Source organism: Zingiber officinale, chromosome 10A, assembly GCF_018446385.1.
Source record: "Zingiber officinale cultivar Zhangliang chromosome 10A, Zo_v1.1, whole genome shotgun sequence".
In the NCBI taxonomy this organism is placed as follows: domain Eukaryota; kingdom Viridiplantae; phylum Streptophyta; class Magnoliopsida; order Zingiberales; family Zingiberaceae; genus Zingiber; species Zingiber officinale.
Genome location: NC_056004.1, coordinates 1,900,799 through 1,953,436, shown reverse-complemented (window position 1 = coordinate 1,953,436; position 52,638 = coordinate 1,900,799). Strand labels below are relative to the sequence as shown.

General features: G+C 41.1%; 6 protein-coding genes and 1 pseudogene across 9 annotated transcripts; 5 read left to right on the top strand and 2 right to left on the bottom strand.

The window, feature by feature from the left end:
- Window positions 1-11,512: 11,512 nt before the first annotated feature.
- LOC122028000 (protein indeterminate-domain 16-like) lies at window positions 11,513-11,833 on the bottom strand. The gene has a single exon (XM_042587011.1). The coding sequence runs from the start codon at window positions 11,831-11,833 to the stop codon at window positions 11,513-11,515; it is 321 nt and encodes a 106-aa protein (XP_042442945.1).
- A 1,322-nt stretch (window positions 11,834-13,155) lies between these two features.
- Window positions 13,156-13,829, top strand: LOC122027998 (protein ALP1-like). Its single transcript, XM_042587009.1, has 2 exons — window positions 13,156-13,288; window positions 13,375-13,829. Exons 1-2 carry the CDS (start codon window positions 13,156-13,158, stop codon window positions 13,827-13,829), a joined length of 588 nt encoding a protein of 195 aa, XP_042442943.1.
- Window positions 13,830-16,683: 2,854 nt separating this feature from the next.
- LOC122027194 (probable glutathione S-transferase parA) lies at window positions 16,684-19,304 on the bottom strand. Of its 2 annotated transcripts, none has more exons than XM_042586108.1 (2): window positions 18,930-19,304; window positions 16,684-17,065 (listed from the first exon to the last, which is right to left on the bottom strand). In XM_042586108.1, the coding sequence occupies exons 1-2, from the start codon at window positions 19,248-19,250 to the stop codon at window positions 16,721-16,723; spliced, it is 666 nt and encodes a 221-aa protein (XP_042442042.1). In that variant the 5' UTR covers window positions 19,251-19,304; the 3' UTR covers window positions 16,684-16,720. The 2 variants fall into 2 exon arrangements, with proteins under 2 accessions (XP_042442042.1, XP_042442041.1); XM_042586107.1 differs by lacking the exon at window positions 16,684-17,065 and adding an exon at window positions 18,303-18,840.
- Window positions 19,305-23,258: 3,954 nt separating this feature from the next.
- On the top strand, window positions 23,259-24,047 carry LOC122027997. Its single transcript, XM_042587008.1, has one exon. The coding sequence runs from the start codon at window positions 23,259-23,261 to the stop codon at window positions 24,045-24,047; it is 789 nt and encodes a 262-aa protein (XP_042442942.1).
- Window positions 24,048-24,574: 527 nt separating this feature from the next.
- On the top strand, window positions 24,575-36,843 carry LOC122027995 (annotated as a pseudogene).
- A 3,315-nt stretch (window positions 36,844-40,158) lies between these two features.
- Window positions 40,159-43,651, top strand: LOC122027463 (BTB/POZ domain-containing protein At1g30440-like). Of its 2 annotated transcripts, none has more exons than XM_042586444.1 (5): window positions 40,159-40,393; window positions 40,498-40,828; window positions 41,483-41,552; window positions 41,659-42,858; window positions 42,962-43,651. In XM_042586444.1, exons 2-5 carry the CDS (start codon window positions 40,770-40,772, stop codon window positions 43,487-43,489), a joined length of 1,857 nt encoding a protein of 618 aa, XP_042442378.1. In that variant the 5' UTR covers window positions 40,159-40,393; window positions 40,498-40,769; the 3' UTR covers window positions 43,490-43,651. The 2 variants fall into 2 exon arrangements, with proteins under 2 accessions (XP_042442378.1, XP_042442377.1); XM_042586443.1 differs by having other exon boundaries at window positions 40,477-40,828.
- Window positions 43,652-44,895: 1,244 nt separating this feature from the next.
- On the top strand, window positions 44,896-52,273 carry LOC122026861. Of its 2 annotated transcripts, XM_042585579.1 has the most exons (10): window positions 44,896-45,762; window positions 48,018-48,147; window positions 48,233-48,720; window positions 48,820-48,906; window positions 48,978-49,076; window positions 49,570-49,677; window positions 49,774-49,839; window positions 50,927-50,998; window positions 51,602-51,652; window positions 51,729-52,273. In XM_042585579.1, exons 1-10 carry the CDS (start codon window positions 45,442-45,444, stop codon window positions 51,798-51,800), a joined length of 1,494 nt encoding a protein of 497 aa, XP_042441513.1. In that variant the 5' UTR covers window positions 44,896-45,441; the 3' UTR covers window positions 51,801-52,273. The 2 variants fall into 2 exon arrangements, with proteins under 2 accessions (XP_042441513.1, XP_042441512.1); XM_042585578.1 differs by having other exon boundaries at window positions 44,899-45,762; window positions 51,602-52,273.
- Window positions 52,274-52,638: the final 365 nt, after the last annotated feature.

Here is a 52,638-nt window from a genome sequence, read left to right as displayed (position 1 = left end):
TCTTCCATCCCTCCAAGAACTTTGCGCCGTATCAGGCGTTTAGGCGAGCTACCCTCCTCGTCTGCTGGTGGGCCGTCTCAGAGCGAGCCGAGCGGCCAGAATTTACTTAAAACTGTTCTGCGCCTTCCTTCGGAGGAGTACATGGCTGCTGCTGATCGGCCAGTGTTTCCTGAGCAGATGATCACCCTGACGGGCCCTCTCGCCCAAGCTTGGTTGGATGTTCGGCGATGAATAGCCGCGCTAACTCCCGGGCAGCTCGGCGACAGCAACCTTCAGTCAGCCACAGGGGTATGCTCTTCCCCCCTCTTTTTTTTCGTATATTTTAATTAAGTTTTTAACCTGCCCACGTTTGCTAACAGAACTGGGTGGAGCAGATCGCCATTAGCGATCGGTTGGCCGAACTGGAGGATGAACTGAAGAAACAGAAAGCAGCGGGGGAGGATCGACGGCCGCTCTGGAGAAGTCCCAAAAACTGCTGGATGCCGAGCGGAAAAGGGTGTCCGATCTGGCGAGCAAGGTCGTTCGGCTTGAAACAATGATTAAACAACGAGACAAGGAGATCAAGACAGCGACCACTCGGAAGCAACAAGCCATCAATGATATGAACCACATGAAGGTGGAGATCCGGGGGCTGGAGCAACGCATCAAAGACTTGGACGCCCTGCTGACCACCGAGAAGGAGAGCCGCTCGGCTGATCTCCAGAGATTCGATGGGGACTTGAAGGAGCTTCAAGCTGCCAGTGATGCCGCCCACTCCGCGCTCAAGGAATACCAAGAGGGGGAGTCGGCCCGCTCGGATGAAGTGAGGAAGGCGTTCCTTCGTTCGGAAAACTTCGGAGAGAAGTTTACCGAGAAGATATCCCTCACTTTCGAGGAGGCGATCAAGGCGGCGGTGGGCTATCTGAAGACCAAAGGCCACCTGTCTGCCGAGCTGACCATCCCCCCCCCAGAGGATCTAGCGAGCGTGATGGACACCATCCCCGACGCTCTTTTTTGATTTTGATGTGTGAGGAGCGTTTCTGTAAACTTTTTTGAATTCCCGCCGATCGGCCCCGCTTATTATTTTGGCAAGAAATTTTTCTCTCGTCCCAACTTTAAGTGTTTTTTTTTAAAACTCTTCCGCTCGGCACCACGCTATGCCAGATAAGCGAATTGTCTTTAATGTCTTTCATCATGCGACAAAGCAGCCGCTCGGTGCACGGACGGCGCTCGTTCACTTGCTCGCATTTTTAATTCCGATTAACCATATTTTGCTTCGCGCCTCGCCTCAAAGGGGTTTTTGCTGGATTTTCGCAAGGCCTTCCGCTCGGACGTTTATAGACGCCGGCTCGTCTCTCGATCTTTAACGTCGGAGCTCGACGGCGCGGATATTTATAGCCGGTCGGCGCGGCTCTCGATTTTTAACGACGGGGCTCGTCGGCCTTTCGCTCGGACGTTTATAGACGCCGGCTCGTCTCTCGATCTTTAACGTCGGAGCTCGACGGCGCGGATATTTATAGCCGGTCGGCGCGGCTCTCGATTTTTAACGACGGGGCTCGTCGGCCTTTCGCTCGGACGTTTATAGACGGCCGTCTCGATCTTTAACGTCGGAGCTCGACGGCGCGGATATTTATAGCCGGTCGGCGCGGCTCGATCTTAACGACGGGGCTCGTCGGCCTTCCGCTTGGACGTTTATAGACGCCGGCTCGTCTCGATCTTTAACGTCGGACTCGGCGCGGATATTTACAGCCGGTCGGCGCGGCCCTCGATCTTTAACGACGGGGCTCGTCGGCCTTCCGCTCGGGCGTTTATAGGCGCCGGCTCGTCTCGATTTTTAATGCCGGAGCTCGACGGATATTTATAGCGGTAGGCGCGGCTCGATCTTTACGACGGGCTCGTCGGCCGCTTCGGGCGTTTATAGGCGGCTAGTCTCGATCTTTGCCGAGCTCGGCGGCGGATATTATAGCCGGTCGGCGCGGCTCGATCTTTAACGGCGGGCTCGTCGGCCTTCCTTCGGACGTTTATAGACGCGGCTCGTCTCTCGATCTTTAACGTCGGAGCTCGGCGCGGATATTTATAGCGGTCGGCGCGGCTCGATCTTTAACGACGGGCTCGTCGGCCTTCCGCTCGGGCGTATAGGCCGGCTCGTCTCTCGATCTTTAACGCCGGAGCTCGGCGGCGCGGATATTTATAGCCGGTCGGCGGCTCTCGATCTTTACGGCGGCTCGTCGGCCTTCCGCTCGGGCGTTTATAGACGCCGTCTCTCGATCTTTAACGTCGGAGCTCGACGGCGTGATATTTATAGCCGGTCGGCGCGGCTCGATCTTTAATGGCGGGGCTCGTCGGCCTTCCGCCGGACGGTTTATCGGCTCATCTCTCGATCTTTAACGTCGGAGCTCGGGCGCGGATATTTATAGCCGGTCGGCGCGGCTCTCGATCTTTAACGACGGGCTCGTCGGCCTTCCGCTCGGGCGTTTATAACCGGCTCGTCTCTCGATCTTCGCGTCGGAGCTCGGCAGCGCGAATATTTATAGCGGTCGCGGCTCTCGATCTTCGCAGCGGTGCTCGTCGGCCTTCCGCTCGGACGTTTATAAACGCCGGCTCGTCTTCGATCTTTAACGGAGCTCGACGGATATTTATAGCGGTCGGCGCGGATATTTATAGCCCGGTCGCGGCTCTCGATCTTTAACGACGGGGCTCGTCGGCCTTCCTCTCGGACGTTTATAGACGCCGGCTCGTCTCTCGATCTTTAACGTCGGAGCTCGACGGCGCGGATATTTATAGCCGGTCGGCGCGGCTCTCGATCTTTAACGACGGGGCTCGTCGGCCTTCCGCTCGGACGTTTATAGACGCCGGCTCGTCTCTCGATCTTTAACGTCGGAGCTCGACGGCGCGGATATTTATAGCCGGTCGGCGCGGCTCTCGATCTTTAACGACGGGGCTCGTCGGCCTTTCAAGGCTAACTCCTTACCAGGCCGAGCGGCCTTGGCCTTCGTATCATATCCCGTGCTCGAACAATATTTATGCCCGGCCGAACAGCACGGGCTATTTGCTTACAGAGTTTAAATATATATAAACCTCCTGGCCGATCGGCTCGGGGGCCTTCACTTAGTAAGCCATTCGGCGGATAATGCTCAATGTGTTTTCATCTTTCTGCTTCCTGCATTACAAGTATATAGGCGACTAGCATACACACAAAAACGGATTACTTTCGTGCACCTTTCATCCAGATCGATAAGGCTGGAGATGATTTGCATTCCACGGTCGATCCAGCTGCCGACCTTCCTCATCCTCCAAATAATACGCGCCCGAACGGAGCTTCTCGATGATTTTGAAGGGACCTGCCCACGGAGCTTCAAGCTTGCTGACGTCGCCGACCGGCTTGACTTTCTTCCAGACCAGGTCGCCGACCTGGAATGATCTGGGAATGACGCGCCGGTTGTAGTTTTGCCTCATCCGTTGACGGTATGCCATCAGCCGACGGATGCCTTGGCTCGCTCCTCGTCAACCAAATCGAGCTCCATGTTCCTTCGCTCGGCGTTGCCTTCATCGTAACATTGGACCCGGACGGATTCGACGCCGACTTCAACCGGAATGACCGCTTCGCCGCCGTACACCAGATGAAAAGGTGTGACGCCCGTTCCTTCCTTAGGAGTCGTTCGGATGGCCCATAAAACGCCCGGCACTTCATCCGGCCAACTCCCTCCCAAGTGGTCGAGCCGAGCGCGCAGAATACGGAGAATTTCCCGATTGGCCACCTCGGCTTGACCGTTGCTTTGGGGGTAAGCCACGGACGTGAAGTGTTGCTCGATGCCGTAGCTTTTGCACCAATCTTCTAGCACCTTCCCTGTGAATTGCCGCCCATTGTCGGAAACCAATCGGCGAGGGATACCGAACCTACAGATGATGTGTTGCCAGATGAATTTTTTGACCATCTGTTCGGTGATCTTGGCTAGTGGCTCGGCCTCCACCCACTTGGAAAAATAATCGACCGCCACCAGCAAAAATTTCCTCTGCCCGGTCGCCATCGGAAATGGACCCACAATATCCATTCCCCATTGATCGAACGGACATGAGACGGTTGATGCCTTCATCTCCTCTGCCGGTCGGTGGGAGAAGTTGTGATACTTCTGGCACGAAAGGCACGTAGCTACTGTCCGAGCGGCGTCTATTTGTACGGTCGGCCAAAAATATCCAGCTAGCAGGATCTTCTTAGCTAGTGATCGTCCGCCCGGATGTCCTCCGCACGATCCTTGATGTACCTCTTGGAGGATGTAAGCCGAGTCCTCCGAGCTCATGCATTTTAACAGCGGGCGAGAGAAAGCCTTCTTGTAGAGCTGATCGCCAATGAGTGTGAACCGACCGGCCCTCCTTCTGAGCAGCTGGGCTTCATCCCGATCGGCCGGTGTGGCTCCCGAGCGGAGGAACTCTATGATGGGTGTCCGCCAGTCGCTTGGAAACGTGAGGCCTTGCATCCGGTCGACGTGCGCCACCAGCAGTACTTTTTCAATTGGTTGCTGAATGACGACAGGCGTTATTGAGCTTGCGAGTTTGGCTAACTCATCGGCTGCCTGGTTCTCCGTTCGGGGAATCTTCTGAATAAGCACCTCTCGGAAAGTAGCTTTGAGTTTTTCAAAGGCCTCAGCGTAGAGTTTAAGCCGAACGCTGTTGATTTCGAATAAAGTGTCACCCGACCGGCTCCCACATGCCGTGCTGCCTACAATCCGGCTATGAGGGCCTCATACTCTGCTTCATTGTTGGTAGCTTTGTAATCTAGCCGGACGGATAGGTGCATCTTTTCTTCTTGAGGTGAGAGCAGCAATATTCCAATCTCACTTCCGAGCCGAGTGGAAGACCCATCCACATATATTCTCCACGTAGCTTCCGGCTCTGGCCTTTGCACTTCGGTCACAAAATCAGCCAAGGATTGCGCTTTGATCGCCGAGCGGGGCTGGTATTGGATGTCAAATTCACTTAATTCTGTCGTCCACTTGATGAGCCGTCCGGACGCTTCTGGATTCAACAGTACTCTTCCTAGTGGATTGTTCGTCCGGACAATGATGGTGTGAGCCAAGAAATACGGTCGAAGGCGCCGAGCGGCTAGAACCAAAGCAAAGGCCAACTTCTCGAGCCTGGTGTAACGAGATTCAGCATCTTTTAAAATGTGGCTCAGAAAATACATCGGCTGTTCTTCGCCGCTCGCCCTCACAAGTGCTGAGCCTACAGCATGCTCAGTTGAAGACAGATAAATATAAAGTGACTCACCCCCGAGCGGCTTGGCTAGTACAGGTAGGGAATTAAGATATGTCTTCAATTCTTCGAATGCTCGGTCGCATTCCTCATCCCAGTGAAATTTAGTGGCCTTGCGCAAAATTTTGAAGAAGGGAGGCTTCGGTCGGCCGTTTTGGAGATGAATCTGGACAATGCGGTTATCCGACCGGTCAACCGCTGCACTTCCCTCGTATTTCTTGGAGGCGGCATGTCTTGTAGAGCTTTCACCTTGCTGGGATTTGCTTCGATTCCCCGCTCGGTCACTATGTACCCCAAGAAACGCCCTCCTTTTGCTCCGAACAGGCACTTCTGGGGATTTAGCTTGACTCCATATTTGCGTAGCGTTCGGAAGGTTTCTTCCATGTCCTTGAAGAGATCGGCCGCTCGGACGGATTTGATAAGAATGTCGTCCACATAGACTTCCAGATTCCGCCCGATCTGCTCCCTGAACACTTTGTTCATCAAGCGCTGATAGGTGGCCCCGGCGTTCTTCAATCTGAACGGCATCACATTATAGCAATATGTGCCGTCGGCCGTTACAAAGCTTACTTTTTCTTAATCTTCCCTGGCGAGCGGCACTTGATGATATCCTTGGTAGGCGTCGAGCATACAAATTAATTCGCAGCCGGCCATAGAGTCCACCAGCTGATCTATCCGGGGCAGGGGATAAAAATCTTTGGGGCATGCTTTGTTTAAGTCCCGAAAGTCGATGCAGACTCTCCACTTGCCGCCCGGCTTGGAGACTAATACTACGTTAGCCAGCCAGCTCGGGAACTGCACCTCGCGTATATGGCCGGCCTCCAGAAGCTTTTCTACTTCCGCCCGGATGATGGCATTCTGCTCGGCGCTGAAATCTCTTTTTCTCTGCTTTACCGGCCGAGCGTCCGGTCGGACATGTAACTCGTGCTGCGCTATACTCGGCGAAATTCCAGGCAGTTCATGTGTCGACCAGACGAAGACATCATGATTTCTCCTGAGGCATTGGATCAGCCCCTCTTTCTGTTTCTCCTCCAGATCGGACGCAATAAAGGTGGTGGCCTCCGATCGGATTGGATGGATCTGCACTTCCTCTTTTTCCTCATAAATTAAAGTGGGTGGCTTTTCGGTGATGGCGTTTACCTCGATTCGAGGCGCCTTCCGAGCGGAGTTGGATTCTGCTCGGATCATCTCGATGTAGCATCGCCGAGCCGCTAACTGATCTCCCCGTACTTCTCCCACCCTGTCTTCGACGGGGAACTTCATCTTCTGGTTGAAGGTTGAGACGACCGCTCGAAATTCGCTGAGCGCCGGTCGTCCCAAAATGACGTTGTAGGACGAGGGAGAATCAACCACCACGAAGTTTATTGTTCTTGTCCTCCTGAGCGGCTCTTCTCCTAGCGAGGTAGCCAGCCGAATTTGTCCAACCGGCTGGACTTCGTTGCCCGTAAACCCGTAAAGCGGGGTCGTCATGGGCAGCAGCTCGGCTCGATTAATTTGCAGCTGATCGAACGCCTTCTTGAATATGATGTTGACCGAGCTCCCTGTGTCAACAAATATGCGGTGAATAGTGTAATTTGCTATTACCGCTTTAATGAGTAGAGCGTCGTCGTGGGGCACTTCAACTCCTTCTAAGTCCCCAGGTCCGAAAATGACTTCCGGTCCACTTGCCCGCTCTAGGCTACAACCGACTGCGTGGATCTGGAGCTGCCAGACGCCCGCCTTTCGGGCTCGGTTGGAGTCTCCTCCGGTCGGCCCACCAGCAATAACGTTGATCTCGCCCCGGGAAGTATTGCTCCTATTTTCCTCTTCCCGAGTGGACGGTCGGGACCGTTCTCTGGACGCTCGGCGATTCTCCTGTCTTGGAGATCGGTGCCGATCGGGCGTCTGTTGATGTCGCCTCTCGGTGCGGGTCCGGTCGGTTTCATGGGTCCTTTGTCTCCGGTCGATGGAAGGAGACCGTCGTTCGGCCTTCCTGGGAACTGGATTAGCCACGAAGGGAAGACTTCGACAATCCCTCGTGTTGTGCGTATCCGTCCGGTGGAAGGAGCAGAACATAGGGGTCCATCTCTTCTTTGGCTTGATCCGAGCGGCAGCTACTTCTTGCACTTGGGACCTCACACGAGGGGAGCGGATTGCTTCGGCCCTTGGTCCTCTAGGCGGTTGATGAGCGGCATGCTGTCTCCGTTCGGCATGAATAGGCGCCCTCTCGGTTGGAGTTTCCTTTTTCCGGGCGGCTTGCGCTTCTTCCACGTTTATGTATTCGTTGGCCCGATGTAGCATGTGATCATAATCTCGGGGCGGCTTTCGGATGAGCGACCGGAAGAAGTCCCCATCCACTAGGCCTTGTGTGAAGACATTCATCATGGTCTCCGATGTGGCCGTTGGAATATCCATTGCCACCTTGTTGAACCGCTGGATGTAAGTTCGAAGCGATTCTCTCGGCTCTTGCTTGATGGCGAACAAGCTGACACTTGTCTTCTGATAACGCCGACTGCTGGCGAAGTGGTGGAGGAAGGTCGTTCGGAAGTCCTTGAAGCTTGTGATGGATCCATCCGGCAGCCTCCGAAACCACCGTTGAGCCGATCCCGAGAGAGTGGTAAGAAAAACTCGGTATTTTACTCCATCTGTGTATTGATGGAGTGTAGCCGTGTTATCAAACTTACCCAGATGATCATCCGGGTCTGTTGTTCCATTGTACTCGCCGATCGTCGGAGGCACGTAGTGCTTGGGCAGAGGGTCTCGTAGAATAGCCTCCGAGAATTGGCGATTGATCCGCTCAGGAGATGAGTCCGCTCGGGGGGGCTTTCCCCTTTCTGTCATCTCACCTAGGCATCTCGTCTGAAGAAGATCCTCTATCTCTTCGAGCTAGTACGGCTTCAGGGGTGCGAAATAAGGCTCGATGGAATGCGACGGTGGCTAGAGGTGCTTTCGCTCGGCCACCCGACGCAGATGTTGCTTGTTGCTCCGGCCGCTCGGCTACTACTTTCTGTTTTTGCTCCACAAGTTTGGCGGCCCTCATCTCAACCAGAGCGTCGAGTTCTTCTGTTGAAAGCGCCACCGTGTGTTGTCGTCCAGCCTCGTCCATCGTTCCCGTTCGGATGCAGGTGCGTTCCCACAGACGGCGCCAAATTGATCCTGTCCGAATCGCTGAACCAAAGGACGCTGGGCACGTGGCGCGCTCCTAGTCGATGGAGTGGATCTCCGGCTGGTCAAACGAAGCTCCGGCGATCCTGCACCAAAGTCGAGCCAGGAAGGGATTCCCAGCGGCGACCCTCCGACGCTCAAGTCAGGTAAGTGGTGGAAAAAGTGGCTGCCAAGCTTGTATCATGCCTACCTTTGGCGGAGTAATAGACTATTTATATAGGACGGAGAAGGAACTAATGCACGTCCACCGAGGTGCATACGTGTCAGCAACCCATACCCCGGTATGCACCTGTCAGAGAGCTTACCTGACACCATACTGCTACATTCCGAGCATGTTCTTCGATGGGACAACAGGACCCCCCGTTGTCAGACTAGGAGTATGACGTAGCCATACGACTTGACGGTTGTCAGAAGATGTTCCCGTTTTTTACCCACTGCCTGACCGGAACGTCCGACCGGCCGGGCGGGCGAAGAACGTCGTCCGGACGGCCTTAATTCCTTGCGCCGACCGGGAGGCACGTCCTTCCGCTCGGTCATTATGTACTGCTTTATTTGAGCGTCGGAACCCTGGTCCCTACCAGGGTGCCTTTTACTATCAGATTTCCCTTTCTTCCGAGTCCGGTCGGCTCGTCCCTTACCGGCGAGCCACTGGACCCTTTGACCTTCCCGTGGCGTTGACCCCTCCTTATGGGGTTCCGGATTCTTACCGCCGGATCACTGATCCTGTCCGAACCGCTGAACCAAAGGACGCTGGGCACGTGGCGCGCTCCTAGTCGATGGAGTGGATCTCCGGCTGGTCAAACGAAGCTCCGGCGATCCTGCACCAAAGTCGAGCCGGGAAGGGATTCCCGGCGGCGACCCTCCGACGCTCAAGTCAGGTAAGTGGTGGAAAAAGTGGCTGCCAAGCTTGTATCATGCCTACCTTTGGCGGAGTAATAGGCTCTTTATATAGGACGGAGAAGGAACTAATGCACGTCCACCGAGGTGCATACGTGTCAGCAACCCATACCCCGGTATGCACCTGTCAGAGAGCTTAACTGATACCATACTGCTACATTCCGAGCATGTTCTTCGATGGGACAACAGGACCCCCCGTTGTCAGACTAGGAGTATGGCGTAGCCATACGACTTGACGGCTGTCAGAAGATGTTCCCGTTTTTTACCCATTGCCTGACCGGAACGTCCGACCGGCCGGGCGAGCGAAGAACGTCGTCCGGACGGCCTTAATTCCTTGCGCCGACCGGGAGGCACGTCCTTCCGCTCGGTCATTATGTACTGCTTCATTTGAGCGTCGGAACCCTGGTCCCTACCAGGGTGCCTTTTACTATCAGATTTCCCTTTCTTCCGAGTCCGGTCGGCTCGTCCCTTTCCGGCGAGCCACTGGACCTTTTGACCTCCCCGTGGCGTTGACCCCTCCTTATGGGGTTCCGGATTCTTACCGCCGGATCAATATATATGCGGAGATAGAGAGAAATCTATCTACCACGGAGTCAACCATTAGGATGAAAGTTAAAATTAAGATGGTCAACACTCATATGTCAAGAGTCGATCGGAGGACAATGACAATGGTCAGTCGAACAGTCAGGATCCGACTGAGAGAGACATGTCCGAGCAAACCTCCAGTTTAACTCAGAATGATACATAAGACAGTCAACACTCATACAGAGTAGCAGGACGCTGAGGGAAATCGGATAACTTGTCCGAACGAGGAGGACAATTTGCTACACAGTCCTCGCACGGAAGAGCAACTGAGGTCGATAAAGCGGAAGAATCCCGACGAGTGACTATCCCACTCGGCCAAGCATCGAGACTTGACTATGGACAGAGCAGAGTCCCGGCCGAGCGACTATCCCACTCGGTCAAGCAACGGAACCACTGTAGTATCTCTCGATATTCTTTTGTGAAGTAGTGCCGCTGACGCGAGACATGGTTGACAGGCGGATTGTATGACGAAAGCTTCTATTATCTCGTCAGGGATATGCATACCCTGTTATGATATGTTGTCAGAGGTACCTTCCTAACAAGTTCTTTTATAGGGCATATCGAAGAACATGTCCATGTCTCGAAAAGCACATATGACTCACTAAGATCCTATATAAAAAAGAATCCATCATCCATGAAAATACGTAGAAATCTTGAATTTTACTATTACTAATATTGCTCCGCTTTCTTTATATTATCGATGACTAACTTAAATATCGAAACATCAACACCAAAACTCTCTTTTCTACTTAGCACCAATGTTATTTATTTTATAAAACGAAATGAGATCCACAGCCAGTCAGGAAGCCGCCACATCTTCAGCCTCCACTTTCGGACAAATAAAAATGAATCAACGCGAAGGATTTTTCTAAAACAAATACGTCTTTTTATAAATTTGAAAATAAAATATGCCCTCTGAGCCAACGTCGATTTTATTCCTCGGACCACAAACACAGCCAGCGCGATTACAACGAAGTAGCCAGACAACACGTGACACAAACCATGGCGTACATTGACCATTACGACTAAGATAACACCCTGTTTGGAAAGGCTAAGAATTGAATTCTTAGTGGAATTGGAATTCAATTCCATTGTTTGGTATAAAATTTTGATATGGAATCACTCAAGAATTGAATTCTAATTCCATGAAATAGTGCAAAAGTAAATCAGACCAAAACCCATCTGATTTGGTGAGGAATTTACCCTGAAAAACTATAATTACTTAAATGCCCTTTTTAAACCCTCTTTTTTTTATCATCTGCCGACTGCTTTTATCGGCCTAACCCTTTTTTTATTCTATCGGCTTCTTCCTCTTCTTCTTCGCCCCTGTCGCTCCCTCTTCTCCGTCCCTGTCGCTCGCAGTGTCGATTCTTCCATTTGTTCAGCCTTCGCCGCCTCAACTCTTCGGTACTCATCTCTTTTCTTTAGCTTAGTTTTCAAAATATCTCTTTTCTTCGCCGCCTCAGCATGTTACTGTGTTTGATGCCTTTTTTTAGGTTTTATTGATTAATTCGTTCTAAATGCTCATTCTCTGGTCCTAAATTCTTGAAAGATCCTTTTTTTGGTCGCATTATACCAGTTTTCTCGTTGAGAGATGCTCATTTTATGATTATGATCCATTTACTACAAGAACCTGAAGCTTACATTCTAAGTTATTCTATGCTTGGAATGGTTGATGACAATTGTGGCAAGTGATCTCCAAGCAAGTAAAGCTGACCCTTCTGGTTGCTATCTCCTTTAGCCTCTCTGCTTTCTCCACCTCTTCTCTTGCTTGCTCCCATACTAGCTTGGCTCGTGCAAACTCTTTCTTTGCTAAGTCCAGCTCCCTCCTTATTAGCTCCCTTGTTCTCTCAATATAAGCTTTCTCAACAGCTGCAAGTCGGATCTGCTCAGCAATATGCTGCCTTAATAATTGTAGTTTTTTGGCATAGCTGTTTGGTTCCTCTTTCACAGATATCCATGGTGTCCTAACACTCATCGATAGATTAAGGTCAGGCAGAGAATGGGTAGTAAGATCACATCCTACCATGGAGGTTGGCGAGTCAGAAGGAAGAGAGGCTGAGGATTGCACTAGTAGTTGCAGCTCTCTTGGACGATTATCTTCCATGAAAACCTAGAAAAGCAATTCAAGAGAGTTCTGAATTATGGCTAGTCACTAGTTGAACTCTTTATATACTAACTTCCCTACGCCCAACCTTTGTCAGCATCCACCACTCTTGTTAAGGTGTAAATTTTGAATTTGTAAAAATTGGGTGTATTCTTGTCAGTTGCTTTCCCCCCCTGTTTTTACAGCTCAGCAACTATCCTGATGGTTTGCTGTTTGTTAACTACGAAAGTGACTTTGGTGTTTTTTCTTGTTTTTTTCTTATGCTAGCAAGTAAAAGGTCATATTTTTTTGCTATTGATAAATTACTGCTTTGCTAGATTGACCTCTCCTTTTTCGAATATACTAATAAAGAAATGTCATTGGCATTTTTTGCTTCGAACTAACAGTAGGAAGATCCTCATTTCAATAATTTTAATTTTGTCACCATTGTTACTAGTCTTAGCCACAGTTTTGTGCCTTGTTTACAACTTTATTATCTTGAAAATTGAAAGACACTTACATTGTAGGTAATATGAGGCAATTTGATATAAATGCAATCTTAATTAGCCATAGTTGCTTATGCTGGTTATTTAGCTTGCATGCAATATATGACTCGACATGTGTCTCGTATTGAAAGACCAACTACCCAATCACAACGATGTAATGGAAATCAAGTGCGCCGAGAATTGATGGCTCAATTAGAAGCCCATTATAACGCACGCTCTGTAATACGCATGAGTTATGATGCTTTCACTCGATTAGTTGCAATACTTCGTGGAAGAGGACTTCTGAGGGATAATCAATACAGTTTTGTTGAGGAACAAGTTGCTAAGTTTCTACATATTTTAAGTGGTCAAGGACGTGTTCGATCAGAAAGTTTTTTCTTTCGTCGATCTACTGAGACCATTAGTCGTCATTTCCACAAAGTTCTTAGAGCTTTAATAACACTTCAAAATCAATTTTTAGTCCAACCAAATGGTTCTACTGTCTCACCACAAATACTCAATAGTGGAGGAAGATTCTATCCATACTTTAAGGTATTTTTAAATATAAATATTGTTTTAAAATTTTTTTTGTAATGTCACATGATAATGATTACTGGTTTATGTTGAAACTTTTAGAATTGTATCGGTGCAATAGATGGAACACATATCCGAGTGAAGGTTTCAAAAGAAGATGTGTCAAGGTATAGAGGAAGGAAAAACTATCCTACAATGAATGTCTTGGCAGCTTGTACTTTTGACTTGAAATTCACGTACGTATTACCTGGGTGGGAGGGCTCCGCTTCAGATTCAAGAATTTTAGATAATGAGTTAAGTAGAGAAGATAATCTAAATGCCCCTCAAGGTATTAAGTTTTTCCATAAATGTGTTTCATGTCTATTTAAGACTCCTGAATTTTTTTATATAAATATTTTAAATTCTATTTTTTAGGTAAGTTCTACTTGGCCGATGCTGGATATATGTTGAGGTCAACATTTCTCACTCCATATCGAAGCACTCGATATCATTTGAAAGAATATTCTCGACATCCGCCTGAAAACCCAAAAGAGTTATTCAACTTAAGACATTCCTCATTACGCAATTCAATTGAAAGAGCTTTTGGTGTTTTGAAGAATAGATTTCCAATATTAGCAGAAATGTCTAGATATGATGTAGAGACAGTGAGTGAAATTGTTTTAGGATGCTGCATCTTGCATAACTTCTTAGTGGATTTTGATCCAGATGAAGAAATTATTGCACAAGTTGATAGGGATCTCATGAATAATGAGCCTGATCATGGACTTGCTAATGGAGCAATTGCTAGAGGAGAAGATGGACGAAGGGGGGAAATCTTAAGAGACTCTATTGCCGCACAAATGTGGAATGATTATATAACTAGACATTGATTTTTTTTTTTGTGTATTATTGTTGCTCTTAAACATGAACTAGAGTCGATGTATGGTTTGATTTATTAGTTGTTATTGGATGTGATATTATAATGGATGATTAACTTTCATGTTTTATAATTTATTATTGTGTTATTTTAATTTCAGTACATTATAGGTGGTGATATGGATGCTGAAAAAGTTTTTGAAGTGGGAGGAAATGATTGTAATGCATACTTTAAGTGGACCACAGAAATGGATGGTGTGATGCTTGAAGTTCTTAGGGAGCAAAAGAGTAAGGGTCAAAAGGAAGATAGAGCTTTTTCTGCTGAAGCATATAGGAAGGTGGTAGAGGAAATTAATGATAAATTTTCTTTGAACATCAACAAAACCAAAGTGATGAATCGTCTCAAAACTCTTAAAGAACAAATGGTGCTATCAAAAGAAATTGAGTTGAAAAGTGGAATAGGATGGAATGATTCTTTTAAAACATTTGAGGCTCCTCTAGAGGTGTGGAAATCTCTGATAAAGGTATGAGTATTTTATTTCATTTCCTATAATATAGTTGGTAGCATCTTCCTTGCACATGCTTGTTTACGAACTTTCTTATTGTGATTTCCTTTTGTTACTAGGCCAATCCAAGGTACAAAAATATCAAAGGAAAATCCCTTCATCACTTGGAGATTCTCAGAGAGATATATGAGAAAGATGTAGCAACTGGAGCTCAAGCTGAGAGTGCTAGAGAAAAAGTACAAAGGTGGGAAAGGGAGGAGACTCATATTACTATTGATGAAATTGATGAGATGCAAGCAAACAATCATGTTTATTTGGATAAGTTTTCTACCTTTGATTTTGAAAGTGTGCCATCAACACCGGGATCACAATTTGGAATATCAAATCCTTTTGTACCTAATGCTTCAGTTGCGAAAGGTAAAAAAATAAAAGCACCAATGACAAATGAGTACTCATCCCAATTAAATGAGGTGTCTTCGGCAATGAAAGATATTGCACAAGCTATTTTAAATACAAACACTCAAGTTTGGAAGCCTGCATAAATATATGAAGCAGTAGCTAAATTGGGTTTGGAGGTTGACAAACTTTTTGAAGCTGTTGAATTGCTAAATGAACATCCTAATCTTATTGGAGTTTTTTTTGGTTTCCCAGAAGAGCTACGCTTGCAATGGTTAGCTAAAAAGTTAAGTTGGTGATTTTATGTATGTATTTTTTGGGTGGGAAAGTTGTTGTGTTCATACAACAACTTAACTTGGTACTTTGGTATATTTTTGGGGAGAGAAGTTAGGTTTGCTACGGTTTGGTGAATTATTCTTTGGAAGACTAATTAGAGAAATTTTGTTTATATAATCCTTTTCATTTCTCTTTTAGTTTCTGTAATCGAATTGATTTGTCACTGTTCCTGTTCCTAATTTGCTCTACAATATGAAGTATGAATTCCCAAAATATTGAAGACAATATTACATTTGGAAGGATTGGATGGTGACCTCAAGAGGACCCGAAGACTCAAATTCTGGCCGCCACTAGACGAGCTACTAGTTGAGAAATACAAGTTTCCTGAGGCTGATGCCTGCAAGTTTACCGAGTTCCTGTGCCCCCTACTTGACATTGCTTCAGAAAATCAGCCAACCGCAGCATAGTGTCTGCAGCATCCATGCCTTAGGATCAAAGATGCAAAGCCCCGTGGCGAACAAAATGAAGTCATTGTTGGAAAGCTGGAGGTTGGCATGACTAAGCTTAAAGTTCAGGTGAACTAAGAGCCTTTTTCTTCGTACTCGGCACACACATCAAGCATTCTCTTTGCGATGTTTATTCCTCCACACATTACTATGATGCGGTCGACATTGGATCGCTACGACATTATAGAAAGCAGTTTCAACACTGCAGCATGGTGGTGATGACAACATCAGCCTACCATAATTTTGTATAAAATATATCTTTTTTATTGTACAATCTATTGTCTTTATTTTATATATTTTATTTAAGAAATAAATTTCCTTCTCTAAATTTAAAAAAGTATTATTTATAAAATTTAAATTCCGTGAATGATAGAGTAGCAGGTAAAAATTTATTAAATAGAGAATGATAGAGTAGCAGGTAAAAATTTATTTTAAATTTCAATTTATTAAATAGAGAATGATAGAGTAGCAGGTAAAAATTTATTTTATACCAAATATAAAATTTAAAATAAATTTTATATTTAAGGGAGTTGACGTGCATGCTCTTGCTGAGCTTTGCCTTTCAATAAGCTCATTGACGGATTAACCTATTTGTTGAGAATGCTTTGTTTGACCTTGTACTCTGCTGTATTAGAAATTATGCAAGTCAACTTCTTAATGGTGTTCTGGGTTTCTAACAAGCTACTGTACGAAGTCAAATTATAGTTTGAAGCTTTGCTATGGTGTAATCGAATGGAAGAATAAGAGTATAAGTATCTTACAGAGTTTGAAGCTTTGCTCGAGTCATTTATGCTGACAATTTAAAATTGATATGCTGCCATCTACTCTGGAACAATGAAAACTGGCGAATCTTACAGACATGATCTTAAAGCTGGTAAATCTTAGACTCAGCGATCGGAGGAGGCAGGGAGGCATGCTGCCATCTGCACTGGGACAAGAGTGGTATGCTAACATTTTTTATGGAGTTTTTGTTATTAAATGGTTAGTTATGAGGATAAAATGGTAAATGTATAAGAATGGAATTCAATTCAAATAGATTCCAAATTAAGGAATTCAATTCAATTCTGTTATTCAATAATCCGTTCCAAACATAGGAATTGAATTGAATTTATGCTAGAATTCAATTCTTAATGGAATTCAATTCAATTCCTTCACTTAAGTTGTTTCCAAACAGGGTGAGGAAACGCGTCCAGAAACACTGACTCCAGATGGATTACTCGTCTACTCGATTCCGTACTTCTTCTTCAAGGAGCATACGAACTCGTAGACCTTGAGCGGGTCGTAGAGCGTCTGGGAAACACTCTCCCTCTCCATGCACCGCTTGCCCCACGCCACCAACTTCGGCGCCTCCGCCTCGACGCTGAAACCACCGCAAGTCTCGTAGGTGTAGAACCAGGCGAAGAAGGGGACCAGCGCAATGTCGACGTAGCCGAAAGCGTCGCCGCCGAAGTACTTCCTGTCGCCCAGCTCAGCCTCCACGACCTTCAGGATCTCGATGAACTCTTTCTTGGCCTCCTGATGGGCCTCTCCCTTCAGCTTCCACAGTCTGGTTCCGCACTCGTAGATCTGATCCATGGAGCAAGAGAGCAGAAGGCATACGACTTGTCAGCATTTAATTCACAGCGAAACAACGACTGGAAGTTCATATGTTAGTTACTAATCCAACTCTTTTCCATCTGATTCCGATAGCCAACAGTTCAGCAACTATACAAATTTCTGAAAAAAAAAACTTTCTTTTTTCCTTCTTTTCGTCAAGAAAAGCAGCTCTCTTATGGAAATGACGTGTCAGAAAAACATGTCTGACGTCGTATCTTAATAGTCTGAGCATATCCCGGACATGACAGCGGAAGCTTCCACCGTACGATTCTCTGTCTGACCATGCCGCCGACCATGACGCTTGTCGATGACACTGGTCCCTAGGAAGATATCATCAACTGCCCCTTTTGTTTGTTATTGAGCCAAGCGGGAGAGCCGCTCGGCCGGCTTGTCATCCGTGTGATACGATGGCCAGGCCGAGTGTCCGCTCGGCTAATGATCTGCTGTCTGGCTCCACCCTATCGCGCAAGGGAGCCCTGTCTTCCGGGTCGGGGCGGCGTCTACTGCCTAGCTGAGCGGCCTTCGTTCCTCCCTGCTTTGAGCTTTATGAGCGTCGTAAACTCGGTGTCTGACCGAGTTGTCGAAGTATTGGACCGACTACTCTTTCTGCTGATCGAGAAGGTAGTTTGCCTGATCGAATGGCTGCCTAGGACATTGACTACTTTGACCTTCTGCCGGACGGATCTTACCTTATCATCGGATCAAGTACCTAATACTAAACATAGAATAAAAATATATATCTAAATAATTTGATTATTTCTATATGTGGACATAAAGTCAGCGAACATTCGCTGGGTGACCATTAAATAACTGGACAAAGAGTATAGAGATATTTATAAGAGCATCCACATCATCAACTCTATCCAAAAATTTTATTCTAAATTTTAGATAGGGTAACTAAAATTTATCTACATCAGTTACCTACTTATTCCCTAAATTTAGATTTAATGAATAATGATTCTCTAAATTTAGAGAATGAAATTTCTACCATACAAATAAAATAATATTTCTTTTTAATCTTTTTCCTTTCCATTCAATCTTTTCAATATTTCTTTCTATTCATTCCATAAATATAATAATAAAAAATAAAAAGAAGAAATAATAAAAAAATTAAGGATGATGAAAATTTTAGAGCATTTGATATAATGAAAAGTAATTATTTAAATTTAATAAAATTATTTATTTATTTTAAATTTTAGATATAATAATAGAAAAGTTAATACGGATGCTCTGACATTTTATAAAATTAACACGTACGTTGCCGGGTAATCGAACCCGGGATATATTTATTTGATCCATGACAAGAACGAGGAGAATTTTAAGCCCACCTAACGCGATCCCCGTCATACTTTTTGACCAAAGTCAAAACATAAGAGACAACAAAACTCAACCAAAGTTCACTCTAAACCCAGGAACTTCCTGAAGGACCCCACGAAACCGACCACTTTCTGGCCGTCCGGCAGCGCCTGCGCCACGGTCTCCCGCTCCGCCACGCAACGCTTCCCCCATGCCACCAGCTTCGGCGCCTCCGCCTCCAACGTGAACCCGCCATACTTCTCGAAGGCGTTGCGCCAGGCAATGATCGGCGCGACCACGATGTCGACGAACCCAAATCCTTCGCCGCCGAAGTAGGCCTTCTCTCCCAGCTCCCCTTCCAGCGTCTTCAGCCCCTCCACCAGCACCTCCCTCGCTTCCGCCGCCGCCTCGCCTTTGCTCTTCACCATATTTATTCCGGCGTCAAAAATCTGAAAAAAAAAAGGGGGGAAATTAAATGTCATTTAAATTGAATCTCGTGTTCATCGATCGAGAGTGAATTCGTTAAATATTGCCCAACCTTTTTGTCGGCGAAGTCGGCCCAGAAGCGAGCCTGGGCGCGCGCGTAGGGGTCGGCCGGCAACAGGGGGGAGCCGGTGGCACAGACCTCGTCGATGTAGTAGAGAATGAGGAGAGACTCGCAGATGGCGCGGCCGTCGTGGATGAGGACAGGGACCTTCTTGTGGACGGGGTTGGCCTGCAGCAGCAGCGCGCTCTTATCCATTAGGTTCTCCTCGCGGTACTCGTACTCCACCGCCTTCTCCGCCAGGCCGATCTTGCAGCGAAGCCCGTAGGGACTCACCCAGCAGCTTAACAATGCCATCCCCTTCACTGACTCCATCGACGAACTCTGCTCGATTTCAGCGACTCGACGCTGCAATGCTCTGTTTCGTGGTGACTGGTGTTCGCCCCGCTCGGTGGACCCATTTATAGAGGGCAGGAAAGGGAAAGGACGGTGACATCATGACGTGCGTCAGCGGCCGACAAGTTAAATTTGGGATGTAGATAATGAAAAACAAAAAATATTAGCCAAACTATTCATGGCAATTAATTTTAAATAAAATAAATAAATAATTTGAATTATAAAACGAAATTATCAGCCCTTAAAAATAGTAAATCTTAATTAAATTTGTTCGAGGCATTGTTTTAGCAATCTTTAAAAGAGGAATGCCTTTTTTAAAAATATAGATAAGTAGATGACGAATTAATTTATAATTACACTATTTTATCGATAATTTAAATTATCTTTTGGAGAGAGAAATCACAATTAGAGTAATTACGAATAGTTGCGCCTAGTTGCTTCGATTAATCCTAGAGCGTTGTTTTATATTTGTATTTGTTCTTCAGCTGTTTGGATAGAGATACGGAGACAGCGATTAAAATAACAAATGCCTCCGTGTCGCTGCCTGATTTGTATCGTAGATTTTGGTTTTCTCGTATCCTTTCACAATTTTTTTAATCACAACCGAAAAACTTTTCGTGGGTTGCATTGTTGGATTTACGACGATGTAACAATGTCTTGATTGAGATTTTTAATCGACAATTTATGGAATGTCATATCGGGGGATTATTATTTTTTAATCATTACGTGTCATCGTGCACGTGTTTACGTGTTAATATAATAAATAAATACGTATAAATTATATAAAATAAATATTTATTATGTAATTAAATAATATTGTTCAATACTTGATTTATTATATAAAAATTTTAATATGAAAATAAAGTAAAAATTAAGTTATTAATCACACCTCAAATATATAGATGTGTCTGTGATATTTTTTAAATAATCGATGGATACAAATAGATTGATACGATTGTATCAATATATAGAAGAGGGGAGGAGAGAAAGCTGGAGGCATTGTTAGTTGGTTATTAAAGTTAATTAAATTGTAGAGGCATTGTTAGTTGGTTATTAAAGTTAATTAAATTATAAGATAGCTAAATTTAATAACTAAAGTGAAAGTTATTAATTATTTAGGAAATAAATTCAATTGTTAAATATTTAATAGGCAACAGTAAAATTGCTAACTTAACTGTTTTAAGATATAAAGTAAACTATTTAAATTCGTAATATTTTTCTCTAATTAACAGTTAATAAAAACAATTGAATTGTTGCCATCCTTCATTTTTATTAATTTAGGATAACTAATTAATTATTGAGAGAGTTACATTACAAAACGGATTAATTAAATGTATGAATTAATTATATTATTAGGCTGCATTAGGTGAGGAATAATGTAATAAGTTTGTAATATTATAAATTTTTTATTGTAATATAATGTAATTAATATTATATTACTACGGTTCCTCGCAGAATTATATATATACACATGTAATTTTTAATTATAAGCATGATTATATATATACTAGTGTGATCGTGCACACGCGTTGCGTGTGTAATATAATAATATATAAATTATTTAAATCTTTAAAAATCCGAATTGTTTTGATTTTCTAGTGTCACCCTTATGAATTAAGAATTAATTATTTGGGTAAGATTCGTCAGACCATGCAATAGTGACGCTAGAGAATCCTAGCAACAAACTACTGTAACGGGCTTCCTTATGAAAAAATTTATTTTAATTTAATATTATAAATGTCTTAGTAAAAAAAACTAAGAAAAATATATTTTTTAACATCGTCGGTATAAAATATTTATAGAAGTTTCTTTGATTATAGCGTTGTCAATTCTAAGATATGGAACTAAAGATAACTATATTTTTTTATATAAAACAACTAGAGAAAATTAATGATGAGAAAAATTCATAATAATACGTTGTAGCTGAGTCTTGAACTCTAGATCACTGATTGTTTTCGCTTGTGGAATTACTAATAAACTTTGGAATTATTTTTAGTGTGAATAGAAAAAAGGGTATTAACGTAAATGTATTTTAGGCTTCACCAAAGTTAGTTAGTAAAGGGGGGAGATTTTTAATAAAATAGTAAGATTTTTTTTTTTTTGACGTTTATAATGTTTATAAAAATATAATTAATATTATTATCAAATGATAAAAATATCTCATGACCTTTGGCAATAGCAATAGTCGTCGGCCTATGGTACAACGTTGGTCCTTGGAGGCGGTAGCGGTGGTCGACAACCTACGGCGCGACGCCGACGCTCGGAGGCAGTGGTTGACAACCTACGACGATGCATCGACGCTTGAAGGCAGCAACGACGATCCACGATCGGGCGACGGTGGTGACAGCGACATAGGCGACCAATTGATACAGAAAATAAATTAGGGGTATATTTGACATTTAAATTTTAGTTAAACATTGAATTTGAAATTTAATTGGATTACATGTTGTTAACCTTATAATTCAGATTATAAAACTTTATTATCGTTTGTAATACATATTATATTATATTATAATTTTAAAATGGTACTAAATGAAATCATCAATATTATAACATAATCTTTGTGGCAAAAAGGTGAATACGCTCGCCCCCAGCACCCCGTCAACCCGTCCCAAGGCCAACATGGAGGAGGTAAATCACGGGCGGCTACTAGCCTTTGAAATAGTGACTAGCACATAAGGGAGGTATTTACCTCGGCTTTGCCGAGATTCGAACCCCAGACCTCATTATGGTAACACCTCATGCACTAGCGACTAGACCCATCCGAGGGAACAATATTATAACATAATCTTTGCAGCAAAAAAGACGAAACCCTCGCCCCCAGGGCCCCCACCGACCGGACCCACGGTCATTGTGAGGGAGGTAAATCGCAGCACCCGAGCTAACTTGGGACGGACCGGGTGGGATACAAGGATAGAGGATTTATTCCCCCGTTGCCACTGAGTTTCGACCCGGCGGCCTCCTTGTAGCAACTTCCGCCCCATGCCATCTCGGATGACCCACGGGGCTAAAATAAGATAATCAATTTTATAATGTAATTTTGATTATAGTACAAGATTGATTATACCCTTAACCTTAGTTATATTGTTGTTTCATATAAAATTAATTATTTTCTAAAAAAAAAGTAATTAAACAGTGTTTTTCGTAATATTTAAATTATTTTGGGCTAGTAAATATATAATTTTGAATTGTAATTGATTGTGAAGCACTTTTTGCAAGAGATCCTTGATTTAATTAAAGATAGTAAATTCTATTGAATGAGTATAATTGCAGCCTTGATGATTTTTTCAATTGATATCTGTTTTATATATATATATATATTTTATAAACATGGCAAACACTTTTAGTACATTAATGTTTAGCTAAAATTAATTTGAGTTCAGACGGAAACAGATAAACTGAAGGAACGTTTAGTAAAACACATGCACGAATTTATAACGTGTCATATTTGGTAAAATCATGCGTAATCATCGTTTTAAATTGAATGAGATCTTATTGAATTGGAATAGTAAACTAAATTTGTTCATGCACATCCGATTCATTCATTCACAGTCCTAAACTTAGACATCAGTTATAATGAAATCGTTCAGGAATCTAGAAATAGACCATGGCCATCAAGTTTATCTGTCTTTGATGGAGTGTCGTAGGAAAGAATCCTTGGCGATTTAATTATGTTTCATTAGATTCCTCTCTCTCAATTCTCTCCTACCAAAAGGTACATTTCTCTTGTTTTTCTTCCTTTTTTTTCATTCTTCGATTTGTTATGATGGACTTTTGGCATTGCAGATTGTTCTTCATTTTTAATGAGATAATTGTGATGGGTAGTTATCGTGCAAATTCTTCTCCGGAATTACTTGATCAAATTCAAATCCCTTTAGAACAATCGAATCAATCTACGTTGGAAGGTAAAAGAACTAATTAATGAATCTCTTCTGTGCAATCTATTTTGCGATCTCTTGTTTGATGAATTAAGAAGAATTTGAATGAATGGTGATTCTGTTCGTAGGAAATGTGAAGTTGCTGACGAGATTGATTCAGGATTTCGCCGGCGCCGACGCCGGCGGCCGCAAGGCGCAATGCATCACCGAGATGATGGCCGTCCTCGGCGACATGCAGTCGCAAGTCCAGAAGGCCAACGTTCCACGGCGGCGAGAGGCCGAGCTCCGCCGCTGCAACACCGACCTCCGCCGCGGCGCCCCGCAACGGGACAGGGCCAAGCCCCTGGACCCAGCCGCGAGCGACACTCCCGACGTCCAGAAGCTCCGCCGCGAGCTCTTCTCCTCCTTCAACGCCCGCCGGAACCAGGAGAGGATGTGCGCCAGCCTCTCCAGGGAGAAGGAATTCATCGCGACGGAGCTCGCGCGCAAGGTGCGCGAGCTCGGCGAGGCGGAGGAGCTCGTAGAGGACCTCCGCCGGCAGAACTCCGTGCTTCTGGAGAAGCTCAAGGCCTGCGCGCCCGGAGAGAACGGGGATGCAGGCGACGGAGAGGCGCGGAGTCATAACTCTGCTCTGCAGGAGCGGAACAAGGCGCTGACGGAGCAGCTGCTGAGGTCGGTGGACGCGGGGAGGGTGATGAAGCGACGGCTGGCGGAGGTGCAGGAGGAGAACGCAAGGGTGGCCGAAGTGACTGTGGCGGTGGCGAAGTCGGTGGGCAGAATACGAGAAAAGTTGAACGCCGGCTGTGCAGAGGTGGAGGAGGAGGTGAAGTCGCTGGATCGGGTGCTGATTGGCTTGCAGGGGAAGCTCCTGAAGTTGCACCAACGAAAAGGGAATTAGGTTGTAGGGCAATAAGGAGAATAAAAACAAACTATTCAGAAATTTTAAATTTATTTTATTTGGTGGAGAGAATATTGGCAAAATATAAATGTTTTATTCGTCAGGGAGACTATTATTCTTATTTTTTTTTTCAGTTTTTTTATTTAACCGGATAAAAATATGCAAATTAATTTGTCGGGCTCTTTCGATTGCGCTCGTTCAAATTTGACCATTCGCGCCATTTCATAAAAATCCACACTCGACCTCCCGCGCTCGATTGCTCTCGCCCGAACTAAATTGCCAAAACCCTAGCCTTTTCCCCAATTCAACAGCAAGACGCCCGCCGGTCGTCCTTCGCAGGCGCGGATAGGTACTTTCCCTCCCTGTCTCCCATCTCAGTCTCCGATCTCCAAAACCCTGTATCTCTGACGGAACTTTTTTATTTATTTTTTAATTCGTTCACGGCAAAGGGAATTCAACAAGGATTTAGCATAGGTATCATCTGTTTCATGTTTCTACAGACTTTGTGTTCTCAACAGAAGTGACAGAGTCAGAGCTGCAGCTATGGCGGATGTGGCTCATTTGGAGAAGATGGGCCTAGAGCTCAAGTGTCCAATCTGGTATATAATATCTCTGATTGCATCCATCCTTTTTTTCCCCATTCTTGTTTATTATGTGAATACCGTTGAAAGTTTAGCTGCATTGAAATGTGGTTCTGATATCTGTTTTGTCTTAGCAATCATAGGTTGATCAAATAATTAGAATTTTTTTCTGAAGGCAACTGAACTTTTCTTTTTTGCAATCTAATGCGGATTTATGCAGCTGGAGCCTATTGAAATCTGCAGTATCAGTTGCTTCTTGCTTGCAATCACATCTTTTGCAAGTGAGTATTTATTTGATCGAACTGATCTTTAATTTTTTTTGTTGGTATTGTTACTTATTTTACATATCTGAACTCAGCTCATGCATTATGGAGTCAATGAAATCTGTGTTTAATTGGCCAGTCTGTAAAGTTCCATACCACCGAAGAGGTTAGCTTGCACAATTTCAAAAACCTATTTTTAAGAAAAATATGACGAATGGTATTCAGTTGTTCAATGTTAAGACATTTAGTACTATGCCATCTTATATAGACTTCATTCTCAGTGGACACCTGAGAATGTGTAATGAATTTCATCAGCTAATATGACACTTACTGCAACTTTATATCCATGACAACTTTGTTAGTGGTACCAAATACCAACATATATAATTTCTTATCCTTTTTTTACTATTATGTTAGGGTAGCATAAGTTACATGTGCAGTTACAAATTTACTGTTGACATTGTTATATTTTAATGAACCTTTTCCCTTTTGACCTGTTTTCCATCTGAGGGGTTTTCCATCTTTCCTTTTATTTTCTTAACTCTTTATCAGTATAACTTATTGGATGACTTTGTTGGAACAGGAGTAGGAGTATTTCCATATCTCGTTTTGTGTAACTACTGTATTATTAGACATCTGTTGAGGACTCGTTAAATGCTAAAGCTGCAGGAATCAACTTTCATTATTTAAAACTTGACGTGGTATTTGGTTAAATTAGTTGAAGATTTAACAAAGATAGGAGTAGGCTGTTGGTGAGTACATGATATCTCATAGCGGTCTTAATATTTGACTATGTCGGAGTTTATTGTTGTTTTGCTACTGAAAGTGTTTCTTAAGTGTCTGTGTTCTATTGCAGAAATTCGTGCTTCTCCTCACATGAACAATTTGATAAGCATTTATAAAAGCATGGAAGTTGCATCTGGGACCAATATCTTATCAATTCAAACAGACACCTAGTCAAGTTGAAGGTGACAATCTTTTCTGCTCCTTTGCTTTTCAACACAACTATAGCAACCACAAAATCAGTTGCTACAGATCATTAGTTTCTTGTGTCATGAAGCACGATGTTGATAGTTAGCTGAAAGAGATTAAAATCCAATTCTTGTCACCCAATAATATTTGTGTTTGCTACTATAAGTTCATCCACTTGTTATGGGATCCTGTTTTACTACAATCTGTGAATAAGTAGTTGTGCTTTCCACTTCTATGGTTTTGTTTAGCTTAATCTTTGGTCAATTCCATGCAAATATTTCTAGGGGATCATGAGAAAAACAAACTTGCCAGTGTGATTAGCATGAGATTCCAAAAGAAATCCAAGAGAAAGGGGTCATCCAAAATGAAAAGGGTGGCTCCAAACATTCTCCTAAACATATGCCTAAACAACCTTCTTTTTCTGCCAAGAAGAGGTTACACGTGATCCCATACCCTATCTCTGAGACTCCATTGAGACACCAAAAGTTCTCCATATCAGAAGATCCAGTAGTAGCTCACAGAGGACAATAAATTGGGTACAAATGAAAGAATGGTTCCAGATAGTGATGAAGGTGGTTTATTTCAACCATTTTTTTGGCTGAGAGAAGATGGAGATGACGAAAGTCCTGAAAAATTAAGTCAGCAGCAAATAATGGAGACTTCTTTGCCCTACAGTGTTCCACGTTTCAGTGACATCAAAGATTTTGAAGATGATATGCCTACTTCAGACACACCTACTGTGAATGATCTTAGAATTTATATGCTTCCATATCTTTTAACTGGAGCATTCATTTAGTAAAACAATGCAGAATCAGTTGGGCATTGCAGAAGATTATGACAGTGAAATGTTTGACTGGACTCAAAGAGCTTGCTCTCCTGAGCTATGTTTGACACCCCAAAGAACCCAGGCAATTCTACTTTTGAAATGTTCCATTCTCTTATTCTCCTGTTTTATGTTTTTTTTTGTAATTTATTCTTGTTAAAATTGTGTTAGATGCAGAATCAGACTAGGAAGAGGATTTTGCATAATGCATATGTCAGAAGAAAAATGGCAGGATTCTGATTCGGTGGCTTAATCATCTGATATAGTCACAAAGGAAGATGATAAAGTTGGAAGTCATGGCGCAAGAGAACAAAATCATAGAAAGAAGAGAAAGCAAAAAGGTAAAAGAATTTCAACAATAACAAAATCATCACAGAGATATCAATGTGATAACAATAGAGAGGATACTAATTCTGAAGAAATGTTTAAAACAAAGAGTCCTATAGAACAAAGGAGAGACAAAGTACTTTGAAAATATGAAGGAAAATAATTTCTTTTTAACACACACTAGAATTGGTACAAGGCTCTCTTGTTTATAGAGAGGATTTACAATAGAAAGGAAATTGATACAGCGATTAAGGGGAGTTAGGTCAAAGTCAAGGAGGTCGGTTGACTTGATAGTTAAAGTGAAGGAAGGGTCAACTTTTGAGGCCAACATAGTCAATCATCGTGGTCTAAAGGTTATTTGATTGGACCATTGGGCTGGTCGGTTGTCGAGTTCATCAGGTTATCCGACAGGATCATTGGGCTGATTAGATGCTAAATCCCTAAATATTGATGAATGATTCAAGATGAGTCAGCACTAAACAAAGCCAAGACTTATTTGTCACTTGGAGGTAACACGATGAACTAGCTTGGTTGAGTAGTCCAGTTGATCAGATCCATATTCTGATCGGACAGAATGGACGTCCGATCCGATTCAACCCTTTCGCTAAATGGGCCGAGTGAAGGATGAGTTCTTGACAACACTTTATAAGTCTAATCGATTGGTCCTTATGAGCGATTGTTGACCGGGTCAAGGGGGAACTCGGTCATTTGACCATTTAAACATATTGTGGGCTCCTCAATCTAACAATCTTATATTCTTTTTTGATGTTTTATGCTATGGAGGATAGAGAATATTCTTTTTGCAAGTTGTATATTAGAAATTTCTTTTTTGCCAAATGCATAGATTGCGGGTTAATTTTGGAAATGGTGTTAGAGTATCCTTATGGTTTGTCCTTTTTTAGGCACACTTTGAGATTCGTGCATATACAAATAGTAACATTATAAAAGGGGGTCTCAGGCAGAGGTACGTGATGCTATGCATTTTTACACACTCATATCTATTGTTCCTCTTATTGTTCATATACTAGATTCGAGTACCGACTTGAGTGTTGGAGGGTTTACACCGGGGATCCCTTCTTTGGCTCGATTACTAATGCTCTTTTTGATATGTAGGATCGCCAAGAGTCACTTTTTTGTTGAATCAGAGTCTTCAAACGGTCAACATCAGAGTCACCTTCCCCGCTAACTGTCTTCTCTGCTTTTGGATAGGATCATAAACTAATGAAAAGGAAACTAGATAGAACTAATAAGAAAACTAATCAAAACTAATATTTGATAGATTATCCTTTCCTATTTTTTTCCTGATTTGTATATCTTTTACAATCTATATTTGCATAAGAAATGATCCTTGAATATTTTTGCAATTATGACTAAATCAAGGACTTTAATTATAGAATTTCCAACACTCCCTCTCAAGTTAGTTTGTAGATATCTTCCATAGTCAGCTTATCAATTGTTTCTTGTGTAGTCCCTTTGTTAGTACATCAACTAATTATTCATCGGTTAGAAGATATGTTATGCATATGATTCTAGTGTTGATTTTCTTCTTGATGAAATGTTTATCCACTTGTATATGCTTTGTGCAATCATGAAGAACATGATTATGAGCTATGGAAATAGCAGCTTTATTGCCACAATAAACCTTTATAGGAGTCGAGTAAGAAAGCTTCAATTCCTCCAGAATTTTTTTGATCCACATCACCTCATTGATTCCAGGGGCAACAACTTTGAATTCTGCTTCAACACTATTTCTAGCTACTACATTTTATTTTTAACTTTGCCATGTAATTAGGTTCCCACCAATAAATGAACAATAGCCTGATTTTGATCTCCTGTCCGTAACATCTCTGTTCAATTTGCATCTGTGTAGACTTTAACTCGAAGATGTCAATGTTTCTTGACTAATAAATCTCTCCTTGGAGTTCCTTTTAAATATCTTAATATCCTATAGATGGCTTCGAAATGTTCTGCTCTTGGTGAGTGCATGAACTGACTTACCATGTTAACTTAAAGTGATAACAAGTCGTGTATGAGACAAGTAAATTAATTTTCCTATGAGTTTCTAATATAGGTCTCTGTCATTCACTTCTTTAATCCTATCAGCTTGTAACTTCAAGTTAGGCTCAATCGAAGTCTCAAGCATTTTACACCCAAGCAAACCTGTTTCTCTAAGGAGATCATGAATATATTTTCTTTGATTAACAAATATATCTAACTTGGACCTTGCAAATTCCATTCCGAGGAAATACTTGAAGACTCTTATATCCTTAATTTGAAATTCTTTTGTGGGTCTCTTCTTTAGGATTGCCAATTCTGTTTCATCATCATCAATTAAGATAATGTCATTAACACAAACAATCAAAACAACAACTTTACCCTTTTTTGAATGTTTATAAAATATTGTGTGATCTGCTTGACTCTTCAGGAAGCCATAACTGAAAACAGCCTTTCTAAAGCGTTCAAACTACGCTCTTGGTGACGGTTTGAGTCCATATAATGCCTTATTTAATTTACACACTTTTTCACTTCCAAGTCTCTTCTCAAATCTTGGCGGTAGGCTCATGAACACCTCTTATAGATCACCATTGAGATATGCATTTTTAATGTCAAGTTGATATAGAGGCCAATTTGAATTTATTATAAGATATAGTAGGATTTTGATAGAGTTTATCTTAGCAATTGGAGCAAAAGTCTCTTGATAGTCAATCCCATAAGTCTGAGTGAAGCTTGTAGCCATTAGTCTAGCCTTGTACCTTTCAATACTTCCATCAGCTTTATATTTTATTGTAAACACTCATTTACGCCTAACTCATTTCTTACGTTTGGTAGATTAGCTATCTCTCAAGTGCCACTTCTCCTTAAAGCATTCATCTCTTCCATGATTGCTAAATTCTAACTTGGATCATCCAACGCTTTCTATATATTCCTTGGAATAACAAGTGTGAAATCCTAGAAGTGAAAGCTTTATGGTTTTTAATAATTTTTAATAGGAAATATTGTTTACAATAGGATGATTAGCGCAATTTCGGGCACCTTTTCTAATTGCTATAAGAATATTAAGATCAGGAATAGTAGGTGAGCAATTAGATAGAATAGAAGGAATCAAAGATGGACTTGGGATAGGGTTACTTGAAATTTCAATGTCAAAGTTCGGATTTTCAGACTGGTGTCGTGCAAGCTTGACATTTGAGTCTTTATTTTTTAGATGAAATCTCTTCTTAGTATAAACCTGAAGTTCAGAATTTAGATCACAATGATCAATTTGTAGTATTTCTCCCTTTGATTGAGAGTCTTTAATACTAATGATTAACTAGGTTAGGTAATGTCGAGTCTGGGGTGATTGACCCAGCTCCATGGAAGTGTCCTACTAGCCACTAGAGTAAATTGGTAAGTACTTGCGGCGGACGACCTAAAATTCCAACATCCCTTAATCGCAATTCCCATTTGGAGTAAAAATCCTTGCAAATACGCCGTAGTTAGGAATTAAACCATAGATGCTTGGGAGACAACTGAGCGCCCTTATCGTTGCACCATAGCCCCGGGAGCAAGAGTCTCCAATATTAGGCACTAGAGGTAGGTAATTATTTTCAAAATTGATTAGAAAAATGATATTGGGAAGTGGGATAGAAATGTCCCAAAAATTATCTTTTACTTCACTTGTCGTTCCTTGAAAAGAATTTTTGGTAAAATAGGGGTTTGTTTATAAAAAAGATGCATCCATGTTCACAATTTTTTTGTCTGAGGATCAAAACACGTATACCCCTTTTTGTTTGATGAATAACCTAAGAATGCATATTTTATAGCATGTGGTTCAAGTTTTGAACAAAATTGACATGAAACGTGAGCATAGATAGTACATTTAAAAATTTTGACATATAAATTAGAAAAAAATCTAATTTCAGGATTTTTTTTTTAAGATAATCAAGTGGTGTTTTGTATTCTAACACCTTAGTAGACATCCTGTTTATCAAGCAAGAGGTTGTTAAAATTGCTTCACCTTATAAATACGTAGGAACATTTATATAAAACATTATGGCACGTGTTACTTCAAGTAAATGTTTATTTTTTCGTTCTGCAATGCCATTTTGTTGAGGGATATTTTGACAAGTAGATTGATAAAAATGCTTTTTTCGTTCAAAAAATTGCTCAAGTGCTCATTAAAATATTCTGTTCCATTGTCAGAATGTAAAATATAAATTTTGGTTTGAAATTGGTTTTCAATAATAGTGTACAAATTTTTAAACAAATTTTTCACTTTAGATTTTTTATTTATCGGATAAATCTAACATAAATGTTGATACAGCGCATGTTTGTGGGGTCAGTAAGATGATGTGGTTAGGAGTCAAGACCATCGGATGGTCAGAAGTCAAGCCTCCATGGCTGGTCAGAAGTCAAGCTTACGTGAAGGTCAGAAGTCCAGCCTCCGTGGCTGGTTAGAAGTCAAGTTTACGTGGCCAGGGTCAAAGTCTCAGCTGATGGGGCGGTCAAAGGATAGGATTATAAGTCGGACAAGTGCCAGCCTTGATAGCGGTCAAGGACCGGACCCATTGGCTACGTACAGCTGAAGACTGAGCCCACAAGTCAAGTAAAGGTAAAAGAAAGAAGGCCCTTGGCATAGAACAAACTGGGCATACAGGTCGGGATGTACAATCCATGGATAACAGTAGACGAACGCAGGTCGGGAAACAGACCAGGCGTACAGGTCGGAACGTACAGGCCATGGATAATAGCGGACAAGAGCAGGTCGGGATACAACTCTAACGAATAGGTCGGAGCGTACAGGCCGTGGATAATAGCGGACAGATGCAGGTCGGGATACAGATCGGGCGTACAGGTCGTGACGTACAATTAATGGATAACAGTAGACGAACGCAGGTCGGGAAACAGACCAGGCGTACATGTCGGGACGTACATGCCATGGATAATAGCGGACAAGAGCAGGTCGGGATATAGCTCTAACGAACAGGTCGGAACGTACAGGCCGTGGATAGTAGCGGACAGATGCAGGTCGGGATACAGATCGGGCGTACAGGTCGGGACGTACAAACCATGGATAACAGTAGACGAACGCAGGTCGGGAAATAGACCAGACGTACAGGTTGTGGTTAACAACGGACAAAAGCATGTCGGGATACAAGCTTGGCGCACAGGTCGGGACATACAAATCACGGATAACAGCATACAGAGACAGGTTGGAATACAGACCGCGGAGTATAGACCTAACTTCCAGGCATTACAGGACAAGCAAGTCAGTGAATCGCAACTGTCTGTCAGAGAATGTCAGAGAATAATCAGTGTGTCAGGGAATATGCGAACAGTTGGGGCTCATTACCCCTTTTGATTCCATCGCCAGCCTATAAGAAGGTGCCGCGTGTCATTCACCGTCAGACAAAGCCTGACAGCCGACATTCCCTGACACTAGCCAGACCCCAGAAACATCCGTTGCAGTATAAAAAAGGATGCTTTGTCCCTTATGCAGGTATGCTTACTCGTCATTTTCACTAGTCTTTACTTTTCGTCCTTTCTCTGTGTTTTATGGGGAAAAAGCACCTGACTTGAGCGTCGGAGGGTCTAACCTGGGGACTTTTCCCCTAGTTTCTGATCTCTAACGACTCGGGTGCTCGTTTGAGTGTGCGCAGAGCCGTATTATCATCTCCCTGGTCATCTCCCTCCGTCAGCCACCCGTGCGAACCTTTCCAGGGGGTGCCAGGTAGATCCGACGCCTCGACGACTTTCTGTCAACTTCCAGTACATCGAGGCCCGCCTTTATCCGATTTAGCTTCCGGATGGGATCAAATGTGCATAATCATCAATAAATGTTACAAACTATCTTTTTCTAGAAAGAGTAGTAATTTTAGATGGGCCCAAACATTATTATGAATCAAATAAAAAGGTTTGGAGGTCTGGTAATTTTTTGGCAAATAAGTTAAACGATGAAATTTTGTAGAAAAACAAATTTCACAATGTAAAGAAGAATAATCAATGCCTTTAAATAATTTTGGAAAAAAGGTTTTTAGATAAAGAAAACTAGGATGTCCTAGTCTATAGTGCCATAGCATTATTTTTTCTCGAATTGAGTTTGAACTGATACAATTAAAGCTTTGAACTTTTTATTACTAATAAGTATTTCATCCAAGTAGTAAAGACTTTCAATCGTCTTAGCACACCCAATCATCATCCCTGAGTTCTAGTCTTGAAATTTACAATGTGATTTAAGAAATATAATGTGACAATTAGAATCTTTAGATAATTTACTAATAGACAAAAGGTTGCATGCTAATTTAGGAACATGAAGAACATAATTGTGATTGATTTTTTCGGTCAGTTTAATATGTTCTTTTCCTGCAATAGGTGAAAAATTATCATCGACAATTCTAATTTACTCATTTCCAGAACAAGGTAAATAATTATCAAATAAGTGAGAGCAACTAGACATGTGGTCTGTGGCTCCATAATCTATGATCCACGGAGAGGAGTTGGATTGCTACCTGTTTGTGCCAAGGAGACACTAGGAATACCATATGAGAAGTGATTTTATTAGCTTCAAGAGTTGATCCATTTGCTCTTTGTTGAAGGGACCTGAGTCAGCTTTATTAGCAATAGGAATTCCACGATTCTTCTCTTCTTGCTTGCTACTTTTCTAATTGGCAAGTTTGCCATGAATTTTCCAACATGCCTCATGTGTATGGCAAGGCTTGTTGGAGAAATCACACCAAACTCGCAGCTTATCATTAGATTTGTGTTGGTAATTTGTAGCTTTGTAGGTAGCATCAGTAAATAAGGTAGAATTTTCAATTGACTCACTAATACTTCTTTTTTTAGGCATGACCCTCCTTCGACTTTCTTCTCTTCTGACTTCAGCAAATATTTTACCATTGGATGGGAGAGGAGGTCTCCCAATAATCCTTCCTCGTACTTCATCAAATTTGATGTTGAAACTAGTAAGAAATTTATAAATACGGTTGTCTTCCATGGTTTTCTTGTGGTGGTTGCAGTCATCAACATATTTCCATTCGTATGTACTGAAGAGGTGAAGATCTTGTCACAACCTTTTCAATGAATTGAAGTATTTGGTGATGGAATCATCTCCTTGACTAATTTCCCTCAACTTTAAAGTCAATTAAAAAACCTGAGATTGGTTACCTAGGTCAGAATACATCTGATTACCATTATCTCACAACTCTTTTGCAGTAGGATATCATATGTAATTGATAGTTGTATCCTCATCTATGGAGTTGACTAGTCATATCATAATCATGGAGTTTTCAGTATCCCATGTGGCATGCAACGAATCATTAATAGCAGGAGCGTTCTTGTCACTCGTGATATAATTGGTTTTTTCCATTTCCACGGATATACATTTGGATGGATTGCGACTATCAGAGGAAGTTGTCACCATTTAGGTGGATGGTGGTGATTTGGATTGAATGAGAGTTGGAATGGTGTTGTAAGACAGTGATAGTGACAGAGATTGTAGTGACTTCGGACGTGACTTTTGACATGACTATTACAATTTTAATGCTGCTTTGATACCAACTTAGAAAATATGAGGGAAAATAATTTCTTTCTCACACACACTAGAATTGGTATAAGGTTATGTTTATAGAGAGAATTTACAATAGGAAAGAAATTAATGAAAAGGAAACTAAATGAAGCTAATAAGGAAATTAATCGAAGCTAATATTTGACCGATTATCCTTTCTTATTTTTTTCATAATTTTTATATCTTTTACCATCTATATTTGCATAAGAAATGATCCTGGAATATTCCTACAATTATGACTAAATCAATGACTTTAATGACAGAATTTCTAACAAAAGTCCATAGATTCTAATTGTCCTACAGATTCAAATAACAAAAAAAATGATGCTGCACCTATGGCTCATGAACAATCTCCAAGTTTATCTCGCAAGGAAAAAAATCGCATGTTAAAAAAAGAAGACGCTATGGTAACTGATCGATCCAACAAAAGAATAAGGTGGCTTATCCTAAACAGGATAGAAAGTACTTCAAAAAATCAAATCCTGAACAGGTCAAGTTATTAAGAGATATTGAAGACTCTGGTAACGAAGCAAACAAACAAGAGCAAAATTTTCAACTAAATTTTCTAGATGTGATTGAATCAATTCATCAGCATGGTGAGCAGAGGAAATATTCCAGAAGTTTGCCAAATGAAAGAGTTAAAAGGATCCAGAAACGTCAACTGGGAGAGATGAATGCTGACGATTCTGAGCAAAATGAGGGTAGGGGCTCTAAGGTGGATGCAATTTCAATGGTCAGTCGTGAAAGTAAAAACAATCAGATTTTGTCCAAGACTTCCATGAATTCTCAAATTAAAGGCACACTCAATTGTAAAGTTTTGCAGGGCAGTATCTTGAGAAGATGCAAAAAGTTTAGTTCTCCAGTTCAATGTGCTTTCTGCCATTCCTCAAATGACACGGAGATATTTTTTTACTTGTTCTGAATAGTTCTTGTTGATTATTTTTAGGAACTAACTAATATGGGAAAGAGGCTTCATAGGGTTCTGGAGAGATGATGCACTATTTTAATGGGAAGTCCGTTGCTCCAGATTTCAATGGTGGCAGTAACATTATAAATTCTCACAAGAATTGCACCGAGTGGTAAGATCTTTTTCATTTAATTGCTATCATTCTTAGTAATTTTCCTTAAACGTATCTTGGTACTTTGAGCATCATGAAACATATATTTACTGTGAAGGGCTCCTGACGTCTACTTTGAAGGTGAAATTGCCTTCAATCTTACAGCTGTGGTATCGAGAAGCAGAAGGCTAAAGTGCAGTTGTTGTGGTTTCATAGGTGCAGCCCTTGGATGTTATGAGAAAAGTTGCTGAAAGAGCTTCCACTTCACTTGTGCTAAGATAATGCCAGAATGCAAATGAGACGCTGTAAGTAATTGGTGAAATTTGTGGAGATTAATTTGCTCATACAAGTGCATGCTTGGGATTACTTAAAAATAAAAGGTCTAGTCGTATGAAAGCTATCAAGTATAGGCCCCCAAAAAGGGATAAATAAGAGTAGTAGCTTTAGATGATAGATTTTATAGTTATATGAATTAATCTAAAAAATAATCAATGATTGTTATTCTCATTCTCCACTCTTATTCTCCTAAATCAAACGCTCCCTAAATTAATTGGAGTTGTATGAAATATTGAGTGATTGAAGATATACTTTATGTGATGAAAGTGTTTTAATTGTTGTAATAATCTTGAGTAATATTGGGTTGAGGGATAAGGTCCATGTTAGTGTATCCTAAAAAAATTGAGATTTGCATTTGATGATTTGTTTTTTTTAGTCTTTTTCCATGAGGTATCTCATGCAACAATTTCCATTTGAAACGGGAGCAATGTTATACAGATTTAAATCCTTAAATCTTGGCAGAAAATCTTTTGGATCTAAGTTGCTCACTATTAGTTCAAGTAATTTTTTTGTTACACTTGATGATTCTTCTTAGTTACCTTCCTCATGCACAGCAATGGTTCAAAATGTCAACTTGACATTCTTTAATTACCATCATTCTTTTAACTAAAATTTGTGCTTTACTGTGGCAGCAAAACTTTGTGATGTTATGCCCTCTCCATACATCTACCAAGTTACCATATGAAGTATCACAATTTCAAAGGAAAAGAAGAATTCTACGCCAAAAAGGTTAGCATGAGAGGATAGAATTTAAGTAGTGTAGTACATAATAATCAAATTTACTATTCGATTTTATTTGCCTGGTGAACTGATGGAAAACAGTAGATCGTCTCAAGTATCACCAAGCAATCCTTGTGACGATCAGAATTAGTTGTTGGGAAAAATAATTTGTTGTCGGAGATTTATGGGGTATTAGCTGAATTTAAATTATATTGAATTAAATTCAACTTACAGTCGATTGGACCTGGGTGAATAATCTAAGGCTGTCAGCAGAGGCTGGTTTTTTACTATGTGCAAAAGAGTGGCAGATCTGTGTTGTCGAGCGGGCAAATCGATCAAGCAGCAGAACAACACGATCGAGCGTAGCAGATCAGAGGGGTCGATTGAGTAGTACGATTGAGCGGCAGATAGGCCTGGCGAGCAGATAGGTCGGGCGAGAAGCAGGCCGGGCGGGTAGACAGTCTAAGCGATGAGACATGTCGACCGGGCGAGGAAACAAGCCGATCGAGTGGGCCAACAGACAGGTCGAGCGAAGCAAACAAGCTGGTCGGGCGAAGCATATAGGTTGGTTAGAGTAGACAGGCCAAGCGAAGCAAATAAACCGATCGGACGAAGCAGACAGGTCGGTCAGGCGAAGCATATAGGCTGGTCGGAGTAGACAGGCCGAGCGAAGCAAACAGGTCGGTCGGAGGAAGCAGACAGGTCAATCGGGCGAAGCATATAGGCTGGTCGGAGTAGACAGGTCGAGCGAAGCAAACAAGCCGGTCGGTCGAAGCAGACAGGTCGATCGGACGAAGCAGACAGGTCGGGCGAAGCAAACAGGCTGATCAGACGTAGAGATCGAGCGAGTGGCTGATCGGGCTTTGACATCGAGCGGAAAAAAGGATCGAGGCTTGCGAGAGTACACAAGTTAACATGGTTCAATGCAATCCCCTTTCGCGCGTGTAGTACACAAGTTAACATGGTTCAATGTAATCCGGGCCTTGAATTTGCATCCCCCTTGCACATCAGAGAGCTTATCCTTATACATTTGTTCATATTCTCAATGCATGTAAATCAATATAAATTAATCAACATGTCTTGAAGCTCTTAATGTAAGACTAAAATCTTATTCACAATAGAGTTTCTATCCCCTTCCATCTTTTCTCCATTCACACATTCAACATCAGTTGTGGACCTGACCATCAGGTTCACCTTCAAAATGGGTGCTTTGTTGTTCAGCACTGCCTGCCGAAGAGAAGGTAACTGCATTTTAGGGTGTGTTTGGTTGGGAGATATCCTTGATAACCTTGGTTATCCATCCAAGGTTATCAACAAAAACCCTGTTTGGTTTAGGTAATCGATGATTCCCGAGTAATGCTTCATTCCCGACACGTCAGCAAAAGGGGCATGCAACCAGGAATCGGAAAACCTCAGAAAATTGAGGTTTTTCTTGATTTCGGGGTTATCGAATTTTTTTTACCCAAAATACCCTCGGACAAAAGAAAAATGTGAAAAAAGTAAAATGTAAAGAAAAAATATAAAAAATAAAATAAAATTTAAAAAACATATTTTTTTTAAAAAAAATAAAAAACCATTAAAAAATAATAAAAAAAATAAAAAATGGTATAAAAATTTAAAAAAAATAAAAATAGAAAAAACATTAAAAAATAAAAAAAATACAAAAAAAACATAAAAAAATAAAAAATACAAAAAACATTAAAAATTTAAAAAAATACAAAAAAATATAGAAAAAAACGTAAAAAATAATAAAAAAATGTTAAAAACATTAAAAAAATTAAAAATTAAAAAACATAAAATAAACAAAATAATATATATATATAAATAAAAAAAACATGAAAATATAGTAAAATATAATAGACTTTAAATAATAATAATAATAATAATAATAATATTATTATTATTATTATTATTATTATTATGTATAGTTGATTTTGTAACTAAGGATAATCTAGTAAAATACTAAACTAGATTATTCATTAAAACCTTCAAACAAACATGTTTTTGTTGCATTACCTAGATTGAACCAAACAACATTTGGTTATCTTTTATTCCCCATAATCTTGGTTATGTGATTACCTGGTAATCACATAATCAAGGTTATACATGATAACTTGAACCAAACGCACCCTTAGGATGATGATAGATGGAAACTAACAGTTTCTCACTGATCCTAACTCAAAAGTGTCTTACAGGAAACGATTACTAAATTTTCTAAGATGTCTGGTCTTCCCATTGTAAATACTTGGAAACCAGAAGTTACTAATGTCATTGCGTCAACTGACTACGGTGGTGCTTATAAGAGAACCCTCAAGGTTTTGAAAGGCATCCTAAATGGAAAATGGATACTGAAAATTGATTGTAAGAAACTTACTGGGTAGTTTTTAAAGTCATTTTAGCACTACCCAATTTTAAAAAGTGTGTTCCTTCTAATTATGTAGCATTGCCCTTGCAATAAATCCCTTTATTTTAATTGAACAGCTGAAATCCACCGCAAGTCATTTATAGTTGTATCCGATGTGTTTTGGAATTCTCGACCGTAGGTTACAAGGCAAGCAACACACCATCAATTAGGTTCCCAAAGCGTTGACTAATCTTTTATTATCACTCTCCTATCTTAATCAAATGCAAGTCCTATGCTGCTGTATCGTTGCAATCGTCTACTGATATTTGATATTACGTCGATATTAAATAATTTTCTAAAGTATTAACAATTTTTTTTTATAAAAAAATTGTTCATTGTGTTAAAATAAAAAATAAAATTAATTACGACACATTTATATTTTATTATTTATGATGGCTGATCAGTACAACAGTAATTATTCTCGTATACAACACTTTCATACAGCTCCTTATTTGTCCCATTTAAGTCTTGGACTCCCATTAATACAATATCAAAATCAGCAAACAGTTGCACAGTCGCACATTGACCACCTCAGAAACTCGTTGAGGAAGCTAAGCAAGATTCGAACTCGACACGCGACAATGACCCGCCAAATCCCTCAACCACATGGTGTTGACTTTGAATTAAATTCCCCAGTGGATTTACGTCCACCACCAAAACACAGTGCCTCAGCTCCTCACATGCAAGCATTAGCTGTGCGCATTACTACGTCCAGTTCCTGCCAACTAAAATTGAAGGGTTAGCAATCAACGGAAACACAATGGAGGGGAGTAGTTGGGCTGCACTTTACTGCTTCCAATTTCATGCTAGGCTGACAGTGGTAGAGAGAGATTACTGAACAGTAGCTCAGAAATAGTGCCAGGTAGGGAATCTCTCTGCCGAGCATTTAATGATGCTAATTACTCGGAGTGATCGAGCTCGGAGAGAGAAGGGACGCTGCTTTTGATGCAATTTTGAAAGATCCGTCCAGGGAGCACTGTTTCGTGAGCTTTCCTGTTAAAAACTTTTGTTGTTTTTTGAGCTTGGACAGATGGGCGAAGCGTGGGCTGGTCCCCTACAGCTCGACACTACACAATGCAATTTGGAAGTTGGTGGAGAGGCCTCGGCCTGCGCCTGCGGGGAGGTAAAAAGACAGAATAGAAACTGCCCTTTTGGAGCGGAGCGACCCCCCTTCTTCTTCTCTCCTGCAATCTCTGCTGGTTTTGTTGAGAAATTTCCGGAGTGGGTTACCTTCCGAGGATTTGATGCTTTCGGGAGATTGTTGAGGGGGCCAATTCGGCCTAAAGCTCGGATCTTTACTAACTAAGGCAACGTCTCTGGTAAGTAAATGTTGGTTCTTGTTCTTGTGTCGTAGATTTCTTCGCATTTGAGGTTTTGGTGGGGGTTGTGGAACTATTTGCAGTATGTTCGTTGCTGTGATCAGCTGGTGGATTAGGTCTAGGGCTTCTGGGATTCGTGGCGGACAATAAGCGCCGGCTTGTGCGTTCTCGCATCATCTGTGGGTTTGGTGCTGGTTCCTTTTCTTCATTTGTGGGTTTAGGTTCTTGTGAGTCTTGATCGGAGCTCGTAGAGAACAGGAAAGAGGTTTAAGGCCTGTACTTTGAGCCTACAAGGTGTTTGACTGCGATTTTCAGAGTGATCACTGGTTCTTGCCAAGATCTTTGCCGCGTTCAGTTTAATTGAGGCTTGTTGACGATGGCCTGCAAAAAGTTGGGATCAAAAGCTGATCCCTTTCGACGACAAGGGCAAGCCTGGTAAGCTACACTGTTTTTCGCTTGTGCATATGGATTTTTCTTATTCTCGTCTTCCTTCGAAATGCTGTTCTGCCAAATATTTCCTTGATCAGTCAAACAGATCACAAGGGATCTAAATAGTTATCTTAGTTTCTCAATTTACTTCACTTTGGCTTAGGATCAGAATGCGTTGTGAAGTTGTTCTATGCAGTCGTTTCCTAGTTTGAAGCTTCTGTTTTCTCTTCGTAATGCTGTTGATTGAGGACTCTGATTTCTTACAGTCAACTTGTAATCTTGTAAATCAGAAACATTAACTCAGGTGACATGTATTATTAGGGGCATGAAGAAAAAACAAAATTGAAGCTGAAACGTCTACTACGATCAACTCTAATAATTGTGATTAAGTTGAATGGAGTCTTTTTTTCTTTGCTCACAGAGATAAGTAGCTAAGAAGAAAAGCTAGAAAAAAACTAGCTTTGGACAGTTTATGCACATAATTTCCACACAAAATTATGAACATGATCTCGCCTCAAAACGTCACATGGTCAAAGAGAGTCTATAATCCAATGTTCATTTTTAGAGGATCTTTACTAATTTGGAAGTTGACATCTTCTCTAATTATTCTGATAATTGAAACAGCATCTCAACACAAAACAATTTACTGTCCATTTTCAGGTTCTGCACAACGGGACTTCCAAGTGATGTTACTGTTGAAGTTGAGGAGATGTCCTTCCATCTTCATAAGGTGAGTTCATAAGATGACATTTGGTTAATTTCATGTTTTTTTTTTCTGTTTGTTTCAAAATTTTTGTTGTGGCAGCTTTGAGCCCTTTTGTTATTATTTCTTTTAGTTTCCTCTTCTGTCGAAGAGCGGACATATGGAAAAGCTCATCAAGGAGATCTCTGATGAAGAAGAGATTTGTGTGGTGAAGCTACATGATATTCCTGGTGGGGCTAAGGCATTTGAACTAGTAGCAAAGTTCTGTTATGGTGTGAAGTTAGAACTCACTGCCTCAAATGTCATCTACCTTCGTTGTGCGGCCGAACATCTTCAAATGACTGATGAAATAGCAGAAAGCAACTTGATTGCACAGACAGAGATCTTTTTCAACCAAGTGGTTCTTCGTAATTGGACAGATTCGATAAAAGCACTCCAAACATGTGATGATCTTCTTCCTCATGCAGAAAACCTTCAGATCATCAACAGATGCATTGATTCTTTAGCTGTCAAAGCTTATGCAGACCCAAAGCATTATAGCTGGCCTATGATGGAGTATGGCATGATGCAAAGCCCCGGTGGGAGCGTCTTGTGGAACGGTATTAGTACAGGAGTTAGGCCTAGAAATTGTAGCGCTGATTGGTGGTATGAAGACGCATCCTTGTTGAGGCTTCCTTTGTTTAAGAGGCTGATCTCGGTCATGGGATCTCGCGGAATCAGGCAAGATGTAATAGCAGGATCAGTAACATTTTATGCTCAAAGGCATCTTCCCGGTATCAGTAGGCGCCACAATCCGGCACCTGTTGTTGCCACAGCTGCGCCAACCGAAGACGAACAGAGACATCTTCTCGAAGAGATTGTGAGTTTGTTGCCCTCAGAAAAGGGCTTGACATCCACAAAAGTATTGTTTGGTCTTCTTCGCACCGCCATGATTCTCCGAGCTAATCGATCATTCATTTCAAACCTGGAAAAAAAGATAGGCTTTCAGCTGGATCAAGCCAACCTGGAAGATTTGCTGCTGCCAAACTTTTCATATTCCACTGAGACACTGTACAATGTCGACTGTGTGCTTCGAATACTCGAACACTTCCTAGCTATGGATCAAGTTGCCAATGGGGCATCGCCTAATTCAGTCGACGAAGACCAGTTAATTGGTTCACCTTCAATTGCACCCATTACTGCCGTTGCCAAGCTAATTGATGGCTTTCTAGCTGAGGTCGCATCGGATGTCAACTTGAAGCTGCCAAAGTTCCAAAATTTGGCTGGGGCAGTGCCTGATTATGCAAGACCGCTAGATGATGGACTTTATCGTGCGATCGACATATACTTGAAGGTAATCATTGAAGCCTAGCTATTCATAACAATTTGTTGAATCTATCAGTTGGAGCAATTTCGGTAACTGCCCTGTTGTTTAATGGCATGTGATGCTCGTTCAGGCACACCCATGGCTCAATGAAGCTGAAAGGGAACAGCTCTGCCGGCTGATGGACTGCCAGAAACTCTCCTTGGAAGCCTGCACTCACGCGGCACAGAACGAGAGGCTTCCGTTAAGAGTAGTGGTTCAAGTGCTCTTCTTCGAGCAACTTCAACTGAGGACCTCCATTGCCGGTTGCTTGCTCGTCTCCGACAACCTCGACGCATCACGGCCTCTGAGGAGTGGGCTGGTTGGTTCCGGTGACGCCGGAGGTTGGGTGAGCACTATGCGGGAAAACCAAGTCTTGAAGGAGGGAATGGACCACATGAGGATGAGGGTGTCGGAGCTCGAAAAGGAGTGCACAAATATGAAGCAGGAGATCGAGAAGCTGAGCAAGGTGAGGAAAGTTTGGGGTGGTGTCCAAAAGAAGCTGGGATTCAGGGTCAAGTCCCAGATGTGCAGTGCTCAACAGGAATCTGTCAGTGATCATCAGAAGAAGATTGAAAAGTCGCCAACGAAGAACACAAAGCACATGACTTTTCACAGATGAGGGAGGGACAACCAGTTTGTAATCCTAAAAAATTTCTTTTCCTTTCTTCTTTTTCTGGCTGCTGATGATTGATTGAATGATTTCTCTTGTTCTAGTAACTGTAAGTGTGCGGTTTGTATCTCAGTTAGGAAAAAGTCGGTATTAACTTGACATTATTATTAATCACTGAACTCAAAACTGCAAATTGATAAATTTCTGTTAGAGCTGGTTCGAATCCGTTCGGATCTTCTGGATCATGGTTCCATCCAAAATGACACACTAAATTAGTTGTTGAGGTCCGGAAGACATACCAGAGCTTAGAGCTTGGGTTGTTGAGGGTCTAGGCCTTGGAGTTGGCTGTCGAGTAGGAGCTTGGAGCCTTGGGTCGTCGAATAGGAGTCGGAGCCTTGGGTCGTTGATGGTGCGCTGCTCAGAGCTTCGGAGGACTGAAACAAAGATGATTGGATTGTATTCAAACATCGTCGGAGCTTAGGTTATCATGGGAGGGTCATGAGATGTTCTTGACAATTGATTTGGTGTGTTGTTTTGGACGAGTTCGGATCTCCTGAACCACCTACTTGGTCCTCTCCTGGTCCGATCCCGTCCAAAACGACACACCAAATCATTCGTCGAGGATATCTTGAGACAATTAAAAAAAAAAATATGGAACCGTCACATCAACGATCCCCCTAGAGCCGGTCCCTATCTTGAGACGACTCAAGCTTTGACGACATCTGAACACAACCCAACCATCTTGGTTTCCGTCCTATGAAGCTCCGAGTAGCATGCGGTCGACGACCCAAGGCTCTGATTCCTACTCGACGACGGCCAACTCTGAGGCCCTGTCCTCGACCCTCGATGACGGCCATCTCCAAGACTCTACCCTTGACCCTCGACGACTCAAGCTCCAGAATGTCTTCGACAATTCATTTCGTATGTCGTTTTGGACGGGATCAAGAGAAAATCAAGATAGACGATCTAGTAGATCCGAACTGATTTTGGATGGGACCAAAATAGGCGGTCGAGAAGATCCGAACTGGTTTAGAATATGCCCGATCGTGCTAGCTAAAGAAATATGCAGAATAGAAAATTATGTTGAAGTCTATTTATTTGTGTGAAATTGTAATTGCTAGTTCGTACAAGTCTTTTTTATTTATTTGATAGTTCACACTTATAAAAGTAAATTAAAATAATATAATATAAAAAGTATTTTAATAATTTTAAAATTTTAGAGAGATTGACGCTGGAATGTATTACGTGTCGGTCCCTTTCGAATCGCGTCCCTTACTTCTTCTGTACCCATCTCGTACAACGTTGCCAATTGGTGTTCATTTCGCCCCCGTCTACGGTACATTTCTAGGATGATTGTCTCTTCCAGTGCTGTTTGTTCCATACTCCTCTCTCATCGTGTCGCCATTTCAGTTCTTCCACCACATCACAGCTCAGGAAAAAACAACCCTCTCCACGTGTAGCTCATTCTTCAACTAGTTGGCCGCTTTTACACGAGCAGTTGCCGAAGCGGGGTCAAGATAGGGTTCCTCGGATTCCCGTGTCCGATCTTCTCTTTTTCATTTGTTTTTTTGTGAAGGAAGGCCTGGCCTCTTTTTGCTGCTGTAGGCGCCGGCCGGATTGAAGGCGGTGTCTTAGGGTTGCAGTGAATAAGATGGAGAAAGTGGAAAAGGAGGATTTTGACCCGTGAGAAATTCTCGTTGTTTCTGGCCGTTTCTGAGAAATGTTGGCGCATGATAGAGATTGGGCTGGAGGCGAAGGCAATTGAAAAGAGGGATCTGCTCGAATGCTCTAGCTATATTTTCAGAGTGGTTTATTGAGTAAAATCTATCATTTTTTACTTTTAAGAATATGATCGCTTGAGAGTCTTCGTCGTGTTTCTCAGCGGATATGTTCGGATGGTGGAGTTTCGGTTGGGTTTCTCTTGCAAGGTCTATAATTAGAAACAAGCGTTTGTGATTTCCATGGGCAGTGTGGGCTTATTTAAGCGAGGCTGGAAACGGCTCCATCCAAAGAAGCAGGCCTTTACGAGTATCGGAGTTGCTGCTGGCTTCGCCAGAGAGAGGCTCTTGTTTCTATTTGACCGCCACTGGCCGCTGATCTATAGATTGTGCGTGATTGCTGCTAGCTTTCTACTTGGGATTTTGTCGCAGTGGAGAGAATGCGCTGTTGGAGGTGTAAGGTCCGTGTTTACTTTAGGTCCAACAGCTCTATTCGTCATTCTGTGGAGTTGCTTCCTTTGCTTGGCTTCAACGACATCACTAGTTTACGTGCTTCTGAGTCTGGTTTGTTCCTATCAAATTATTTTTTTCATATGCGAACACTTTCCTTATTTGATCTTCTTTTCAACATTAACTTGAAACTGAAATAGAGCTGGGAATATGACATCAATTTGCTTTTATGCCAAAGCTTCATGTTTTGCCTCTCTTTATCTTCTCTAGTGCATATGTTGGTTATTGTTATTATTTTTTTGTTACATATTGCTGTTCACCATTAAATTTATTCCAATACTTATGGTTAAATCCATGTTGTCTTGATTGCAAAGAATGATAAATTATTTATGTTCTCAATAGCCCAATGCCCTTTTCCTATTAGAAAATGTGTAGCAACATGTGCAAGCAGTAGGAATTTTTACAATCTAACTATAATTGTATATTAAAGGTGGAATTCGCCACCCTAACGGCCGCACACAGTCGGCTCTACACCATCTGTGAGAAGGTAAATCGGGAAGCTGAAGTTGGCCACTGCGGGGAGGGCATTTTTCTCGGCTTTACCAAGATTTGACCCCTTGCCCATTGTAGCAATATCTACCCCACAATAGCCAACTCAACCATGCCCCGGGGGCAATATAATTGTATATTAAAGCATGCACATATTGAGTACATGTACGTAGCACTAGTAGATAATATTAATACATAATGCACTTCTCGTAAAAGGATGTTAAAATTTGAAAGTCTATTATGGACCATTCTATAGAAAACAGATGGAGCCATATTTGGATTAATTGTTCTACCTGAATGGGCCATACAAAGACAAGTGGAAGTGATTTTGAAGTATGTGTGTCACAGCAGTATGATTACATTATATTGAAATATTTAATACTTACAAACATATTTTTCCTGTTCATTAGATGGTTTGTTGACGTAAAATTTGAATCTTTCTGTAAAATGTTGCTTTCTCATTGGTGATGTGCCAAACATTTTGCTTTCTATCCTGCACAAATCTTATAATTCTACTGAATCATTTATTGATTTAGAATGTTTGTTACGAGAAGTCTATCTTTTTCCATTTATATTCCTTGTATATCTATCTTCTTAGTCTGCTATAACTGTTTCCCTTTTGTACTCGTTTGTCCCCCCACTTTTGACTCTTCTCTTGTTCTCTCTAATCCACATCTTGATTAACTTTGAATTCCTGTATCAAGAATGTTGAAAATTAATCAATTGTCATCGCCACGAAGCCATGCTACTACCAATTATTTTGGATTGGTTGCATGAATCTTATAACTCTCTTGAACTCTATGTAAGGTTATATTGCAAGGTCCTTTAAATCACTTTCATTTGCATTAACTTGAGGTTTCTTTTCTCTCTTTCTACACCTTGCAACTCTAACTCTAAATTTATTCAACTTGTCTACCTATAGAATCTACTGGTCATCTTATATTGTAATAATCTTTTTTCTATCATTTAATCAACGCATTGGAGCTACACCTAATTGCTCTTGGTAATAATTTTTTATTATATCTTTTTTTTGGTAATCTTAAACATCAGTCTTAGCATTCTCCTCTTTGCTATAATACTTTTTCTTTCAAAATAAAGTTCAATTTTGATTTGTCTATAATTGATCATAAGTTGTTATCAGATGGTGTTTATGTTTTATCTGATTTACACTTTCCATGCATGTATTGTGATTTCTGTCAAAGATGCATCGTTTTTGTTTTAGAATGCATGAGCTGCTGTAGCAGGCTGCCTTCACTATCTTTTTTTTTGGCTTTTAAACATTATAAGTGATTTTTTTTCTTTTAAATGTGTGTAGCCGACCTCACCTGGTAGGATAAGGCTTGGTTGTTGTTTGTTTCTTTTAAATGTGTGTGTTTGTTCTACTAGACATTCTCCTTGGTTCCTTTTCAACTCCATAAACATAGTTGAACTTTTTTATTTTTTACCTCACATTGGTTGACAATGTATTCCATTTCATGCATTGATGTGATTTATTGAGATTTTTGGGCTTTATATATTTCACTCTTATTGGTTTGATTGTATCATTTCTCTTATCTACTGGTGATTCTTTGTTACTTTTTGGTATTAGTGTTGGAACTGGTGCTGGGGTAAGGCTCTTTAGGGGTCAATTAACCCCATACTACACATGCAATAATATATGTTATTAAGTGACTTTTAAGATTCTTGATGATTGTAAAACTATTTGAATAATTTTTCTTGATAATTGATTATTACCTTTACACATTTCATTATTTGTATTTTGCATTTTTATTGTGTTTCATTACCCTCATCTTAACTGGCTCTGCCACTGGTTGTTCCAGGGTGCTGCTTTAGTGGCCGTTAACTATTTGAGCTTTACACCTGGACTTTTTATTGTTGGGCATTATGGAGTTTTGATCATTTGGATCTACGGATACTTTTGGATGATGACAATTCTATTAATAACTGCAGGTATGCAAACACATTTTCATAATAAATCAGTACTGACTTTCTTGTACTTTTCCAGTAAGTAGATATTTTATTCTGATGTGGACAGGTTATATGTTCTCGCTCAATCGTGCTTACTTCTTAATCTTTCTGGCAACTGCATATTCCATTTATTCTGTCTATATGCGGGTGGGACTACTAGGAGTTCTCCTGTCGATGAATCTTTCGTTCATCTCTAATTATATTTTAAATAAGATGCACCAAAGATACAACTATACTGATGAAAGCATACATGTGGAAGTGCAAAAGGATTCAGAACCAGTCATGGAAGACTTTTCTGTTGACACTGAATATTCTCCTCCAATAACAGAACCTGAACATGTGGAGTGTTCTAAATCAGCTTGCACTGCACCCGAGGTATCAAGTATTACAAATACTAACAAGGATGCTTCCCCTAGTAAGGTTGTTGTAGTCGAACCATCTGCATTGGTTGAGATGAGAAGGATAATGAGCTGTTCAAACCATTATGAAGTTCTGGGTTTTCTCAGGAACTCAAATATTGATCCTAAGATACTAAAGAAGGAATACCGTAAAAAGGTGTGCAATTTGAATCCTTATTCACAGGTGTTTCTTAAATTAAAGAATAATCTTAGACCTACAGAACATTATAAGTTAGGCTGTATGAATTGATTCTAGGTCTTGCTTGTGCACCCTGATAAAAATCTGGGGACGGGAAGTTCACTAGCATGTGAATCCTTTGACAAGCTGAAGTTCTCATATGAGGTAAATTACATATAAAGTGGTTTAGAGGGCAATAATACAATACTATGCAACTCATGATCAATACATTTCAGGTTCTGTCAGATTTAACTAAGAAGAAATACTATGATGAACAATTGAGGAAGGAAGAACCTGGTAGAGTGTATCAGAGGTCTTCCACTGCATCTCAGAAGGTATTATTTATAAGATGAATGATGTAGGACTGTATCTATGATCATTATTTTAATTTTAGCATATGTTGCAAAACATGACTATCTATAACTAAATTAGTCATGCAAGTATCTCTACATGTTTCTATATTCTTGCATGCCATGTAAGAGACAATATGCAATAAAGAATGCAATTTTCTTTTTTTTTATAGACTTTTAGGAGCTTAATATGGTAATATTTCATCATGGAGTTTACACTTCTTTCAAATTGTTGTCATGTAATTAAGAGTGCATTTGTATGTGTTTAGGCATTGATTTTCCATTGCCTGATATTTGATAGTTATAACACTAAATATGGATGTTGTAACAGATGGACTCATGATATTGTGTCCTTTTTATGGTCTGATTTGGCTGGTGTAATATATTTGACAATTCTCAGTTCGGCATGTTGGATGAGTAATTTTATTTTCTGGGATTTGAAGAACTGATGTAGCCATGCAATTGTGTTATACCATAGGTTGAATTCTGTTCAAAAGAATCCAGGCGCATTGAGTGCACCAAGTGTGGAAATTCTCATACATGGATATGCACTAATCGAAATAAAGCCAGGGCAAGGTGGTGTCAGGTGAAAGCTAATCAAGATTTTAATGTTATAATCCCCAGGTCATGTGCTAAGACTTTGTTATTTTTGGTGCTTGACTGTGGTCTCCTTCTATATTAGGATTGCCTCCAGTATCATCGAGCCAAAGATGGAGATGGGTGGGTGGAAACTCGGCACTCGACAATTGTAAGATCGCCTTGGAAGATATGTTTTACATGTTTATGCATTGTAAAAGTTTCCAACAACCATTTTTTTTTTCTGTTTCATCTCACTTGTGAATTTTCTATTGTTCCTGGAACCTTCTTAGGCATTATCATAATTGTAATTGTTTTTCTGAAAAGTGGATAATTAAATACTTGAAGGTGGACTACTTAGCCAAAATTACAGCATGTATGTCTACTCAGAGTGGGACTGGAATTAATCTTGACACTGTGAATTAGGATACAACTTTGGAAGTCTTTAAAATAAGTAAGCAGAGAAGGATCATGCGGAGGTCCATGCTCCATTGAAGTGGGGAAGATAAGATACATGCAGTCATAAAGTTAGCAACTAAGTTTTAAGCATTGTGATAGGAAGGCGAAAATCTGTGCAGATTGGCTTGCAAGGGAGGGTTCTAGACACCAATCTTTGAACTATGTTTCCATTGAGTCACAGAAACTAAATTGGAGGACTACTTTTTTGTGATTTTTGATTGATGAGTGTATCACTTGTTTGGGTCATCCTTGTTTAACAGAATTAATAAATACATGCAGAGAGATAAACTTCAGGAAATATCCTCTTTGAAAATTGACTCCATAGTTTTGTATGGCCTAAGTGACACTTTGCATAGTGCATATTGTGTATGTTCTCGTAAAACTACAAACATTGCTTGGAATCCTTCATCTTGTAATTTTCTGAATAACATATGGAACTCTTATCTTAACAGCATGTTTTTTTTTGCACAAGTGGACACCATGAATTGTTGAGCTGGTGTAGTCTGTAAATTTGCTGGGAAAAATAGCCCTTTGTACCATAAAGCAACAGTTTTACAACCATTCCTGTTGTTTCCTGTTTCTTTTAGGAGTTTACTTGGATAAAAAGATAGGAGGGGAAAGGAGAGGGGCAGGGAAAGCAAAACGATCAGAGTTATTCATGCTGTGTGCAATATTTGTGATCCTTTTTCTTTCCATCCCCTGCCCTTCTATCTTTTCATACAAGCATACTCAGACGTAGTGAAAATTTCCCTTGGATTTCCTCATTGCACTAAATTTTATTTTATTTTTTTCATTCTCAGATGGAAATACCACGAGCCTATGTATGTGCAGAGAGCAGGATATTTGATGTGTCGCATTGGGCAATTTGTCAGGTAAGCATTTGTGTTTGATTACTTTGTTGCATTACAGAATCATTTATAAGACCGACTTATATTACATATGATAGATTTTGTTAACTCTGGAGTAGTAGCCAAGATTTAGATTTGTTCTTTTAGTTTTGCATCCATTATATATACCTTCAAGTTGGTTTTAGTTTAAATTCTTGAATAGAGAAACTTTTTTCTTCTCAGGATTATAAAACAATGGAGAGGGTAACTCAACATAATATGATGATTTGTTAATTAAAAATAACAAATGAAGTTGCGTGATTTGTCATATTATTGCTTTTCTAAGTCAGGAACTGCTGGCCTAATCATGATATTTGTTCTTATGAGGAAAGGGAAATATTATATGTAATGTGTGTAGGAGCAAAACATTCATTTGGCGAAGGTGGGTTTGGAGCCTAGAACCTTAGCCAAAACTTTCAAGGCCTTTACATATTTTGGTATTAGACACCTTCTAACCTATTTCCAAAAATGTCATCTTCTATTTTTATTGCTACGACCATCTTCGAACATAATTTAAATAATTCATAATGCAATTATAATCAATTTCCAGTCATTTTCATCTAACTCCATACAATCTGATATATGCAGGGAATTTCTTGCAAGCCTAATATTCACGGACCAACCTTTCATGTGAACAAGGTTAGTTTGGATAGGACACAGCTGCGATCTAATCCTTCTAGATATCCATGGGGATTATATGCTGAGATGATTACAGAGGACTGAGTTTGAGCTGTGGCTCCAGAAAGCTTTAGCATCTGGCATCTTCTCTGAAAGTCCAAAGCTGTAGAAACTACTGGCCATTTAAGATCAACCAGATAAACGGATATGATGAAGCCTAAAGAGGTAAAGTTTAGTTGAAGAACTGGCTTGTGTTTTTTGCGGACTGACAATTGACTGGAAGAGCTTGATGGCATTTAAAATTTCACCTTTTCATCAAGTCATGGCGTAGGCTTCTTCATGTTTACTGATCTTTTAATCTCTTGGTGATGGAACCTAAATCTGAAGAAAGATAAAAGCGATAAATTCAGCAGATGCTTGCTTACAAGTGATGAATAGAAGGAAACGATTGTGGGGAAAATAAGGAAAATACTAAGTGGATCATTTGTGAATAGTTGTAACCACACGGTAAGCTAAGCAGTATCTTCTCATATGTTATACTCTATAAACGGCTCAAAAGTATAGCTATTCCACAGCTACGAAAACTTGTAAAGCAAGAGTACTGTCAATTGAATTAATCACAAGGAAAGTGCTTTGGTAGTCTCTTCTTGCAACAGAGATTTAATCCATGCTCATTTTGACAATCTTCCTGCCTTTAAAAAATAATTTAAGAGTATGTGGTGGTTTTGCTTTAGCCTTCAGCCGAGCCCCAAAATTTTCAGCTGCATGCGTGACTATAATAATCTGATTGGAAGAGGAGCTGCTACAACCGGTCTCAAGAGTTACTTTCATTGACAGATGACCAAGATTAGGAAAGATGGGCCTTTAGCCTTTCATTTCATTGCTTCCCACTTTTTCTTTTCCTAATCATTCTTCTCCTTTTCTCCTCAATTTGCCAGATTTTCAAACTGCAATAAGGAGGCAAAAGTTGTAATTTGTGCACGAATACTATGAGCTTTGTTTCGAAG

What these genes read in the sequence shown, in the direction of transcription:
- LOC122027194 (XM_042586107.1), bottom strand. Translation starts at nt 19,250, where the DNA reads ATGGAGTCAGTGAAGGGGATGGCATTGTTAAGCTGCTGGGTGAGTCCC. An exon ending in CCGACTTCGCCGACAAAAAG is followed by an intron (nt 18,841 to 18,929) that starts GTTGGGCAATAT and finishes TTTTTTTTTCAG; the next exon opens with ATTTTTGACGCCGGAATAAA.
- LOC122027997 (XM_042587008.1), top strand. Translation starts at nt 23,259, where the DNA reads ATGGTGATTCTGTTCGTAGGAAATGTGAAGTTGCTGACGAGATTGATT.
- LOC122027998 (XM_042587009.1), top strand. Translation starts at nt 13,156, where the DNA reads ATGAATGTCTTGGCAGCTTGTACTTTTGACTTGAAATTCACGTACGTA. An exon ending in TAATCTAAATGCCCCTCAAG is followed by an intron (nt 13,289 to 13,374) that starts GTATTAAGTTTT and finishes TCTATTTTTTAG; the next exon opens with GTAAGTTCTACTTGGCCGAT.
- LOC122026861 (XM_042585578.1), top strand. Translation starts at nt 45,442, where the DNA reads ATGGGCAGTGTGGGCTTATTTAAGCGAGGCTGGAAACGGCTCCATCCA. An exon ending in AATTCTATTAATAACTGCAG is followed by an intron (nt 48,148 to 48,232) that starts GTATGCAAACAC and finishes TGATGTGGACAG; the next exon opens with GTTATATGTTCTCGCTCAAT. An exon ending in CCAGGGCAAGGTGGTGTCAG is followed by an intron (nt 49,678 to 49,773) that starts GTGAAAGCTAAT and finishes CTTCTATATTAG; the next exon opens with GATTGCCTCCAGTATCATCG.
- LOC122027463 (XM_042586444.1), top strand. Translation starts at nt 40,770, where the DNA reads ATGGCCTGCAAAAAGTTGGGATCAAAAGCTGATCCCTTTCGACGACAA. An exon ending in CGACGACAAGGGCAAGCCTG is followed by an intron (nt 40,829 to 41,482) that starts GTAAGCTACACT and finishes GTCCATTTTCAG; the next exon opens with GTTCTGCACAACGGGACTTC. An exon ending in CGATCGACATATACTTGAAG is followed by an intron (nt 42,859 to 42,961) that starts GTAATCATTGAA and finishes ATGCTCGTTCAG; the next exon opens with GCACACCCATGGCTCAATGA.
- LOC122028000 (XM_042587011.1), bottom strand. Translation starts at nt 11,833, where the DNA reads ATGAGTGTTAGGACACCATGGATATCTGTGAAAGAGGAACCAAACAGC.